This window comes from Ammodytes marinus (genome assembly GCF_949987685.1).
Source record: "Ammodytes marinus genome assembly, chromosome: 5".
NCBI lineage: Eukaryota > Metazoa > Chordata > Actinopteri > Uranoscopiformes > Ammodytidae > Ammodytes > Ammodytes marinus.
Genome location: NC_137234.1, coordinates 8,039,618 through 8,108,343, shown reverse-complemented (window position 1 = coordinate 8,108,343; position 68,726 = coordinate 8,039,618). Strand labels below are relative to the sequence as shown.

General features: G+C 39.0%; 5 protein-coding genes across 5 annotated transcripts in view; 3 read left to right on the top strand and 2 right to left on the bottom strand.

Annotated features, from left to right (window-relative positions):
• Positions 1–8,554: 8,554 nt before the first annotated feature.
• tes (testis derived transcript (3 LIM domains)) lies at positions 8,555–28,873 on the bottom strand. The gene is made up of 10 exons (XM_080027821.1): positions 28,687–28,873; positions 22,772–22,857; positions 16,615–16,931; positions 15,942–16,219; positions 14,746–15,055; positions 14,018–14,119; positions 13,525–13,646; positions 12,136–12,351; positions 11,414–11,572; positions 8,555–10,945 (listed from the first exon to the last, which is right to left on the bottom strand). Exons 1-10 carry the CDS (start codon positions 28,711–28,713, stop codon positions 10,754–10,756), a joined length of 1,809 nt encoding a protein of 602 aa, XP_079883947.1. The 5' UTR covers positions 28,714–28,873; the 3' UTR covers positions 8,555–10,753.
• Positions 28,874–32,216: 3,343 nt separating this feature from the next.
• On the top strand, positions 32,217–41,629 carry LOC307250961 (carboxypeptidase A1-like). Its single transcript, XM_080028242.1, has 12 exons — positions 32,217–32,281; positions 33,604–33,811; positions 35,648–35,729; positions 36,143–36,277; positions 36,648–36,752; positions 37,050–37,151; positions 37,993–38,094; positions 38,261–38,371; positions 38,839–38,929; positions 40,168–40,367; positions 40,733–40,817; positions 41,301–41,629. Exons 2-12 carry the CDS (start codon positions 33,744–33,746, stop codon positions 41,486–41,488), a joined length of 1,269 nt encoding a protein of 422 aa, XP_079884368.1. The 5' UTR covers positions 32,217–32,281; positions 33,604–33,743; the 3' UTR covers positions 41,489–41,629.
• Positions 41,630–43,160: 1,531 nt separating this feature from the next.
• On the top strand, positions 43,161–52,150 carry LOC307250391 (carboxypeptidase A1-like; the record flags this gene model as incomplete). The annotated part of the gene is made up of 11 exons (XM_080027459.1): positions 43,161–43,228; positions 44,086–44,167; positions 44,567–44,701; positions 45,029–45,133; positions 45,450–45,551; positions 45,926–46,027; positions 46,262–46,372; positions 48,227–48,317; positions 50,687–50,886; positions 51,272–51,356; positions 51,843–52,150. The coding sequence occupies 11 exons, from the start codon at positions 43,161–43,163 to the stop codon at positions 52,028–52,030; spliced, it is 1,269 nt and encodes a 422-aa protein (XP_079883585.1). The 3' UTR covers positions 52,031–52,150.
• Positions 52,151–56,528: 4,378 nt separating this feature from the next.
• On the bottom strand, positions 56,529–62,501 carry cep41 (centrosomal protein 41; the record flags this gene model as incomplete). Its single annotated transcript, XM_080028525.1, has 11 exons — positions 56,529–56,653; positions 58,106–58,318; positions 58,789–58,903; positions 59,032–59,099; positions 59,340–59,500; positions 60,422–60,566; positions 61,032–61,101; positions 61,590–61,651; positions 61,959–62,006; positions 62,158–62,221; positions 62,469–62,501. 11 exons carry the CDS (start codon positions 62,499–62,501, stop codon positions 56,529–56,531), a joined length of 1,104 nt encoding a protein of 367 aa, XP_079884651.1.
• Positions 62,502–64,589: 2,088 nt separating this feature from the next.
• The window catches only part of poc1b (POC1 centriolar protein B), a 43,487-nt gene continuing 39,350 nt past the window's right edge, over positions 64,590–68,726 (top strand). Inside the window, exons 1-7 of the mRNA XM_080027118.1 lie at positions 64,590–64,678; positions 65,096–65,267; positions 65,904–66,083; positions 66,640–66,747; positions 67,130–67,245; positions 67,680–67,813; positions 68,444–68,512. Of these exons, the coding sequence (XP_079883244.1) occupies positions 65,122–65,267; positions 65,904–66,083; positions 66,640–66,747; positions 67,130–67,245; positions 67,680–67,813; positions 68,444–68,512 (753 nt within the window). The 5' untranslated portion in view covers positions 64,590–64,678; positions 65,096–65,121. The remainder of the gene's footprint in view (positions 64,679–65,095; positions 65,268–65,903; positions 66,084–66,639; positions 66,748–67,129; positions 67,246–67,679; positions 67,814–68,443; positions 68,513–68,726) is intronic.

The window sequence follows — 68,726 nt, the reverse complement described above, 5'->3', positions numbered from 1 at the left end:
GCAGCTTTCTCCAGCATTAAAAAGAGGAAAAGAATGCGTCTGACACAATGGCAGGAAAGGGAAACTTGTAATGAGAAGTTTGGCCATAGCCGTGACGACAGCAGTGGGGAGAAGATTTCCACATTAGCGCATACAGTATAGACAGTTCTGACTTATTGTTGATTATATAATACATATGGATGCAATGCAAATATACTGTATAATGTAGGTAGCTTTTTCAAGGTTCAAGGTTCAATGTTTTTTATTAGTTTCCCAAGAGGGCAAATTGATTCACAGCGAGGAGATTGGCTGAACACACACAACAGTACAATACAACAACGGACATCACAACAATTACACAAACCTGGGCATGGTGCAAGAAGCAGGGAAAAATGTTTGATTTGTACAATGGTGCAGGTGGTTATAGTAATACTTTAAAGATCCTACATGGAACTATTCCTGAAACAGTCCAATTTTTCCTCTGATGATCATATATTACATGCACAATGCAAGATGTATATAGTTTTTCTCAATGCCTTTGTCATGGGTCCCTCACCCTGGAACTATAGCTGGCATAGTAAAAAAATCACTACCATTTTGTCGAAAGGATTCAATTCTTTGTTGCTACAATCATGAGGTTTCTGCACGTATATCATTAAATCTATTTGACTCTTATAAAGCCTAGTAGCTCATAATGGCCACAATTCTTCGTGTTCATTGTTCATTAGAAACCGGATAACAGTCTTTTTTAAAACAATCAAATATTCTACATACCTTCTACAATGCACTCATGTGACTAGTCCAGTGACCCACCAATGTCAACATCCTCAACCTGTGTAAATAGTTTCCATAGCGACCTCACTCTCTCCAGGATCACTTACACTTTGCTGTATAACATGCCATGGTCTAATGGCTATAATGGATGGCTGTGCTTATCTCAACATTATAGGCCTAATATAAGATCAGTCTATAGAACCACGGGAACTCTTAACTCCTACATTAGGGGTTGATCATATGTGGAGTAATAGCATGGCATCAGTGGATAACACATTGCAAAGCGGTTGTACTAAAGCTATAGTGTGTAACTTCTGTTGCACCCATTAGAGATTATTAGGAATTACAACAACACTGTTGGTGCATCTACATGAGGTAAAGCCTTCTGTGATTGGAGTGGATTTTATACATTCTGTTGTACGTCCAGGTTTTTCCTTAGCAGTAGAATCAACAACTGAAACACTTCTTGAGCTCATGCGCCAGTGTCTCATTTGGCTATGGCTTGAATGTAACCGAAATTAATTTATGTGAAAAAGTTACGCACTATAGCTTTAATATTTTGTATTACTAAATACAGTCTGCAGAACTGCTAGCGTGTCCAACTGAAACAAATATTCCCATCTGATAGGCAGTGTCATTAACTGGTGAATGCAAACAGTAACCAGAAGGCCTACAGTCAATAATATGAAGCCGGATCCGGTCAATAAAATACTGCCAACCCCAGTGTGAATCTGCTATTGTCAACATGAAGCTCTATGTAAATATTTCTAGATATGAATCCATCATTAGTTTGGTCCCAAAGGTCTTTCATTGCTGCTACAAAGCTGAGAGACAAACACATAGTATTCTACCATGCTGCTGGCCATGCAAATAGACAACTCAATACAATACCCATTAAAAAGTCAAAGTCAAATGTATTTCTATAGCACATGTAAACACAACATCTGTTGAACAAATGGCGATGGCTTGAATGTAACCGACATTCATTCATATGAAAAAGTTACACACTATAGCTTTAATGCTGTTGCCATCTGCCTTTTGAAGATGTGAGCTATGAACATTTTGTATTCCCTGAATGGCCACAGAATTAAAGCCCTCAGTAAGAACAGGAAAATAATTTAATACTTTGTCTGGACAGGGAGCTATAAAGACATTTACTCAACAGCTGCTTCCACACTATCAGACAGTAGTTTTTGAACCTTCAAAGCTTTATCCTACGCACTTTGAAAGCCCATTCAGTTTTCTATAAAGTCTCTCATAGAGAAGAGTGACCCCTACTGGACATATCGAAACCTTCCCAACGTTTGAATGTATTTGACCAGAAATGCTTTTAATGGATAAAAATAGTGTATGTTAAATATACTACATGTTAAGGGATAGGACTTGATAAGTTTTTTTTACTTCCTCCTACCCCCTTTTCGAGCATGTTGAAAGTGTGTCTGTTTTTTGCTTTTTGTTTATATTTATTCATCTAATACTATTTTAACTTTGTTTTTATTGCTTACATGTTCGAAATAAAGACAATCAATCAATCAAATAGGCTATACAGTTTGGGATCACTATATGTTGTTTGGCATGTACTCATTTCAGCACGAAAGAGAAAGTAAAAATCTGGATACCACACACACATCTAAAGGTCCCTGGCAACTCCATCAATCTATCTGTCCTTTTGGGTTGAGAGTTCATAAGAAGGATACACCTCTTGAAATCAATCATCTTGTTTCCCATTGGGGTCCTTAAAACAATATACAGAAAACACAAAAGACAAAATACATTCACAAATACACAAAGCTCTCTGTTACGTATGGGATTGTTTTCTTAGTTTGTTCTCCCCCCCCCCCCCCCCCCCCCTGCCTCTTAATTTGCCACTGATTGGGTGAGCAGGTGTGCTGCCTCACTCAATCACACTCAGCTGTTCTAATCAGTGAGCAGCCAGCCTAACTACTCGGACACACATTAATAAAAACATTTATGAAAAAAATCAAAAGAAATACCTGTACAAATCTACAATACGTTGTTTTTTTTGTTTTTTTTAACCTTTATTTATACAGGTAAGTCCCATTGAGACCGAAGACTCTTTTGCAAGGGAGACATTTTCCCATTCACACGTTACCATTCACACACAGATAGCAGGCTAACTATCGACATTCACACGAGGCAAGGTGGGTGAAGTGTCTTGCCCAAGGACACAACAACCATGACACAGGTGGCAGGGCGGGAATCAAACCTCCAACCCTTTGATTATCAGCCGACCCGCTCTGAGCCACAGTCGCACAGTAAGTTTACATATACCCCCTGCTATAGTATATAGATGAACATACATCAAAACAACAGATTAGAGACAGGAGAGGTAAATGATGGACAGACAGAGAGAGAGAAGACAGGAGGATGAAAAGAATTAGCGGAAGTGAAGAAAAAGATAAAAATCTCTGCACAAAGAAAGCATGTGCAAGTATGGTGTACGGCAGCTGTCAAAAAGATGTGTCCGTGATTCAATAATTCATATTCATAATGTTAACAATGTGTGTCAAAAAAAAGTTGCAAAATTCTGCTGTCATATCTGTGAGTCTGTGAATTTGGCTTAGGGCGCAGGATTGTTTTATGAGTATGAATCAAAAAGATGTGAGTGCAAACTAAGTCTTGTGAATACAACTCAAATTTCTACTAGTACAAAGTCTTTACTGTGAACATGGCTTTCACTTAACACATTTGAGTACAAAAAGTGCTAAAATGAGGTCAAAGATTAGAGACAGGTGGTCAATGATGGAGTTTAAATATTAACAGAGAGGGCAGGAAAATGGAGGAGAGAAAAAAAACAATAAAATACTTTGCGGAAGTAAAGAAAATATCTAAATCTCTGCACCCTCTGCACCTCCTCTTCACCTGAGATGACTCCTCTCTCTATCCCTGGAGGGAACAGACAGATTACCACGCCGCACCTCCACACCAGTTCAAACGCTTAGACACTGTTTCACTTCATAACAACACCTTCTTTGATTCATATCACACACACACACACACACACACACACACACACACACACACACACACACACACACACACACACACACACACACACACACACACACACACACACACACACACACACACACACACACACACACACACACAGACACACAAAATAAACTTTCTCTCAGTTCAAACAGAGAAACAATGTTCTGCTTCATAATAACACCTTATGTGATTCAGAGCTGGTGTCAACACAGTAAAGTGGCTGCACTCATCTCAAAGACAAGCGGAAGGTTATTGAGAATATGGTAAAACAATTGACAATAAGGCAGATTCAATATCTTCTTAAAGAGGCAACGTGTTTGGCCGCCAAAGCCTCTACATCACTGTTCTACTAGGAACATTATGCTTTTAAAACATATTTCCAAACTGGGTGTTTCGATGATTTGTGTGAAGAATGTTCTCAATCTCTCATAGGTTTGTATAGGATTTGGTGTATTTGAAAGTAACAGCTGTTTCTGGTTCAAATCATATCATTCAGTGGGCCTTCTCACCCTGTTTGGAAGCATCTATAATAGGCTACTTATTTTTCTTGTGGTATTTTTCTGGTAAAGACCTTTTTATAAGTGATACAAAGAAAAGCACACACAGGTGTATTTGGTTACATTTGGATTGAGCCAGATTAGTTGTTTCTAATATTTGTGTTAAGATAAATTAATGAGATACTTGCTCATATTTACCGCTTGGTTTTTAATCTTCACATCTCAAGAAAGAAAGTGTTTTCCCTCAATATGGCGACCATTCCTTTAAAGGGGTTTGGGTAACCACATTCTAAACATTTCCTCATGTACCTCTAGCATGTAGGTAACTTTGGTTAAGTAACAGTTTATTTAAGATATCCATCTTTAAGATTCCTGCCTCCACCCACAATGGACTTCAATTCAATTTTGCTGTGGCGCTCATAGTGTTTTTAGCAAAAAATGCATTTAACCAAATACAGCTGCAACATTTCTTCTCACTGGATTCCACCAGTTCAGTTAAGTTTGACTGAAAGTAGTTCCAAAGGAAAAAGGCACAAAAGTATCATTGCATAAGATCAAGGGGCGAGCCTCATCACCCAGCTCTTCTGACTGTATCATTGAACATGATGGCTCCTGTTGCTGGTTGGATCTCTGCCTGTTAACACCAGGCCAACTGAGGCCAAGGCATTCCATAAAAATGAATCGCTTTTCTTACTCACTTGTTCCTTCCTCTGTGTAGGAATGTGGGTGGGGGATTGTCTGTGTGTGTGTGTGTGTGTGTGTGTGTGTGTGTGTGTGTGTGTGTGTGTGTGTGTGTGTGTGTGTGTGTGTGTTTGTGTGTGGTGGATTGTCAGTGTGTGTGTGTGGGTAAATGCTGTCCTCATGTTAACCTGCCAATCTGAATTTAATCTTTGCAATAATTTCTTTTTATGAGATCTGTATTTAGTTATTTAATATTTAGTTTCACAGCAAAATGGACTGGAGTTGGATAAATGCTTGTCACTGGTCACATAAAAAATAATTTGCTCTTCTATCTATCTTGTAAATTGTATATTCTGTATTGTTGCATGAATTGTATGAATTGCATTGCATGACTGAGAAAATGTTTCTTATTGTGTATATGACAATAGACACTTTGAATCTTGAATCTTGAACTATAGCTTTGTCAGTCAGTTGCTATTTTATCCTGAGCTGGCTACAGGAAATGTATCACAATTATTTGTTTCAAAGTAAATGGGATACGGTGAGAACCAACACCAAAAGACTTCAGTAATTGTAACAATGAGCTGAGTTATGCTATGAATGCTTTGTTTGAGAGCAGCTCTTCCCACATGGCTTTCCCCATCCATTGTTATTTTGAAAGTATTTATTATTAGCAGCTTGAAAAGAGAGCTCATAAAACGTAACTTTCCCCTTGTGAGCTAAAGATGTCATACTGTCATAAATTCTAACTTTTAAGAACTGTTTGTGTAGAAAACGTTAACGTATTTAAACTATGAGTAAAGCACTTCTATTGGTTTATCAGTGGTCTTTTTCACAAGACTAAAACAATATCCTATAACACAACCATGGTCCTAAACAGAAGAAGTTTAAAAAAATCATTTTAAGGGAATACTTCACCCATACGGAACTGTTGTTCTTTCATTATAAAATATCTTTTATAATATAATAAATGAAGCTTCTCTTCCCTCAGTCTTTCCTCAGTCTTCCCTTGAACCAGCTGTCCTATTAATCCTAACCCTACATTTTACCATGTGCGATGTCACTCATGGGAAAATGTAGGGTTAGACAGTGAGACCATAAAACACTCTCTCTGCCTTTTCTCAGGCTAGGATGAACCAATTTCTAAAGTTTTTGCACATTTATACTTCATAGGATCTCAGAGTTCAATACACATTCATATTCCCACTGGTGAAGTAGGTCTTTGTTGTCCCATCTGCTTATTAACAGTACATTGATGTTAAAGACAGACTTGTTCTTGGTTGTGAAAAGGTTTCTCTGTTTTGGTGTCGTGTTTCCACTCTGCCATTCTGTATCGGAACTCTGTGGAAATTCCTAATAACTGACAAAATCATCTTGATTTAATCACATATTTATCTCTCCCTGTGTGTGACTCTGACTCACTGCTTAAACAGTGGATACAGTTATAGATGCTGATGATCCACATTTATGCATTTATGACTGTAATTTATGATGTGTATTATGGGAGAGAAAGCTCTGTGTGTGTTGGAATGAGGCCTTCTACAATCTTATAGACAATAATAGTCTCTCAGCTGAAGTCAGACACAGTTTGAACACATCAACATTAAACTGTCACCAAGTCATTGCATTGACTCAGATGTGGGAGGTGAAGTGAAAAGTGGCTCGTAGACTATAGGTCAATTTTCAAATAATCTTAACTCCGACGGTAAAGTGTATTACTTGATGGCACATGTGATATTTTGTTTCATGTATTGAGGGGTGCTGAGTTTAAATGAGTTGTACGGCTGCCTCAAAAATTGCAGATGGTGGAGGAATCCAAGCCACCACTGGGCTGAAATTGTTAATGAACATATATTTTTAACTAAACAAGGGAGACACTCAAATATGGGAAATAGGAGACCAGCACTGGAGGAGGTAGGTGTGTGTGTGTGTGTGTGTGTGTGTGTGTGTGTGTGTGTGTGTGTGTGTGTGTGTGTGTGTGTGTGTGTGTGTGTGTGTGTGTGTGTGTGTGTGTGATGGAGTCTAAGGCAGGATTCCAGTATTATTTTAACATAATGCAAATTCCAGGGAAGAATAATTGACAATTCAAATCCCTTGTTGAACTGCAGCACAATGCAAACACAGGCCTGAAACAAATCACATGCAAATCCCAAACCAGCGCACAATGTTACAGGAAGACGACCCCACCCAGCTCTACACTTAATCACACTAAACTCTGCATAGAAAAATTACTTTTGGAATACTTTTACATAATATAGTATAACTATGTATTTATTGATACACATATATACAGCTCTGGAAAAAAATTAAGAGACCAGTATGGATTTTTGTTAAATCTTCATCTCTACATTACTTAATGGAAATGCTCTTAATGACAAAATATGGATTGGAATTTGGAAGAAATGTTGTCAGTAGTTTATATTATAAAACCAGACTGTTCATTATACTCTAACATATGCCTCTAAAGAGTAAAACAAGAGACACTGAACATTTTGAGTGTTTTTTAAATTTTTTCCAGAGCTGTAGCCTATAATCAGTCAAACATAAAACATATGCCGATAAATGGAAAAATATATATATGTTTTTTTTAAAGATTATTTTTTACTTTATTAGACATATTTGGAGAGATGAAATGGGGCAAAGAGGGGAATGACATGTAGAGAACTGACCCGGGTCGGACTCAAACCCGGGTCCACTGTGAGGCCTGAGCATATATATTGTAATGGGTACAATGCATACTACTCAATATTTGATATATAGATATACAAAAGCATTGAAAGTATATCGTAATCTATGGTGGTCTATGCTATTCCTTCTGTAAATAAATACAATCAACTTTTTTATGAAAACATATTTAATCACTTTCTGCAATCAAAAAACATATGTAATGAATTATTTGCCACCATAGCTTGACAATTCACTGTCCTCTGTATTATATCCCATTCTACACACACACACACACACACACACACACACACACACACACACACAGGGAGGACAACAGAACATTTATTTGAACTCAATTTGTACCTACACGCGTCTTCAGAAAACAAAGGCCTTCATTCTTAAACCCAACACTTCCTAAAAATGCTTTGACTTCCCTTGACGGAGGAACCTGGAAAAGCAAGGAATCTCTTACACAAGAACATAATAGAAAGGCAACAGTAGAATGTGTTGTATAGGGGTTAAAACAGAGTGATTTGAGTAGCTAGCCGGAGCGATTCGGTCACATCAGGTCTAGTAGCCTTGTGTGTGTGAGTGAGTGAGTGTGTGTGTGTGCAGTGGATTGTCAGTGTGTGTGTGTGTGTTCCAATGGCCGTGGTATAAAGAGGGGAAATAGCAGCGCTGCTTTGGGCCTAATGCCATTAAAGACAATGGGCTTTCTCTGAGACGGAGCTTCCATGTATTGTGCTTGTGTTTCCACACGGTGAATAAAAAACACAAACCCTCAGAGATCATGTGCTTTTTCCATCAGGGCCGGATTGCAGAGTTCCCATCGAACGACTGATACGTCACACACACACACACACACACACACACACAGAACTCTTCACATACCGGATGTTGTATGCAAGAATGCGTTTGCTTAAAGGTGTACTGTGTAACTTTGGATGTGTCAGAGAAGTGCAACATTTTCTAAGGTATATTCTCATAACTAAATAAACAAACTTTCCTCAAAGGAAAATGTGATCCCTAGAACACTGTTTGAAAGTTAGAAAGCTTCCTGAAAAGTTACTGTTCCACGGTAGTTGGTTGCAGCAGCAGGGACTACATTAGGTCACAGTTGCCTCAAAATAATTTAGTTTTAGATCAATATTGTGCTCACAAGATTTCAGTTCACAGTGACCGAAACGTTATCATTTTATCCTTGAGTCAAAGTTAACGTTTGTACAAACTTGGGCCGGACGTATGGACAGAAGGACAACTCAAAAACGTTCTAATGTCTATTCTATACTTGATGTATCTTAATCTTGATGTAGTTCATGACCCTGTAAAGCCCTTTGTGTCTGAATTATGCAAAGTAAATAAACTTGCCTTGCCTTAAAAAGTGTAGAGGAAAACTTTTTAAAAAAGCACATTGAAAACCGTTTGCTTTCTCCTTGTTCAGTTTAATTAGCAGTGACATTTCAGAGTTTCAGTTTAACTAACATCCCAAACACAGTAACATACAGTGTGTTCACATAGTCTGTATATTAGTAAACAACACTACATGGATTGGAACGCAGCTTATTTCCCCATTAGCTGAATATCAAAGGCTCTGTGCAGGTCCACACAGGTGTTTTCATTTAGACTGATTATATCTCTGCCATGATGGGACTTAAGGCTGCTACATACTCCGCGAGAAGAAAGAACAAAGTTCTCGCTGACAGAGCTGCGAGAAGTTCTTTCTGGTCTGACATTGAGGACATTTCCTACACGTCACGCGCTGTTACCATAGTAACGCCAGCTGATTGTCCTCATTGACTACAGACTGTCCAATCACACAATAGTTCTCGGACAAGCTGCGAGAAGAAAGTTCGGCCGGGACGATGTGTCGAGAACAAGCTGCGAGAACAGCTGAACAAGAGCTGCGAGAAGAAAATGACGTAATTTTCTTCTCGCAGCTCTGTCACCGAGAACTTTGTTCTTTCTTCTCGCGGAGTATGTAACAGGCTTTACATGGTCACCACATTAGACACACCAAGATACTCTTTTCATTTCTGATATTAAGTCAAATTATTATTGGAAAAACATCATTTAAAGTGCTGGAAAGGGAAAGTACTTGGCACTAATGAAAAAGGGGTGACACAATGGATGAATGTGTAGCAAGTTCAACCCTAAATCAACCCTAAAACCTTGCTAATATTGCTAGTCATATTACTGCATAGAAGAGAGGGAAAAATCAGTAGTTTTTTGAATACTGGAAGCAGTACAAGTTGGCACATTAAATCTACAGTAGATTAATTAAGGGCACAACAGCGCTAATACCATTTAACAGATACAAATTTAAGGCTTAATAACTGTATTGGCACGGTATCACCAACCAATACAAAATGAATCTCATCAGTAGGAAACAAACAGTGCAAGAAGAGCAACAAATACAAAAAAAATCGACTAAACGATGTCTAGTTTTAAGGCAGGATAAACTGGATGGAAGGTAGATGTTTGGGTGTCTAGTTAAGACATAATATCTCAATCAGTACTGTGGTTTTGACAGAAATGACACTAAGGAAATAAACCCAAATGCAAAGGCTCACTATTATTGGACATACACAGGTGCATCTAAAAAACTTAAAATATCATGGAAAAGTAAAAAAAAATAAGATCTGATATTTAATTCAAGAAGTGAAACTTTCATATATTCTACATTCATTAAATAAAGTGAAATACATCTAGAATAAACATACTTTTCAGAAGGTTGACATGTATGTATTATAAATCCTTTTTTAAAGTGGTTTTATGTTATATTCTAATAGTTTGATATACTGGATTTTTTATTTCATGAGTTGTAAACCAAAATCATCAACATTAAATCAAAAGAAAGGCCTGACATATTTAACTTTGTGTAATGAATCTAGAATCATTTCAGTTAACAAGTTGCACTTTTTAAATGGACTTTTCCATGATATGAATTTTTTTTTAGATGCACCTGTATTGGACATATCTATATTGCCGGTATCAGGCACTTATTTTTTTTGCCAACACAAACACAGTCCCATAATCTCTGGCTGCATCCGGCTGCACCAGTGTTGGTTTTCTCAATGAGTCCTTTACAAGTGGTTGTGTAGAAGATGGAGGCCGTTGTTTTGGCCCATTCTTTAAGCCTTTTAAGGGGTGATTTTCTTCTTGCATTCCACGGAGCAAAAGAGGTTGTTCTTCACTGCCATAAAGCGTTGGCCCACCAGACACTTGGAGCAACCGGCGCATTTGAAACACTGCGGCTCCGCGTGCCAGGTGTGGTCGCCGTAGGAAACACGCTGGTCCTCCGGCTCGACCGCTTTCTGGCAGCTACAGCACATCTGTGAAGATGCAATGATACAATGATGTCAAGTCACATGGTCATATTTATACTGAAATATTAAATTTTTTTTGGTTTTCTGGATTTTGACCATTCATTTTCATGTTGATATTTATTTAGTTTTCGTTTGTGTGTCATTTTATCAACTTTCTCTGTAGTTAGTATGAATAAAAACTCACTTAAGTATTAATATTAGTCAAGAAAGCACATATACAAGAAAAACTGTAATACATTGCTGTATGTTAGTAATGTGTTGTGTTTTAGTAAACATAGCAGGTGGTCCTAACGTCATTTTGTACTCTACTGTTTTGGGCGTTTTACCCAAAAAATGGCGCCGAAGTGTTCGTGTTGGTCTGATGTGGAGGTGGAATGTTTGCCACAACAACATGGACAAGTGTGAATGTGCCGTAAGTGAGAAGTTGTAGTTAGTATTTATACACCAAGCTCATAGAAAGTAAGTCTGTCTCACCGCAGCGTAGTTCTTCATGTAGCAGGGTTTACACACTGGCTTGTCCTTCTCCATGACGTACGTCTCTCCGGCCAGAATACAGTCACACTCGAAGCAGCAGAAATGCTTCAGATGCCAGTTCTGGTCCTCAGCCTGCGTGTACTCGTTACTGAAGATCAGCTGTGGACAGACGGATATTCAAATGTAGATGAATTAGGGCTACACAACCTTAAAACAACATAGAAACTGATGCACAAGCTATTCAAATGTTGCTTCTAAAATATAACAAAACTGATAACATCCAATATACTATTGTTGCTGATATCACTTTGTCAAAATCGGTGAGTATCTCCTCACTACCCGCTGTAAAAGTGTGTGCTCTAATAACAAATCCAGTGTTAATACACAAACGGGCATGTTGGAAAGGGCCCCCCTTTGTTTTCAACCCAGTTTACAGAGCCTAGGCTGTGTATTTTTTTCAGCGAACACACTAAACACAGGTAACAGATCATGAGGAGTCATTCACTGAATTTGACAAAGTGATTTTGACAACAAGCGTTCTCCAGAATCGCTGACTCCACCTTTTAAACAATATTCATAATAACTGAAATAATCCCATCATCCCTCTGACCTCATCGCAGCCTCCACAGCGTTGTTATTATTACTAAAAACAGAAGTTACGCACTATAGCTTTAAATAATAATAATAACAGTAAATTGAAATAATCCCATCCCCTCTCTGACCTCATCGCAGCCTCCACAGCGCGGCTTCTCGCTGTCTCCATAGTGACGGCCGCAGTAGAGTTTTCCTTTCTTCCAGAAGTAGATCATGTCGACTAGCAGCTCCTCACAGCTGCAGCAGACGAAGCAGGCCGGGTGCCACAGCTTATCGTACCCGGCTCGCTCCACGTACACGGCCGGCTCGCCACGACGCATCGGCTGCTGGCAGTGGTGGCACGACTGGGGGGAGGGAGGGAAGGAGAGATGGGGGGGGGGGGGGGGGGGTTGGTATGTAGGTGGGTTTGTAAAAAGAGCTTTTGTATGGGTTTAGCAACATGGCATTTCAACAGGTGATAGGTAAATACACACAGGCTGTGTTTGGAAAGCCCTACTAACTCCTCCCTCGTACATACTCAACATGTATATACTACATACTGTCTATGTAACCATCGATTGTGCATGCGACCGTTTACCCTGAAGTATACAGAAGCAATAAAGAATTAAAAAAAAACTTCTGTGTCATTTGAAAAGACGCAATGCATTGTCGGGCGGTTGGGTATGAGTAGTAACCTGTGCACCAAAACTTCCTTGTTTATACATACATATTTTTTTCAATTTGGAAATCTAAATTTGAATAGCCAGTAACAAGTAAAATCTAACTATTTGAATGAAAACTTAACTCCTGTGTGCGATAAACAGGGTGTTTATAACAGAATAGAAAAAACAGCAATGTAAAGTAAAATGCTAAGAGAAAATAAATACATTGAGTTAATTCTGGTGTATGTCCCCACCTCACCACTGTTACACAACTATAGTACTTCTGCTTTTAATATGAAACATCTCAATACATGAGTCACACAGAACAACTGAATAAAGCATGAGACTCTTTTACACACACACACACACACACACACACACACACACACACACACACACACACCATGAGACTCAGCACGGAGAGAAATAACTGACTGCACATGGTGACCAGGATGTATGAGAGAAATAAATAAATAAACCTTCAGTTGTGAGTCATGACCCACTGTGAACGATAATTAAAATCACTCTCCATAGAAGAAGACAGAGTCAGAGCTGGTGTTATGGCTCCACCTAGTGGCCACTCAAGGAATGACACTGTTTATTTTTATTTAATTATTACTGACTGCAGAAAAAAACATGAATCTATTTAATTGGTGCAACCTATTCCTTATTTTGTACATGCATCACCTATATATGAATTGGACCTAAAATAAGGAGCTAGTAGAAACACACACACACACACACACACACACACACACACACACACACGTGGCACTGTGTGATCATCACTTGCACAAGGGCACTATGTATGATTTACAGGAAAACAAAAGATTGATAAACAAACATTAATAAATATATACATATTAAAGTGCCTACAAAGCTCTGTTGTGGTCCAGTCTGTTGGGTTCCAGGGACCCCCATGGCTCCTGCAGTGGCGGCCGTCCCCACCGCCCCTCCAGCCAGAGGACCAAAACCAGCCGAACCTACAGCCCCCGGACCTGCACCATTAATCAAAATGTAATCCAAATCGCAATATGGACTACTGCAATTTATAAATCGCAGAGGGAACAATATTCATTAAAGAAGAAGTGTTCTCCTAATTCCTAAAAGTCATTCTAATATTCAAATATTGCCATGCTGCTGAGTTTTCCTGGCCATCACATCATATCATACAGAGCACAGAAAAGATCTTTGTTGTTAGAGATCACTGCAAAAATGCCACGATAATCATTTAATCGTTTTGTCGATTAAAAAGTTGAATAATTACGTAAACATTTTCATTCCCTCGAATATTGAAAATCATATGACAATAGCGATATCAGTGAAAATAATGGCAATTGGATAGTTTTTTTAAATGGAGCAGCCCTACCTGAGAGTGGTGCAGCACTAGCCCCATCTCCGACTCCACGGGCCCCTGGTCCAGACATAGATCCAGCCATAGGCCCAACACCTGCACCTACTGCTCCGGCACCTGCACCAACACATAACGTTTTTTTTTTTTTTTTAAGGCAAAGCAAGGCAAGGCAAGTTTATTTCTATAGCACAATTCAGACACAAGGCCATTCTAAGTGCTTTACAGGGGCATGAAAACCATCAAGATTAAAATACATCAAGTATAGAATACACATTAGAAAAGCGAATGAAAAATATGAAACAGGACTTTAACCTATTTCCATGGGGCTCTAACCCACTGTTTAAACCAAACAGGAATATAAATGTAAAATATGGGGTGACTGTCTGTCTGTGTCTGTTTTTGATTCTGCTGCTTTGTAAAACACTTTGTCATGTGGATTTTGAAAAGTGCGCGCTATAAATAAAGTTATTGTGATTATGATAAAGTCATCATTATCAGTTTGTTTATTAGTCTCTTGTCTTCCTTTACATTGACACTCTATTAGCATCCAGGTCAGATGAATTGGTTTACATTATTATCACAATACTCAAAGTAATGCTTGTTGTCAAAATCACTTTTTTTCAAATTCTGTGAATATCTCCTTACACACAGTACAGACAGGTAGCCGATACATAGGAGACATTCACTGATTTTGACAACAAGCGTTCTCCAGAATCACTGACTCCACCTTTAACTGAACTCACCACTTGCGACTCCTGGTTTTAACCCAGCACCCTCCACACCTCCACCCCCTCCTGCCCCCTGTCCTTGTGCCCGAACCAGAGCCATGTCTTCGGGTACCAGAACGTCTCCGACCCCCAGCGCCTCGTCCTTGTACTTCTTGACGTACTGCTGCATGAGCTTGACCTCGGCTGGGCTGAGCTCATGGCACATGGAGGGGTCCTGGTCGTGTTCGGGGAGCTGGCGGGCCATTTGGGTCCGTCGGTACACAGCGCCCTCTGTCCCCGCCACGGGACGCTTCTCTGGGGGAAGCAGCTCGATGTAACGCACCGCCTGGAAGTCAGAGGAGAGAAATGTAAAATATTTGGTTAAGAAGGGATAAGCAGGCCCGGATTAACCCCTTAGGATGCCCCAGGGTGACTTCACATGAAATGCCCCTGTCCTTCAACTTTACACAAACATTTACTATGGCATTAAGGCCACAGATTTAGAAGAACGTTTCGCTTAAGACAAGTACAGACTCACCACACATAGACTACTACAGAAACATTTAGATCCAACCAAAAATCATGACACTGACAGTGGTCTCATACTAGATAACATAAAATGTTTTAGTGCAGAAGGGATAAGGGAAGATTTGAAGGACAAGAGGAGGGGCGCTAAGGACAAATCAGAAAGAGACACTGTTGAAAACAAAAAGACATGCCGTCCTACAAATACAGTACTAGACTAAACAAACAGAAACATGACCTAATTTGTGATACTGCAGGTGAATAGGTTAAAAAAATTCAACTCATAGATGTCATCATGACACTTTGTCAGTTGATTTCTTACTCATAAACTATTTTTAGTTTTACAACTTTAATTTGTAAAAGATAATTTAATAAATAAAAAAGAAATTTGGCAAAATCGAACTACTTATGCATACAATTGTATCTCTAAAAAAAACAGAGATCTAGATGTCAGAGCAGGCCAGAATTTAAATAATTTTTTTTTACAAAACATGTTTTTTTACAGAACAGATTTTGGATAAAGCCTATTTTAATTTTTTTAATTAAAAATTTCAACACTTTCCTTTATGATAACTATCAAACAATCCACTTCAACAGTGACTTGGTTAGAATCATTTGGACACTATAGAAAAGATGTCATTTGACCCCAGGCAATTTTGCCTGGTTAAAATAAAGGTTAAATAAAATAAAAAATATCGAACTCTTACCAGATACTTGTTAGCTACCGGTGGAGCCCACTCATAGGTGACGGTCTTCATTGGCACATCTTTACCGACCGGCACCAGATTGGCTGGAGTGGCGCTGATAGGAACCGGCCCTCTGTTAGCAGCTGTGGAGGGTGTGAAGCCGGCTGGTCCAGACTGAGGCTCCCCTGCCTGGCCCTGTGTCTGTCCCCGGGGTCCCATGGGTGCTGCTGTCCCACCCTGGGCCTGGGTCTGAGCCTGGGCGCTACTGGGAGCTGAACCTGCAAAAGCTCCAGATCTTCCTGCAAATTAGAAGGAGAGGAGAATACTTAGGACTTGTATTTTTAAAAGATTAACAATATGTTTTCATGTTTTTTCTTGTTAAATTGGGAAATATTGTTTTGATCCGTTTGAATGTGTCTGTGTATTGTAGCATTTTTTTAAAGATTATTTTTTGGCATTTTAATTTTTTATTAGACCGATCTTGGAGAGACAGAGATGAAATGGGGCAGAGAGGGGAATGACATGCAGAGAACGACCCGGGCTGGATTCTAACCCGTGGTCTGCTGTGAAGAGGATTGAACCTGACAACTGAGCTAAATTCTTAATTGTCATACTTTTTATAAATTCTTTACCTTAATTTTTTTTTTAAATGAACAAATATAAAAATGAACAATTCAAAACAAAGTAAATGTACCATTCTGAGCCTGAGCGCCCATAGGAGCAGTACCAGCGGCCCCTCCACTAGGCGGCAGCACTGAGCCGGCGCTGGCAGACGGAGGCACCACAGTAGAAGAAGCAGCGCTGGGAGGAACAGCGTAGGCCGTGGAGGACTGAGGCAGAGTGATGGTAACCATGTTGCCCTTGTAGCTAGGCAGCCCGTCTGTCTTCAGCTTAGCGATCAGTCCCGTGTACTTTGTGTCTTCAAACAGCTTTCCCACTTTCTTGTTTTCCTCTGAACACATCTGGACGTTGTGCTCCGTCAGCCCACATTTACAGTTCCTGCAGATTTTTCTACAGATAGAAGAAGAGAAGACAATATTTAGAACACAAGGATTCTAAATATAATATTTATTTTCAATTTAAAGTAGCTAAGAGGAACTTTTAAGTATTTTTCCTCTGACAAATGACGTGTAACAGCAAACAAGACCATAAGGGCAAAGAATGCTATTTTTATATAGTTTATCTTGATGCCTTTGTCATGGGTACGCTCACCCAGGAACAACAGCTGGCGTGGTAAAAACACTACCGCTTTTGTCCAAAGGGGGTGCAAGAATTAACACAAACTGGTTTCCAACCAAGCCCCAACCTAAGCGATTTTTACCAGCATCCAATAAGGAAGTGACCACAACTGTAGTAACCCGGAAGTGCCACTGGGGGTGGTACCAAGACTGAGCAATTTTTCTTTGACTCACTTGTTAGACAGGCCGTTTCCACAAAACCATTTTAGTCTGTATGTTAAGGTCATATCTCCATGACAACACTGAGGGGGGGGGGGGAATTTTTTTGGACCACGCTAGTTTTTATCCTTTTCGAGGTTAAAATGTATTGCCGCGATCTCTTGAGTGACAGCTCTCCGCCCGTTGTCCATCACTTTGCCTCGGAGGTATACGTCAGCTATCTCCCTCCCCCCGACGTGAGGCGAAGTAAAAATCTCACAAAATGGCGTTGCGCACAAACCAGGATTATTGGATGCCGTGTGAATAACTGAGGTCAGCCCGGATGCTACATCCATATTATTTACTATCTATGTTTCCAACCTGGACAACAGTATAGCAAACCTTCTTGGCATGCACTTAAAGCCACTACGAGTAAGATGGCACGTTGGCGTCCCCTTTGGACAAAAGCGGTAGTATTTTTACGACGCCCGCTGTCGCAAATGCTCGTGCGAGGCGTGTGAGTGTGGACTGAGAAGGGCGCAATATAGTGCATGTACGTGTGTTGAAAGTGTGAGGACTCTTTTCGGCTCCGTGAGAGTGGTTTTGACACTGCATCAACTAATGCCAGTCACTGCCACACGCACCTGATTGCAATGAGATGCAGCAGTGTCACCTAACTACTCTCTCTCACGGAGCTGAAAGATTACGTGTCCTCACAGAAAGCGAGTGAACGAGAGACGGCAGTTAGTATGGATCACGATGAGGTAATGTGTTTGTGCTGTTGATGTAAATAATGACTATTTCAGATAATGGTTATCTGATGATGGTGAAGCAAAGCAAACTTTGTGTTAGTACCAACCGCTCATTCATTTAGGAGTAAATGCAGTCTAGTTTCGCTCTCATGAAATTGTATACACGTTGCTTGGCAACGCCCTCCCGCCCGCCTATCACTCTCCCTTTTCGCTTTTCTTCTCTTTTTTTTCTTTGATGGTTCAGCCCCGTTATCAGTCATTATGACGACAAATAACTGTCTCAAACAAGGCTCCCGTTCCCCTTCCCTCACCTGGAGGGATAGGCTTCTCAAATCGCGTTGCAGCGCCACACTGAAATCTGCAACCATAGAGCCGAAAATCGGACTGAGTGTGCGACCAGACCAAAAGCAGTAATAAAAACTATATAAAAACGTCTTTCTTTGCACTGATGGTCTCGTTTGCTGTTAAAGGTAATTTATGATTATCAGAGGAAACATGAGGCTGTTTAAAAGATATTTAAATGCTACTCGTAGCCGCTTTAACTCAGAAAACAGTTTAAGGTAGAAACACATTTCATCAATTTCATGGGGAGAAAATAAGAAAAAAAGACCCTTCCCTTGGTTTTAGAATCTTCCCTATTTCCTAGGTCTGCAAGTATGGTATATACTGCACGTTTGAGTATACAGTATACTGTATACTGTATACTATGCTGCTTTAGAAATGACAGCATTGCATTTAATTTTGTTTAAACAAATATGCTTTTCTTTTGGAATTTTTTCTAATCAAAACAATTACAATCTGCTTGTACTTTACACCACTATACCAATGCAAAAAGCTCAGTGTTAGACTGAAATATCTCCACGTTTCACAGGCCTCAACACAACCTACCTCATATTTGTAGAGAAGCTCTGACATAATGTATGACCACTAGACATGTTTCAGCATGACCCCCAAGCTTACACAGACTTCTCTCAGCAGTAGAAAGCTGTTTTAACCCAGTTAGTTACTGTATGTGTATGTCAGCGTTTGTATCAGGAAAGCTCTGTCCCATTTCTCTAAACAGTGAAATGTGATCTATTTTGAAACTGTGCATCACTGCTGAAAAACAAACTAAAACAATATACAACAGATTTTTTTTTTTTTTGCCCACAATGCATTTGCTGCATAGTTTAAGTTAAAATATAACTTTTTGGAGTTAAAGAGGACAAGTTACACTTAAAGAATTACTTCACCGGGAATATGAAGGTGTATTGAACTCTGAGATCCTATGTAGTATAAATGTGCAAACATTTCTGAAATTGGTTCATCCTAGCCTTAAAAAAGGCAGAAAGAGTGTTTTATGGTCTCACTGTCTAACCCTACATCTTCCCATGTGTGACATCACACATGGGAAAATGTAGGGTGAGAATTAACAGGACAGCTGGGCCAGGGGAAGACTGAGGGAAGAAAAACCTCATTCATTATATTAGAATATCAATTTTATAATGATTTAACGCTGGTTCCATTTGGGTGAAGTATTCCTTTAAGATAAACTAGACGTTAACAGGCCTATATAAAGAGAGCCATGGTGGACCTTTGTGTTAGTGCTACGATGGGCATTAGAGCATTTGCTGCTTTCTTCAGATAAACTAGCCAAGTGGGTAGGTGATCACCCAGACAGAACAGTTCTTTATGAGTCAATGGTCCAAATAAAAAATCAGCGTTCAAAGACATAAAAAGCATCTGAGCTCAAGAACACTGTGTACCTCTGAGGCTGTGACTCCTGCTGCTATCAGATCCTCTTAATTAAGCTAAGAGCAAAGTGCTGTTATTGACTGAACTATGTCTGGACTGTGAATGGAAGTTTTATTTGCCCTTCTTGTATTATCCTTTAGACAATGTGCTGAATAGGCATGCTGTTCTTCACAGTTATGTACGGCTCCATAGTCATTTACTAACACACTTGGCAGCTGACCAGTAAAAACAGCTTTCCACTGTAGGAGATTGAGTAGTTTAGCACAATAGGGCCAGAGAGTTGCTGCTCATTTACTGTAAAGGTGGATTCAGTGATTCTGGTGAATGTTGTCATGCTTGTTGTCAAAATCAATTTGTCAAAATCAGTGAATATCTCGCTATCCACTACCTGTCTTTACTGTGTGCGCTGAAGAAAAAGCCTAGGCTATGTAAACAAAGGGCCCACCATAGCTAGCAACATACAGTCATATGAAAAAGTTTGGGAACCCCTCTCAGCCGGCATTATAATTGACTCTGCTTTCACAAAAAAAATATAAAAGTGGTGTGTCTTTAATTTACTAGGAACAGCTAAGTACTGGGATGTTTTCCAAACAAAGATTTTTTGAAAAGCAGTATTTGGTTGTATGAAATAAAATAAAATGTGAAAAACTGGCTGTGCAAAAATATAGGAACCCTTGTGCTTTTGTTGATTTTAATGCCTGTAACAGCATGTAAAACTGATGACTTTAAACACAAAGTTGGTTGGATTATGTTGTTAAGCCTTGAACCTCATAGAAATGTCTGTTTAATCATGAGAAAATGTATTTTAGGTGCCTAAATGCAAGTTGCACTTCTCTTTGACTCTCTGCTGAAGTGAGACAGAATGGGATCATCAAAACAGCTCCCAAAAGATCTGAAAAACAAAGATTGTTCATTGTCATGGTTTAGGGGAAGGCTACAAGAAGCTTTCCCAAAGGTTTCAATTGTCAATTTCGACTGTAGGGAACGTTGTCAGGAAATGGAAGGACACAGGCATAGTGGCAGTTAAACCCAGGCATGGCAGACCAAGAAAAAAACAGGAGTGGCATAGGTGGAGGATTGTGAGAATGGTTGCACACAACCCACAGATCACCTCCAAAGACCTGCAAGAACATCTGGCTGCAGATTGTGTATCTGTACATCGTTCAACAATTCAGCGCAATTTGCACCAAAACATCTGCTTTTTATAAAGACCAAATAACTTAATTTTTGTCTCATCAGTCCAAAGCATTTTCTTCCAATATGAAGCTGGCTTGTCTAAATGAGCTTTTGCATACTCCATGCAACTGTATCTGTGGCGTGGGCGCAGAAAGGGCTTCCTTCTCATCACCCGGCCATACAGATGTTTTGGTGCAAATTGCACTGAATTGTAGAACCATGTACAGATACACAACCTGCAGCCAGATGTTCTTGCAGGTCTTTGGAGGTGATCTTTGGGTTGTGTGCAACCATTCTCACAATCCGCCGCATATGCCGCTCTTGTACTTTTCTTGGTCTGCTAGACCTGGGTTTAACTGCAACTGTGCCTGTGTCCTTCCATTCCCTGTCAACGTTCCTTACAGTAGAAATTGACAATTGAAACCTTTGGGAAAGCTTCTTGTAGCCTTTCCCTATACCATGACAATGAATAATCTTTGTTTTTAAGATCTTTTGGGAGCAGTTTTGATGATCGCATTCTGTCTCACTTCTGCAGAGAGTCAAAGAGAAGTGGAACTTGCATTTAGGCACCTAAAATACCTTTTATCATGATTAAACAGACCTTTATATGAGGTTCAAGGCTTAACAACATAATCCAACCAATTTTGTGTTTAAAGTCCTCAGTTTTACATGCTGTTACATGCATTAAAATTAGCAAGACCACAGGGGTTCCCATATTTTTGCACAGCCAGTTTTTCACATTTTATTTAATTTCATAAAACCAAATACTGCTTTTCAAAAAATCTTAGTTTGGAAAACATCCCAGTACTTAGCTGTTCCTGGTAAATTAAAGACATACCACTTTTATATTTTTTGTGTGAAAGCAGAGTCAATTATAATGCCGGCTGAGAGGGGTTCCCAAACTTTTTCATATGACTGTACCTGTTTACAGAGCCTAGGCTTTGTATTAACACTGAATTTTTTTCAGTGCTCAAACCCAGTACAGACAGGTAGCAGATCATGAGGAGATATTCACAGATTTTGACGAAAAGTGATTTTGACAACAAGCGTTCTCCAGAATTGTTTATTATTACACAATGGAAAAAATGACAAACATAATACAATATTCGCAGATTTTGATAAAAGTTGATTCTGACAACAAGACTCACTGACTTCACCTTTAATGCTTCATAATTGACTTACATACATTCGGCCTAGTTGGCAGCGGCCCAATACAAACAGCTTTCCACAGAGCAGCTGAGCACAGCAGGGCCAGACAGTCGATGCCCATTTACTTTAATTACACAAATGTCTTCAGTCTACTGCACACAGTCAATCAATGGCCTGAGAAAAACTTGTTAAGGTCATTATAGAGCTCCAAAACGACCCATATTTTTAGTCTGGCTTTTGTGTAGTAACTTTTAAAATAAAATAAAAAAATTGTTTACACTTGTTTGTTTAAAAAAATGCATTTCTATTATTATTATTAGATTTAAACTGTTTTAAGTCCATTTTTATTGTTGCTATTTTGTAATTGTCATCATTACTTTATTCAGTGTTTCTCATTCTTTTTACATTCTACACCTACTGAAAAAATTAAGTGACGACTCCAAATGTTCAGTGTCTCTTGTTTTACTCTTTAGGGGCATATGTTTGAGTAAAATGCACATATTGATTTTAAAATATAAACTACTGACAACATTTCCACCAAATTCACAATAAAAAATATTGTCATTTAGAGCATATTCAATAAGTAATGTAGAGATAAAGATTTAAGAACAATCCAGACTGATCTCTTAATTTTCCGGGGATGTATATAAAAACTTGTACAAACCTCCAGAAATGCAGCTCGAAGCCTTCACACTTGTCTTTGCATTTCAGACAGGCGGCTCCAGCCCCGAACTCATGACCCAGGGTCATCTGTAAACACAGAACACACAAGAGAGTTATCACATTTAGTTTGGACTGCTTGGTCACTGATGATAGGAAATGCTGATCTCCCTTAGGGCAGGTCATTAGGACAAAATCATATAAGAGGATGTTACACCTTAGACCAACATCTGATTAGGAGGTCTTAAGAGGACTTGGACTGTGTTGGAAAAGCCATACTAACGTCCTCCCTCCTACATACTGAAGTATACAGAAGCAATAAAGAATTAAAAAAAACGTCCATGTTGTTTGAAAAGACGCAATGCATTGTGGGGCGGTTGAGGAGGAAAAGTAACCTATTGATCCATATACTGTACAAAATCTTCACAGAATTAAGTACTCATCCGGGCATTTCTTGCCTACTCAAACTCACATACACAACCACAACATACTCAAATTGACGTCAAAATAAGTACGAGTAGGACGTTAGTATGGCTTTTCCAACACAGCCCTGGACTGTTTATTACAGACAATTTTGATTTTCAACATTTAAAATATAACGATTTAGGGAGTAAAATAGCATCTGGAAAGGACAAAACCAGCAATAGCAGAATTCACAGGACCACAGACACACTATTTTCAGATACAAATCAAATTGTGATACAAACATTCCTGTCAAATTCCCAAAACTGCGGGAATCAGGAGTGTAATCCTTTCCTATTTCTGCCTAGTGACTGAATCCCTTCCTCTGTCTTGAGGCTTCAAACGTTACTCATGTCTGGTCATTACTGCTGGTTATGCCCATATATGGTCAACTATTCATGGATGTAGAAAGCCCCACAGGATCCCATCAGGCAAACCCTTTTTGTGTCAGTGTGATGTTTTCAACCCAAAAAAAGCATTTCAGCTCTACTGAAGAATGCAGACAGAGAACTAGTAGCCAATATTTATCTTCCACTAACACCTTCCAGAGCAGTGAGACTTTAGTTCCCCCTAAGGAGCAGAAATATGGAGCTATGCAGTGTGGTTTGTTATTGTAGTCAACGTCATGACAACACATCAGTTAACTGTGAAAGTGAAAGTGCTGGTAGAAACACACACACACACACACACACACACACACACACACACACACACACACACACACACACACACACACACACACACACACACACACACACACACACACACACACACACACACACACACACACACACACACACACACACACACACACACACACACACACACACACAAGTATAAAATAAACATTCTGTTCCTTCTAAGGAACTCTGGATGTGAGTATCAGCTAAATACCTCAAATGCAAAAGTAAGGGTTGGTATTTTAAGGTGGAGTGAGTCAGTGATTCTGTTGTGAAAAATCACTTTGTCAAAAATCAGTGAATATATATAGAACCAAGCCTAGTGTAATATTTTTCCCAGACGCAGCAAAGACGATGGGCCAGAGATCAGAGGTGTGTGTGTGTGTGTGTGTGTGTGTGTGTGTGTGTGTGTGTGTGTGCATGCATGAGTGTGTGTGCGTGTGTGTGTGTGTGTGAATTTCTTTGGAATACAGTTTCGCAAACTGCAATAACAGTGCAAGTTTCTCAATTACTATGTATTCTGACTAAACCTAAACTAGTGTAATTCATTCTGGCGACAAAACTCAAAGGTTGTTCAGACTTCAGACACACAGTATACAATGAGTCATGTTCATGAGTCATGTTGCAGCAGACCAGTGGCAGCTAGAATGACGGTAGTCACCGGCTATAGAGCCATTTTAACCTGCTCTCCGACCATGACATCTTGTTTCTACAACTTCAATAATAGTCCAAAACACACATTCAAAATGTATAGGAGCTGTTTTACATTTGAGGTTTGTCTACTGTGTTTTAGGCCTAATGTAGTGCAGCAAATTGAAGCTAATAGAAGAACTAAACAGTGTGTATTTAAGAACGACAAGAAGATTATAGGAAATGAGTTTAGTTCAAACAAACCGGCCCCACAACTCAAAAAATAAGTTTACTATATTTAAATAGAATGTCCTACTTCACACACTGTAGCAGCTGTTTTCATTTCCTGTAATATAACAACACACACTTACTCTTCTGAGTAAAACCTCCTTATTTGGGGTATTTATGTTTCAGAGAAGATGGTGAAATATATTCGGTTATCTAAAATTTTCGATTGGCATGTGTGTGTGTGTGTGTAACTTACATTGCATGTGTGTGTTTCAATTGAAAATGAAAGCGACTAAACTTAGCGACTTAACTTAAGTTAATACCATCATAAGTTCAGCCTTATTGCTGTTGTTTTACAGGAAGTTCCTTATTGTATGTGGCACTTGTGAATGTTTGCCTGTCCTTTAGCAGAGAAAAAATAAAATCTATTCTGTTTTACAGCGACTATTTGAATGTTAACCCAAGAAAATGACTCAAGATGTTGTTGGCACTTGATAGAAAAAACACCAGAAACAAGTTAAAATGGACAAAATTGCAGTGATGCCTCTTCCCACAGCCTGTACACAATCAATATGTTTTTACTTAGTGCTTAAGTTGAGCTATACGGTTAAAGCTTAATAACAAGGCAAGGCAAGTTTATTTCTATAGCACAATTCAGACACAAGGCCATTCAAAGTGCTTTAGAGGGGCATGAAATACATCAAGATAAAAATACATCAAGTAAAGAATAGACATAAGAAAAGCGAATGAAAAATATGAATAGAATTAAAACAATTAAATTAAATTAAAATTGCAGGTTAACCCATTGATGACGGCTGCTGCGCGATGCCACATTGGCTCTCCTGCCTGATGCTGCGTCGCGCAGCATTATTACTTTATCTAATTTTCATGGCATTCCCAGCATAGAATGCACTGTCATTGGTTCAAATACACACGAGGTGGGTTTTGTTGATTTTTTTAAGACCACGTGACCACCCAAAAGTTGTGTGGTTTGCCGAAAATCATGTCAATCAAAAAAATAAAAAATAAAAAAATAAAACAAAATAATAAAAAAAATACGCCAGCTATGTCGGCGACAGAACAGTTAGTGGCGTTTGGTGCGCAGAATCAAGGTCTACTATAGACTACTGACGAAAATCACACAACACATTGCATCTATTTATTAACAATATTTAATAATTTTCTAATTCATCTAATTTTGACGATTTTTAGAAATATTTGTTGGTTTGTAAGCGCTAAGGGAGCATGTTTAAATAAAACCTGTGAACCCTAACTTTTAAATGTATTTTATTTCATGTTTCTATGTGCTACACAGGCTTAGATATTAAGGTTTTGGTAGACTTGACAATTCGTACTATTTTTTTCAGAAAACCCTCAGGCATTAAGGACATGCATCCTAGATTGCCATAGTCATCAATGGGTTAAAAAGGGAAAACAGAAAAGTCTTCAGATTTGATTTAAAAGACCTCAAGACATAACTATGGTAAGCCATTTAATTGGACCACAGTGTGCTCATAGTCATAACTAATTATCATCTGAACTGGATGTTTTTTTTAGACTACAACATCAGCTAAATTGATTACAACATTACCAAATGACTCGTGTAGTTTTCCTTGAATGGAGACATTCCATTCTTACAGTAATTAGAGAAGCCGCATTGACTTGACTGAGACCTGCAGCCGCCGACTGAAGCCCCGCAGTGACACACACACACACGGACGGACGGACAGACAGACAGACAGACAGACAGACAGACAGACAGACAGACAGAGACACACACAAGGACGGACAGAGATACAGACAGAGAGAGGGAAAGGGACAGACAGACAGAGATACAGACAGAGAGAGGGAAAGGGACAGACAGACAGACAGAGAGAGACACACACACACACACACACACACACACACCAGGGATTAGTAGCAGATGTCAGTTTGGATCTGTCTGGGTCATCCAGCTGCAATAACACACATTCAAGCTTACTGATGACTGTGTATACTGTAAACATAGGTTTAATGCACTTTCAGAGGTTCAGTGTATAATATAATAGTATTTTGCTGTCGGATTGCAATGCTCCCTTGCTAACCCCTCACTTTGGGAGAATTTACAGAAGCTACGGTGGCCTTCAAGGACAAGAAGCTAGTTACTAAAGTTGGCATCACCCACAACCACTGCATCAAGTCTTTCCACAATATCAAATGATGAGGTGAAGATATATTTAGTTATTTATTCTATAGTACTTCTTCTTCGACTTGGTCTTCCAACAGGTGCATTTCCCCAGGACACCCGAGACCTTTATATAAAACGTGTAAGGCCGATACAGACACAAGATATTGTTACAGTAGCCTGAAGTCAACGTTAAGACATACTCCAACTACAGCGTCACACATGTCACACGTCACAATACATCACATCTGTGTCAGTGTGTGTGTGTCAAACTAACCGCTTAAAACTCTGCAGTAATCTATACTGCAGCAGCATTTCTACTGCAGCCAGCTGTGAGTTGCCATGCAAGGATCCAATGGCCCAGACAAGTATATGACATGGATCGCGTAAGAGCAATAGAGCATGGATTAACAAGAACAACCTGCAGAGGAAGTCACCCTTGAAATGGTGGTCCCTCCTAAAATGTTTTTATAGGCTACTAAAAAATGCTGTTTCACTTGAATTTGAATACTTACCAATTACTGTTTTTTGTGTGTGAAAGGAGCATTCATTTGAACTGAGGTTGAACGTTAACTGGTCAGGAAGTCAGTATGTTTGACATTGTAAAAAGCAATACATGTGAACCTATATAAATAACTCTACAGGGAGCATTGAAAAGCAAACTGTGATTATCCATTGACCATAAAAGCTAGGCAAAGCAGAAGGAATGGCATTTAATGTATGCAAGAAATCTAAAGAATGACACAGATACTCTGATTTGAACTGAATAAACCTCTATGGGACAAACTCTGTAGCCTATTCTAAATGTATTGTACAGCAGCTGTAGTATCCAAACAGTTGCAGTTTGGCTTTAGCAGAAGCCAGGAATTCAAAATATGCAAAAAGTCCCAAAGTATGAAACATGAAACCGACCTGCAGTGATGTGCATCTTATATCAATAATGATTTTAAATGAATGGACACAATGTAACCTATTCTTATTGTAAGCTACTCAATACTTTAGAGAGTTCAGAACCACCTTAACAATTTCAGTCACAAAGAGTGGATAACCTTTCCTTCTTCTCCTCTGCATGACAACATTCCATTGAAGACATTTTTTAAATGTTGTATCATCTTGCTTGATTGCTGAATAACCCAAAAATTAACACATTAGGCCCTACTTGAAATAAGTACAACAGAGTATACTGCAGTAGGCTACTACACAGGCACACAAGCTTTACAATTCTGATGATGTAGTTCAAAAAGAAAGAGTTACTTTTTAGTGTAGGCTAGGTGTATCCACTTTTACAAATAGTTTGCATTTTTTCTGTCAAATTGATTTTTAGAACCTTGAAAACAATGGGCCGATTAATATTTAGAAGGCCAACAATACCATTAAATATAACTGTTTCGGTCACAATAGGGCCTATCAATTCAAGACTTTGCCATGGCTACTATTGTTTTGCTACATAATTGCTAATATGTCCTCGAGCTTGTGAGTTTTGTTGATTCTGTTGGCTACGCAGGGAAAGGTTGACACATCTTCCAGACGGGAACACATTCTCAAAGGGAAGTAACTTGTCTAGGCTTTTATCAATGAAAACGCAGCAACATTACTCTAAAACACATTTGAAATAACAGTAAAACAACACATAAACAACCTCTCTGTCTGTGTGTGCGACAGTGTAACTTTCCCCTCCACCTGCCCCGCGTGCAGCACACCTTTTCAGGGCGTCCCCCCGTCACTAGGTTACTACACACTGGGACAGCAGCTTACCTTCTTCACTTCCCTCTCTATCTCCATTTTGAGTTTGTCAGCGCAGTTTCTTCGGTCCACACCAAGCGAACAAAGAGAAGCGACAGAGAGAAAAACCTTGTCTGTCAAACCCCCAGAAAGAGGGTAGGAAACGGGGCAGAGAAATGAGACAACGATCCGGTTAACTCTCTGCTTTCTCCTCGGATGTCCTGCTCCGCTCAAGGGTCAAGTTTAGAAAAATCAATGAGTGTTTCCGGTTATTGCTTTCAAAATAAAACCATTCTTCCTAAAGTCTACCTATCTCGAAGAAAGGCTTCAGTGTGGATGTAACTAATAAGCTCAAACAAATTCTGAATAAAAAGTATTTAAAATTGAAAAAAGTTATGTGCGATAGCCTAACTTTCTTTTTTACTTGAGTCAAACAAATGTAATCAAACACGAAAACATTAAGATAAGTACAAATGAGTAAAGGCATTCCCACAATAAACTGATAAAAAAGAGGCCATAGCCATAAAAACAATAATCAATTTATTTAAAAAAAAATTATGTACTTTAATGACATTCATATCACTTAATAGCCCTTGAACCATATCAGATAGGCCTATATTTGGTAAAACAATTAGACAAAACAGTAAGGCTAGCCTATAGCCTATAGCCTACATTGACTGGGATTATAAATGGTAAATATAGTAAATATATAGTTAGGCTATTTATACCATTGCAAGTAGTGTTTGGAATGTTTAAGATAGTTTGCCTGAATTGGATAAAGGATAGGAAGGTAGCCTATTGATTTTGATTTGTTGCTGTGATTTGTCAGGAGTCAGGGGCGCTGACTCCTGACTCTTGTTGTTCTGAGTTCAGACCGGACAAAATAATGCCTACAGCAAAACAGACTACTGAAGTTTCTTTCCCATGTCATGAACATTTCAATGTATGTTAAAGCAGAAATACAGGTTATTATTTTGAAGACCATGTTCCCTTACTTCCGTGCAAATACTTAAATCCTCTCTTCAGCTTCACTCTGAAGCTCCCGTTCCCTTTTCATTGATTTTCAAGGCGGCACTTCCGCTATGATGGATCGCCATATTGACCAATAGGAATAGAGGAAACGGGCCATCGAGTGTAAAATGACCAATCGGAGAGCAGTATGGGCGTGCTCTCATCGTAACAAAGGATATCAGATAATTTTTGGACAATTTGACACGTTCAGTCTGCCTGTAGTGGACTACTGATTCTAAATTTGCTGTCTTTTCTTCAAGGAAATACAATTCTATCATCGTTATCTTGATGCATGTTTATTTTAAAGTTGTTTTTAGGCATATTAAGAGGAAAAATGTTAAGTAGGCCTACTAGGAAAATATGTTAAATTATTTTATACCTACTATTTTCCAAGATTATTCTATTATTTACAATGTAGCCTAACTGAAGAATTCAAAATTAAATTGTGCCTATAAAAATAAATAATAATCCAGCTTGTAAAACAAACAAACAACAAAAAAAATACCGACAAAGAAAAGAAGAAACGGGACATTCAACTAGCCTATTCATTTCCCCAAAATACATAGGCTACAGTAGCCTACATTCATATTTAGACCCACACTTATAGGTGTAGGCCTACATACAGAGAATGTTCAGGGAATGTGTGTATTTTGAAGTAACTTTTTTTGGGAATGCAGCAGTAGGCTACACATTGGAATAGGACTCTACTACACACACACAAACACACACACACACAAACCCACACACCACAGCTGGTTTGTTTTGTGCTTCTCGGTAAATTCATAGTGAAAACGCCTGTTAACAGCTGCGGTGTCGCCGTGGTGACAGGAAGCGATGTGGTTAGAATGTTGCTTCCCCTGTGAACTACTGATGGCCTCTTCACAGGAAACAACAGTCACACACACACACACACACACAGGCCCTGACACATCTGATGGTGTCCTCTGTTAAAGGCGCAGTGTGTAAAGGGAAATAACTTTCTTCAGAACAGACTTGGTAGAAATGGAAAAAAATATTCATACGTTTCTTTTAATAAGTGTCTAATCGCTTGAAAATAAAATGTGTTTTTTATATTATTCTACCTTAAATTTTAGCCTTTTATATCTACATAGGAGTAGGGCACTGAGGCGGCCATGTTTGTACAGTAGCACAGAAAAAACACACTCAAGAATCAACAACAATGATATGAGGACTAAAAATACACTCACCTTATCAGTTTGAACCAGAGTCTGTGGCTACAACAGTGTGAGTGTACTGACTGAATTGAGCCAGTGACTGTGGATTTCCATCATCACCTAACCTTATGTCTGAAAAAAACCGATACAAATCATACTTCTCTCCCCATTTCCACTCTATAACGTTATCTTGAACTATCAAATAAAGGTTGAAAAACACAAAAAAATATATCTTAAAAAAAGTCATAGACTGTGTTCGAACACACCATACCAAATCCAGCTCATACTCATTTTGACGTCAATTTGAGTATGTGACGGTTTTTGTATGCAAGTTTGCGTGTAGGCGAGAAATGCCCTGATGAGTACTAACTTCCGGGAAGATTTTGTGTATGGATCGATACTTTTCCTACTCAACCGCCCCACAATGCATTGCGTCTTTTCAAACGGCATTGAAGGTTTTTTTTAAATTATTTATTGGTTCTTTATACTTCAGTGTAAACCTCGCATACCCAATCGATCTTTAAGTATACAGTATGTAGTATCAACATGTTGAGTATGTAGGAGGGAGGATGTTGGTGGGGCTTTTCAAACACAGCCATACGGTATGTTGTGAGAACTTGCTCAGTCTCACACAGTCAACAGTAGCCTAGTGTATTAGCACTAAAGACAAGCTGACATTATCAGTATTGAACTACTAGTTCCTCTCTATGGCCAGGTCCGAGTGAAGGCTGAATGTTTGTGCTCTTATTATCTTATTACTAGTTGGCCCTTGTACAGTACTCTGGCGCCCCTAGTGTTTGTCACACTTCATCACGTTGGTAAATATGATACAATTCACACATTTAAACTGCATAGAGACAAAACTATCCCAAAGGTAATTAGTTACTCCATCAGTTTTAAAATATATGGATTTGCAGCTTTAAAGCATAATGCTGGCTAGTTTCAAACAACTGGATTATATCAATCACCCAGCTGAATAACGTTACTTTAACATGATCAAAAAAAACAGAAGCAATGAGAAGTAGAAACATACTGTACCTCATGTATTTTTTTAGCTGTGAAACACATAATCAAATTTATATTTCCTTGTATTTGTATTTCATATTATATAAACTTCCTGAGAAACAATTTAATTTTGTCATAGTGTATCACAAGCCCTTTTTATATACAGAATATGATCACAAGATATACTGTACAAAAATGAATAAAAAATTTTAAAAAATCAATTGTGCATTTCTTGTTAACAGCCCTTTGAAGTGCTAAAATAAGGAAGTTATAATTTCTCAAAATGCTGTTTCACTGTGACGTTAACATATTTCAGACATATGTCGATGAAATCTATAGTGATGCCTAAACCGAGCAGGTGGGAGCTCTGTGCCTTGCTCTAGGATACTTCAACAGGGCATATGGATGTGGACCAAGTGACTGTTTTCTGCTATACTGTAAGTCTCTGTGAATCTCAAACCTTCCAGCAGCTGTTTTCCACACCAGACTCTGTCTCTGTACTTTTCCTCCACACTATCCTTATCAGCTTGCTTGCATAACACAAACTTGCAAGTTTCAGGCCGTGTAGAGTGAAGAAAAGTCTAATTAATGAGTAATTTGAAGGATATATTGACTTTGCCAACGGATTTTAAAGATTCTATGCTATTAATTGTGGTCGATATTTTATGATAAGGACATAAAAAAAACTTAAATGTTCTTCTTGCACATTCAAGTTAATTTATCACAATATACTTAATTTAACTTTTTCGATTAAGACATAAGTAGGTTTCATATGGGCAAAGGATATGCTGAAAATTATATTTGAGTACCACGCTAAAAAAGATCTCATGTCTGAAAGTGTTTATCTGGTAACATACAGAGTTGGCAGTACATACAAAAAATTAAGAGACCAGTCTGGATTTTTCTTAAATCTTCATCTCTACATTACTTAATGGAAATGCTCTAAATGACAATATTTTTAATTGTTAATTTGGTAGAAATGTTGTCAGTAGTTTATATTGTCAAATAAAAAGGTTAATTCTACTCAAACATATGCCTCTAAAGAGTAAAAGAAGAGACACTGAACATTTGGAGCAGTCTCTTATTTTTCCCGGGGCTGTACAGTATATTCTAACAGCTGGTATTGAATTCAGCTGATCGAGGGCAGTCTTGGCCCAACAATAAGAAAGAGGAAGTTGAAACACGCAGTAGACGACTGCGGCTTCCTGTTGAGAAGTGAGAGGCAAACTGACAATGGCCAATGAACTACAATCATGTTGTATATAATCAGTATCGTTTTGTCTATAATTTTTACTAGAAACTGTAGTTATTGTACAAAAATAACAACAGAAAAAGGTGAAATCAACAATGAAAAATTATTACTATGTGAGATAAAGACATATTGTGAAGGTCAGACAAAATACAATGCAATTTGAAATTTTAACAACAACAATGTAAGCCAAGAATGAAGATATTTCAATATAAAAATATAAAAGTACCTTTTACATAAACGCAATGTTCTGACATTTTACAGACTGAAGTGGAAGATAATTCAGACCAAGTTTTTTTTTTTATTGTGCTTTAATAAACATCTTGTGTGCAAAACAAGTGTATTTAATTTAACCTGAAAAGGAACCAGAGCGGATCCTACAAACAGAACCAAATCCAAACCCAGATGACCTTAAACAACCTTCAAACTTTTTCTTTCAAACTTAAGTTACTGAAACATCTGCTCTTTGCACTGTTTAACATGGTGTAACTTTTGGTCTGGTCTGTTCAGGCTGGCGTGGGAAAGGCACCAGCCGCGGACACACCTTTATCACAGTAACAGGGTTATAGTGGTTCTTGGTTTTGATCACGTGACCTGGGACACTCAGCAATATAAGCCTGTTCCTGCCCCGCCAGCTTCACACTGCTGTCATGATGAGGGGGCTGCTCGCACTCACTGCGCTGTTCGTGGCCGTTATCGGCAAGGAGACTTTTGAGGGGTAAGTGAGTGTATGTGTGCATTAATATGAAATAAAAAACTAATCAAGATGCTTCTCTGGTTATCTATAGTCTATACTATTTAACTGAATGCACTGAATGCTTCCACTTGAGGGCCATTTGATATAACAACTAAAAAATGTTTTACAATTTAAATTTCAAATATATTTTTCTGAAGTAGTTTACAAGGCCGGCACAGGTAACAATGTGCATGCATGAAAGTTTTTAAATTGTAGTCCAAATTACAAGTTGACATCTTTTCTCAATGACCTAAACCTGCATATTCCTGCCATAAACAATGGTGAGGGGAAATTAATTAAAATTGAGTTTGTGTTGCTCACAAATTCCACAAAGAAAACCCTTTAAAAAATTCCATTTATAAAATTAAATATAAATGATACACAGAATTTATTTCGATGCAGGTTAAATCATTTTGCATGTATACTTTATTTTTGGGTTATAAAGTCCTTCAGATATTCCAGGTTTAAGTTATCCCTTCTTTAAAAGATAAACATACAACAGTAGGTTAAAGCCAAACTGAGAATCAAACCTGAAACTCTTTGCCCATCTCTCTGTTTTCACAACCAAAATCAAACCGTTTGAAAATCTTTCTTCACCCCATGTTAGCCAACTTCTCTCATGCTCTGAGATCTTGAGTAAAAGGATGTCAACAGTAAAACATTGTCTGGGCGCTCCGGTGGCGTAGTGGATAGAGTGCCAGAGCCGGCCCAAGCCTTCAGGGGGCCCTAAGCGAAATATGATTAGGGGGCCCCTCTCCAATGTTAGCGCTGCTGAAACTATAGATCTGTGTTAAATATCATTCACACATCCAGTGTTTTCCGCTAGTGCCTCCACTGTGCGGCTGTGCGAAAATATTAGACAGCCGAGATTCAGACCCTCCTAGGGGGGTCCGGGGGTATGCCCCCCCGTGAGATTTTTTTAACCTTTTTAAAGTGAAATGCATGAATCTGGTGCACTTTGAGAGGAAAATTAAGAGGCTAAATCTGAGAAATTTTGTGTGAACAAATAATTTGGAGACACTGGGTCAGATGAATTAGAAGCTATTGAAGAAGGACACATGGATTTTCCATAAAAATATTAATATAAAATAAAATATTATGGAGGGTCCTCTGGGTTGGGCTTGGAGCTCTTTTTCTTTTACGGGACATATTTCTCTGTAATATAATGAATGCATTTAAATGCAGTGTGAGGAACGAAGCAGAAGAACTCTGTTGTCCAGCTACTGTATCTTTTTTTCCACAGACAAGGCTGAAATAGGCTATAGACTATACACAGTGCATGGGCAACTGAGGGCAGCCCCATTTCCAATTGTTTTTCAATAAACTCAATACACACTGTGCATGGATGTGAACGTGACATAATCACATAATTTCGGATTTCCTCCCAGATGAACTGATTACATTTTTAGGCTATTAATTATCTAGACCAAAACATTTTATTCCTTTTTTTTGTATGATAACTCACATTTGCATAATATGATGTTAATATCAAACACACAAACTAAAAAAAAAAAAAAATAAAAAATAAATTTTTTTTTTTTTTTTTTTTTTTTTTTAGGGGGCCCCCCAGGCAGTCGGGGGCCCTAAGCGGCCGCTTAGTTCGCTTATGCCTCGGGCCGGCTCTGTAGAGTGCATACTATATTGGCCTTTGTTGCAGTGGTCGTGGGTTCAAATCTGACCTGTGGACCTTTACTGCAGGTCATCCCCTCTCTCTCTCTCTCTCTCTCTCTCTCTCTCTCTCCCCATTTCAACTCTGTACTATCTAATAAAATAATATTTAAAAAATAAATGTAAACCAGTGTTGTTCTCTGTCCTCAGGCATCAGGTGCTTCGTATCATCGCTAAGGATGAAGTCCAACTGGCTCTTATTAAGGACCTGGAGGACATGGTTGAGTTTGAGGTCTGAAATTCTGAAATAAAACATTTAATTTTGAGATAAATTTAGATTACATTTTGTTTGATAAGATAAGATATACCTTATGTTCCCATATAGCAACTGCATCACAAAAACACACTTGCTATAATGCACCTTCACATATAGAACATAAATTACATAATATATGCACTAATATATGCACTTATGCATACAAGTGCTTAAGTTCATATTTTGAGTGACAGTTCACGAAATACCTGCTTGGAAGAAACATATTTACTACGATAATAACTACCTAAACACAAATTTAAAATTTAAAAATTAAATAAGAATAAAATACAAAATACGAAAAGGTTATAAAATACAACTTCAAAGCACTTTGTAAAATTCTATTAAAAAGTAATTAATTGTATGGTGTGTGTGTGTGTGTTTGGTTTCAGTTGGACTTCTGGACGGCTGTGACCGATGTGGCCACTCCAGTGGATATCAGAGTGCCTATCCACACTCTGCAGTCCGTCAAAGCTTATCTGGAGGCTCAGGAGATTGAGTATTCCACCATGATCGAGGATCTGCAGGTACCAGCCTGGATTCTGAAGTCAATGCTTGCTTAGGAACTACATTTACTTTAACATTTCTGATACTACAATTGGTTTTAAGTTTTACAAAAGTTTGAGCTCATCCTTTCTAAAATATAGATTTTTTTTTAATCGTTGAAACCTGAAATTATTTTTTCCCTGAAGATGTATTGTATTAAAAAAAATATTTAAAAACCGTTAAAAATGCGACCCAATTTTGAACTGAAATGTGACTGTGTGATATGGTTGTCGTGTTTATCTTTTGATACAACAATTAGTTTTAAGTTTTACAAAAGTTTGAGCTCATCCTTTCTAAATAATGTATTTTTTTTAAATCGTTAAAAAACCCGAGATGATTTTCTTCCTGTAGATGATGCTGGATGAGGAGCAGCAGGAGATGGACTCCGCTGCCCGCGCCGCTGTGCCCAGAAACACAGACAGCTTCGACTACTCCAGATACCACACCATCAGCGAGGTTAGTACACACACCCTTGGCACTGTTGTCTAGTAAGAGCTGACAGTTCAATACCGAAGTATGTAATAGCCAAGGGACGCTCATGAAGAAAGACAAAAGGACTTTGTCTTTGGTTTAGATCTACCAGTTGGACATGTCTGGAGGAAAAAAACAGAAAGGCTTCCAACTAGGCTATTATGTTGTTGATAGAACTTTGAACTGAGGATTAAAACTCAATCAATACCAGACAGTGCTAAACAGAATTATATCAAACTCCAAAGGCGCTCATGAATAAAGACAATGAATTTGTCCTTTTAGATCTACCAGTTCCAGGACATGCTGGTGGCTGAGAATCCCAAAATGGTCTCCAAGATCGTGATCGGTCAGAGCTATGAGGGCCGTCCCATCAACGTGCTCAAGGTAAGGTGGACAGGAGTTAAGAGCAAATTAAGATTTTAGTTTACACTAAAACCATTGTTCTTCATAATGCAAAGTAAATGACGTTCCTGACAAAATTAAGAGATGTTTTCATGATGGATAATCTGGTCAGCCTGTTGGCAATGGGAAAAATACAAACACATTACAAATACAAACTCACTCGCAAATATCTTAGGACAGCAGACGATGGTGTCATAAAACCAAGCCCCAACCTCAGCGATTTTTACCAGCATCCAATAAGGAAGTGACCACAACTGTAGTAACCAGGAAGTGCCACTGGGGGCTGAGAGCAGAAGACAGCCATCTCGCATTGACTCCAATGTTAAACATGCCGTTTTCACAGCATTATTAAACCTATTTAAAGCCTGGGCCACGAAACCATTTTAGTCTGTATGTTTAGGTCATATCTCCATGACAACACTGATCGGGGTGAATTTTTTTGGCCCACGCTAGTTTTTATTCTTTTGGAGGTTAAAATGTATTGGCGCGATCTCTTGAGTGACAGCTCTTCGCCCGTTGTCCCTCACTTTGCCTCGGAGGTATACGTCAGCTATCTCCCTCCCCCTCACAAAATGGCGACGCGCACAAACCAGGATTATTGGATGCCGTGTGAATAACTGAGGTCAGCCCGGATGCTACATCCATATTATTTACTATACATGCATAAAACACTACCGCTTTTGTCCAAAGGGGACTCTAGAATCAACAAAAATGTTCCTCGTAGCCACTCTAAATAAAATTAAATAACTAAGAAAAAACATTATTTGATGCATTTCGTATCTCATTTATTTGTTGAAATTTGTATACTTTTCCTTCTTCTCAGTTCTCCACCGGCGGAACCAACCGTCCCGCCATCTGGATCGACACTGGAATCCATTCTAGGGAGTGGGTTACTCAGGCCAGTGGAACCTGGTTCGCCAAGAAGGTGCTTTAATCTATTCATATATCTATCTATCTATCTATCTATCTATCTATCTATCTATCTATCTATCTATCTATCTATCTATCTATCTATCTATCCATTCATCCATCCATCCATCCATCAATCTGATGTACTTACTAAACTGTGTTCTTCACATGTCTGTGAGTAGATTGTGACTGATTACGGACGTAACGCCGCTCTCACTGCCATCCTGAACAAAATGGACATCTACCTGGAGATCGTGACCAACCCTGATGGCTTCGCCTACAGCCACAGCACTGTGAGTTTACCTGCCTCATTCAGCCTCTTGATAGACAATATTCATGCATGGTGGTATCTGAAGGTTTATATCAGGGTTTTTCAACTCTGTTTTCAACTTTAGCTTCACATTTGCCATAACTTTGGCTGTTAAGAGAGTTATCTAATTGTCATGTGATTTTGAGCATGGCATATCTTTACCATTCAATTTTAAAATAATTTAATACAACTACGACTACTAGTAAATAATGTCTTATTTATAAAACTACCATATGCAGTGATGTGATGTATCTATTATGTCATTGATAAGTTAATGTGTTGTTATATTACAAACTTTCTGACATGTAACATCAGTTCAGTAAAGACACGGCATGGTATTGTAAATATGCATTTTGCATCAAGAGTTACATAAAGAGATATTGTGCTGTTATAGACATGAACCCAAAATACAAACTTTCAAATTGTGATGAGTTACTGTGATGTTTCCAGAACCGTATGTGGCGTAAGACCAGGAAGCCCAACCCCGGCTCCAGCTGCGTGGGAGTCGACCCCAACAGGAACTGGGACGCTGGCTTTGGAGGTAAACGTTTTTCCCTTATAGCTTAAATCCAACAAAGCAGAACCTTTCCAACATACACTCTACATGTATTTATTTTTGGAGGCGGCACACAGAGGCAGGGGAGAGCAAAGTGATGAGTAGATATTCTAAGACCACTTCACCTACATATAGCTGAATGGCTTATTTTACATTTTTGCCAAATATTACGGTGAAAAAGTTACCCACCCTAGCTTTAACTACACTTAATTTTGTTGTACCTGTTACAATGACAATAAAGATATTCTATTCTATTTTATTCTATTCTAATTACAAAATATTATGTTAAAGATGACTGCTCATTACTAATTGTTGTATTGTAGTGTGTTTAACTGCATTACTTTTTGAAGAATTTTGATGGTTTAATGTTTGCTTTCTGCTAATGTTATACTCGAAACTACCACCAGATTGTGCCAAAGTTCACCATTATTTAAATTCCTACATACAGTGGCTATAAACCGGATTGTCTGCAGGATGGTTTTATTTAAGAGATTCTTGGCACAAATGGCAACATAAATACACAGATATAGCTTTCCACAAATTGCTCAATATGCAGACGACACAATACAATTTACGTTAAATAAGAAGCACACCAGCCATGTTTTCTTCCTGTGCACTTTATGGAGGCACTCTTACAATGAGTATTAACACATGAAAAGATAGATAGATAGATAGATAGATAGATAGATAGATAGATAGATAGATAGATAGATAGATAGATAGATAGATAGATAGATAGATAGATAGATAGATAGATAGATAGATAGATATATAGATAGTTCAATTCATACCCCTGCGGAAATTCAGGTAACAAGTAGTTCACGTAGTCAGTCAACAAGGCAGGATCGCATATTCAGAACGTGTTAAATTGTAACTAAACCCCCCTAGTTTGGGCTGACCTGCCTCCTCCCTGTAATTCAAAAAGTCAACTTGGGGCACCGCCCAAGTTGACTTTTTGAATTACAGGGAGCGGGCTAAGACAGTAAAGGCACACCCATACAGCCCAGTATTCTAATCTCTCCCACACCCTGCCTGCTAGTGTTTCCATGATAGATCAGTTCTGTTTTTGAAGATGATGGTCATCATGTTAATAAGCTGGTATTAATTTACTGCAAACAATGTATAGCCATGTCCATTTTACACAGCATTGCCTATGGTAATATGTGATAGAGTGTGGTATCCATTTCCATGCAGTTTCTCTGACCCTGCATTGACCCCTTTAGGCGCTGGTGCCAGTGGTAGCCCCTGCTCAGAGACCTACCGTGGACCCAGCGCTCACTCTGAGTCTGAGGTTAAGTCCATCGTTGACTTTGTGAAGTCCCACAAGAACTTCAAGGCCTTCGTGTCCATCCACGCCTACTCCCAGATGCTGCTGTACCCCTACGGATACACCAGGACCGCATGCAAGGACAAGGCTGAGCTGGTACTAAATATACTTAGGCCTACTGATTTTTATGACTATTTTATATACAGTCTATGCTATTTACCACATTACACTTACTGACTTTTATTTCTATCTACCTTGAAATTATAGTTTTTCTTGATCAAGCTTGGGAAAATTGTATTGTGTCAGTATTGCAATCCATAGGAGCATTTGCGTGTAATGTCAAAATGTTCGTTATTATGTCCCAAAATGCTGAAACAGCCAGGAAGTGGATTTGAGAGGAAGTTTAAATAAGACTTTTACATAATTATACTAATTTTATAATTTTTTTAATTTGTAAGAATATGCTATAAAAAAACATGAATAGATGTTTATATGTAAACATGTATAATCTCTTCCTTCAGCACAACCTGGCTAAGAAGGCCATCACTGACCTGGCCTCTCTGTACGGAACTCGCTACAGATACGGAAGCATCATCGACACCATCTGTAAGTCAAAGCACTTTAACCACTTTAAAGGTGGAGTCAGCAATTCTGGAAAATGATTGTTGTCAAAATCAGTTAATATCTCCTCACAATCCCCTACCTGACTGTACTGTGTGTGCGTGCTTAAAAATTGTGTTAATACACATCGTAGTCTCTGTAAACTGGCATGTAAACAAAGGGGCTATGTGAAATAAATCATGGCCATTGGAGAACAATTGAGACAGTCAAGTTGTAGCTAACATTCAGAAATCAGATTTCAACAACTAATTCTACCCTAATACTGACAACATTTACTATGGCTTCTACCTGAACACCTTAATTTTAAAATGACAATACCCTAAGCAACACCTTTAAAAAAGCAAGTGCGAAACAGCATACATTTAAAAAAAAATTATAATAGGCTAATAGGTCAAGTGAATGAATGAATTAATAATAAAGTGTCATAAACTATATTAATATCTATAAATAAACCTGTTTTCATTGCAGACCAAGCTAGCGGTGGCACCATTGACTGGACATACAACCAGGGCATCAAGTATTCCTACACTTTCGAGCTGAGGGACACCGGTCGCTACGGTTTCATCCTGCCAGCCAGTCAGATCATCCCCACAGCCAAGGAGACATGGCTGGCTCTCATGGCCATCATGGACCACACCTACAAGAACCCTTACTAAACACAAACTAAACTGTGTGTCTGTGTTTTTGTGTTTGTGTGTGGAAGTCATGTGGAAAGGCAAATGTTCCAACTAAAATGCCTTCTTAAGACTATTATCATCACCATCATACGTCACACTTAGGACACCTTGCCCTACATCTTACAAGCACAAACAGACCAATAAATGAGGACACTGAAAATATTCCTGTGTTGTTTGATCTCAATTTATTTATGCCACTTTTTGTGCCAACCTTAGCTTGTGTTATATAAACATACGCTCAGTAGCGGCCTCAACTACACCTGTTTCAATTGAAATGGGCCCCGCCTTCTGGGGGCCCCCCTTTTTAGAAAAATTAATTGTTTTAATAAACAATGCTTGTGCATGCTACCAGGCCCAGGGGTTCAGCGGGGCCATAAGCCAGATACTGATAGTCACTTTACATGTCACATTGTCAAAGATTGCATTTTACTTTAAAATGGTACACATTTTCTTCCAGGGGGGCATGCCCCCGGACCCCCCAACAAGGCCCCACTGTATCCCAAAATCCTGTGGGAAACACTGACTTCATTAATATGTTTTTTTTTTGGGGGGGGGCCTTCAGGAGTCTGGGCCCAGGGGTCCATTATTTCATAATACGTCTATTAACAAACTGGATTCCACAATCTTTTTTATTTTCGTGGGAACAATGCACAAGAATTATTTATAAAAAATAAAATAAAAAAAGTGGGGGCCGCATGTCTTGAAACGGGCCCTCCGATCATTAAGGCCGCCCCTGTATACGCTACATGCCTAAAAGCCTAATCATATAGACATCGATATAAACGTTTCAATGTAATCTTATTACAAGAATATTGTAAAACTTTACCTTCACTATTGATGCAGTAGGCTGTATTTACCTAGATGTGACCAGCACAGAGCAGGAGATGGTAACAGTTTGTGTCTTGTAGATAATTGAATAGATCAGTCCTTCACCAAACAGCAAATTTTCCAAGTGGGGCCTTTAAGGCCCTCTCACACACAGAAACAAGCTTTCTATGTGTGAATTCTAAATTGTTCATAAAAAGTAGCTATCCACCCTTTATCTGTTGAAATGGGCCCCTCCATCATGGAACATGGGTCTGCAGAACAATCTGTTAAAAATATGAAAAATAATGTTCCTTCTGCATCTCAGGATTTGATATAGCCAATAAATTTTCCCCTCAAAGTGCACCAGATTGATGCATTTTACTTCTGGGGGGCGTGCCCCCGGACCCCCCAACATGGTACATGGTCCCTCCAACAGTATCCCAAAATCCTGTGGGAAACACTGACTGCCTTAATATGTTTTTGCCATTAATTGCATGTATCTGTGCGAAAAAGTCAGTGTACCTGACTGGATAGGGAGGAGTGGGTGGGCCCTTTAAGAGTTTGTGCCAGGGGCCCATTATCTCATAATCCGTCTATGACCCTGCGGTGTTATTTAGTGTTTAAACCTGTTTACATAGTGCGTGACTGTACCTATTGTTTAAGTGTAAACCAATCACAAAGATTGTGTCATGTGGTTGATGCTTTGTGTAAATGATTTAAAATGACTGTTTTCACCTGAAGAAGTATATTTTCGTACTGCAAGCCCTCGCTGTGCAACGCGAAAAGACCCGGGACACTCAGCCATATAAGCCTGTTCCTGCCCCGCCAGCTTCACACTGCTGTCATGATGAGGGGGCTGCTCGCACTCACTGCGCTGTTTGTGGTCGTTATCGGCAAGGAGACTTTTGAGGGGTAAGTGGGTGTATGTGTGCATTAATATGAAATAAAAAACTAATCAATATGCTTCTCTGGTTATCTATAGTCTATACTATTTAACTGAATGCACTGAATGCATCCACTTGAGGGCCAATTTGATATAACAACTCAAGAAAAATTTACTATTTAAATTTCAAATATATTTTTCTGAAGTAGTTTACAAGGCCAGCACAGGTAACCATTTGCATGCATGAAAGTTTTTAAATTGTAGTCCAGATTACAAGTTGACATCTTTTCTCAATGACCTAAACCTGTAGCCTGGCATTCCCAGACCTACCATTAGGCGCTGGCAAATTAAATTCTGAATCAGCAAAAAATTGCTGATTCAGAATTTAGACTCTTTTGTCTAAATTGCAATCAGTGCACCCCTATTCATTTTTCTATAATTATTACTGCACACACTAGGATATAATATTAATTGAGAATCTCAAATGATACCAAGATGACAGGCTCAAAGGTAATTAGAGCGAAATGTAAGGGTTAAGGTTATGCAAGTTTTCGATCATACTTTGTGTGCTACCAAATTTATTTTTGTGCTACTGAATTTTTTTTGATTGCTAGCACCAGTGCTACCACCTAAAAAAATAAGCGTACAGCCCTGGTCTGGGCGCTCCGGTGGCGTAGTGGATAGAGTGCCTACTATATTGGCCTTCTTTGCAGTGGTCGTGGGTCCAAATCCGACCTGTGGACCTTTTCTGCAGGTCATCCCACCTCTCTCTCTCTCTGTCTCCCCATTTCAACTCTGTACTATCTAATAGAATGCCAAAAAATTATCTTTAAAAAATTAAAAAATTAAAAAATAAATGTAAACCCTTGTTTTTCTCTGTTCTCAGGCATCAGGTGCTTCGTATCATTGCTAAGGATGAAGTCCAACTGGCTCTTATCAAGGACCTGGAGGACATGGTCGAGTTTGAGGTCAGTTACAACCCACTAACAATCATTTAAAATACATTCTGAAATAAAACATTTAATTTTTAGATAATTTTAGATTACATTTTGTTTGATAAGATAAGATATACCTTAGTTTCCCGTATAGCAACTGCATCACAAAAACACACTTGCCATAATGCACCTTCACATATAGAACATAAATTACATGGATTACATAATACATACATAACAGAGACAGTTCATGAAATACCCGCTTGGAAGAAACGTTTTTACTACGATAATAACTACCTAAATACAAATAAAAAATGTAAAGATTAAATAATAATAAAATACGAAAAGGTTATAAAATACAACTTCAAAGCACCTTGTAAAATTATATTAAAATGTAATTAATGTGTATGGTGTGTGTGTGTTTGGTATCAGTTGGACTTCTGGACGGCTGTGACCGATGTGGCCACTCCAGTGGACATCAGAGTGCCTGTCCACACTCTGCAGTCCGTTAAAGCTTATCTGGAGACTCAGGAGATTGAGTATTCCACCATGATCGAGGATCTGCAGGTAACGGACTGGATTCTAAAGTGCATGCTTGTTTAGGAACTACATTTATTTTTTAATTTCTGATACTACAATTGGTTTGAAGTTTTACAAAAGTTTGAGCTCATCCTTTCTAAACTACAGATTTCTTTTAATCGTTAAAACCTGAGATGATTTTTTTCCCTGTAGATGTATTTTCTTAGAAAAAATCTTTAAAACCGTTAAAAATGCGACCAAATTTTGAACTGAAATGTGACTGTGTGATATGGTTGTCGTGTTTATTTTTTTATTGGTTATAAATAATGGATTTTTTTTAAATCGTTAAAACCTGAGATGATTTTCTTCTTGTAGATGATGCTGGATGAGGAGCAGCAGGAGATGAACTCTGTTACCCGCGCCGCTGTGCCCAGAAAAACCGACAGCTTCGACTACTCCAGATACCACACCATCAGCGAGGTTAGTACACACACACACACACACACACCCTGGGCGCTGATAAGAGCTGACAGTTCTTTACCGAAGTATGTAATAGCCAAGGGACACTCATGAAGAAAGACTAAAGGACTTTGTCTTTGAATTGGTTTAGATCTACCAGTTGGACATGTATGGAAAAAAACAGAAAGGTTTCCAACTAGGCTATTATGTTGCAACCCAAAATGATAGAACTTTGAATTGAGGATTAAAACTCACTCAAGACCAGACAGTGCTATACAGAATAATGTCAAACTCCAAAGGCGCTCATGAATAAAGACCAATGAATTTGTCCTTTTAGATCTACCAGTTCCAGGACATGCTGGTGGCTGAGAATCCCAAAATGGTCTCCAAGATCGTGATCGGTCAGAGCTACGAGGGCCGTCCCATCAACGTGCTCAAGGTAAGGTGGACATGAGTTAAGAGCAAATTAAGATTTTAGTTTACACTAAAAACCATTGTTCTTCATAATGCAAAGTAAATGACTTTCCTGACAAAATTAAGAGATGTTTTCATGTTGGATAATCTGGTCAGCCTGTTGGTGATGGGAAAACTACAAACACATTACAAATACAAACTCACTCGCAAAGATCTTAGGACAGCAGACGATGGTGTCATAAAACACTACCGCTTTCGTGTAAAGGGGCGCTAGAATCAACAAATGGAAAGTTCCTCATAGCTACTCTAAATAAAATTAAATAACTAAGAAAATCATTATTTGATGCATTTCGTATCTCATTTATTTGTTGAAATTTGTATACTTTTCCTTCTTCTCAGTTCTCCACCGGCGGAACCAACCGTCCCGCCATCTGGATCGACACTGGAATCCATTCCAGGGAGTGGGTCACTCAGGCCAGTGGAACCTGGTTCGCCAAGAAGGTGCTTTAATCTATCTATCTATCTATCTATCTATCTATCTATCTATCTATCTATCTATCTATCTATCTATCTATCTATCTATCTATCTATCTATCTATCTATCTATCTATCCATCCATCCATCCATCCATCCATCCATCCATCCATCCATCCATCCATCCATCCATCCATCCATCCATCCATCCATCAATCTGATGTACTTACTAAACTGTGTTCTTCACATGTCTGTGAGTAGATTGTGACTGATTACGGACGTGACGCCGCTCTCACTGCCATCCTGAACAAAATGGACATCTACCTGGAGATCGTGACCAACCCTGATGGCTTCGCCTACAGCCACAGCACTGTGAGTTTACCTGCCTCATTCAGCCTCTTGATAGACAATATTCATGCATGGTGGTATCTGAAGGTTTATATCAGGGTTTTTCAATGCTGTTTTCAACTTTAGCTTCCCATTTGCCATGACTTTGGCTGTTAAGAGAGTTATCTAATTGTCATGTGATTTTGAGCATGGCATATCTTTACCATTCAATTTTAAAATAATTTAATACAACTACGACTACTAGTAAATAATGTCTTATTTATAAAACTACCATATGCAGTGATGTGATGTATCTATTATGCCATTGATAAGTTAATGTGTTGTTATATTACAAACTTTCTGACATGTAACATCAGTTCAGTAAAGACACGGCATGGTATTGTAAATATGCATTTTGCATCAAGAGTTAGGGTGTATTCACACATGCCGTGTTTAGTTCGGTTGAAACGAACTCAGGTGCACTTCTGCCTTCGGTGCGCATCTTTCAGGCAGGTGTGAATACAGCAATCGCACTCGGGGGCGGACCAAACAAGCGGACTGAGACCCAGCTGAAGAGGTGGTCTCGATGCGCTTCAAAACGAACTCTGCTGCAGTTCGTTTGTGGTGTGAATTTGGCCGGACTCGATCCGACCCAATTGCAGGAAGCACTGCGCCTTTGATTTCTTTTCTTTTCTTTTTTTTCTTTAATCGCCATCAGCTTCACGTTATGGGAAAGTGTTGTTGTCGCCGTTGTTAGGAAGATTAGTTGTGGTTTGACCGGGAGCCCCGAGCGAAAATATTACAGTTGATAATGACGCGTACACATGCTTATATGTTCAGCGATCAGATGGAGAGGTGAGCGTCTCCCGCACAGTGCCAACAGGTTCACCCTGCGCTTTGCATGAAGTGTGTGTTTTTATTTTTCTTCCCAACGTGACCGTCAATACTGTCCCTGTGTCAGTTTGGAACTGAACTGCGCCGAACTGACACCCAGCTGATACACTGCTTAATCAGCTGAGTGTCAGTTTGAGCCTATTCTTCTCTCGAGCCGCGCGTCCAACAGCAACAATACAGTAGGCTATACATTATGTTTCACATCGTAGGCTACAAGCCACATAACGTGGCATTGACATAGGGCTACATATTATAACCATATGAAACAACAATAATTAGATTTTCTTCTTCTTTATTTATAGGCTAGATGTAGGCCTTTTTATTATTTTTAACCCCGTATTATATCAATGATATATTTCGCAGTTTTTACTTCGTTCTTCCTGCTTCTCTCCACCCCAGAATGTCTGTCCAATGAATGAATGACCTCAGATCACGTGTGGTTTTGCTTCGTAATGCTGGTTCACTTGCAAAAGAGGCAATATGAAAGTGGACCGCACCAAACAAAAAAAATCTAAACTCTATTTGGTCTGGACCAAAGCAAGTGAACTAACGGACTTTCCATGTGTGAATACACCCTTACATAAAGAGATTGTAGTGCCGAATCGTTCCCCATGGCTGACAAAAGACAAAGGCTGTAGACTGGACTTTTCATCAGTTTCAGGTTTATTTCAGGAGATTCCAACAGGACATTTACAGAGGTGGGTATTGTAGCATCGAGCAGCAGTGAGTAAGAGGGGCTCTCCCCAAAGCTGTTAGTACACGCTTGTGCTAGCTTATATCACGAACCTTGGTATGCTAATACTCTTAAAATAGGCAGATGGTCTCATCATCACGGGTCCCAACAACAAGTCCTTTTATATGTGTTTTTGTGTCTTACCAGTGACCCCAACCTTTAAATATGTCTGCTCATCAACCTCTATTTCCACCACAAGATATTGTGCTGTTATAGACATGAACCCAAAATACAAACTTTCAAATTGTGATGAGTTACTGTGATGTTTCCAGAACCGTATGTGGCGTAAGACCAGGAAGCCCAACCCCGGCTCCAGCTGCGTGGGAGTCGACCCCAACAGGAACTGGGACGCTGGCTTTGGAGGTAAACGTTTTTCCCTTATAGCTTAAATGTAACAAAAAAAGTTACCCACCCTAGCTTTAACAATGACTGCACTTAATTTTGTTGTACCTGTTACAATGACAATAAAGATATTCTATTCTATGATAGATAGATAGATAGATAGATAGATAGATAGATAGATAGATAGATAGATAGATAGATAGATAGATAGATAGATAGATAGATAGTTCAATTCATACCCCTGCGGATATTCAGGTAACAAGTAGCTCACGTAGTCAGTCAACAAGGCAGGATCGCATATTCAGAAGGTGTTAAAGCTCACATATTATGCACTTTGCTGTCAATTTTATATGGTCTAAGTAGTCCCTAATACTTATTTTTTTAGATGTTTGCTGAAAAACCCGTTCAGATCATTTATTGTAGCAAGCCTCTATACCCTGATTGTCCTTTGGTCTCAGGATGACCTATATTTGTGCGATCTGGCTGGCCCCTCCCACCTCTCTGCCGGGCTTTCTTTATATGTCCATGGGGCTCTCCCACCGTCTCTGCCGTGCTCTCGCAATACTAGAGAGACACTGCGTGACTGCGAACACAGTTTTTACCCGGAGCTAAGCCATAGCTGGTTGCTTGTCCCAAAGCTAATAGCTATAGCTATATGTTGCAGTGGTTAGGGACGCCACCTGGAGACGTGGGATGTAATCCCGGCGATGGAAACCTTAGTTTTCCCTGGTGGAGACGAGACGGTGTGGATCCTCTGGCAGCATCTGAAGCCTTCCTGCATCCACACTATTCGCACTTTACTTAGTATTACCATGTAATCACCTGGTCAATGATCAAATTCCTTCGTGATTTTCTCTACTTATGACATCTATTGTATGTCCGTCCTGGGAGAGGGATCCCTTACTCTGTCGACTCTCCCTGAGATTTCTAAAAAAAAAAATTATTCCTGGTAAATGGTTTTTACTGGGAGTTTTTTCTCAGCCGAGCTAAGGGTGTAAGGGCAGGGTGTCATATTGTATCATATTGTATCATATATCATATTGTATGAAATGTAAAGCCCACTGAGACAAATGTATTTGTGATTTTGGGCTATACAAATAAAACTGATTTGATTTGATTCTATACACCAGTCAGGCAAAACTACCAATAAAAACTATTATTTTAGTTTCACCGTTTAAAAAAAAGCACAGGTAGCTTCCTATCCGTTGTGTTATTAAAAACGAGGCATTATTAGACTGCAAGGGGAAAGCTAAGTTAGTGTATTAGGAGCAAAACTTGGTGCTACAACCGAAGCTACATGGGCGCTAACGCTAAAAATAAGACTCGAGATGATTTAAACCAGTGAAAACAGTAGCTTCAAAGTGTGATTTCTACAGGAATATCTTCCCATCCTTTGTCATGTTAAAAATGAGTCATTTTCAGACTGCTGTGGGGAATATAAACAGCGTGTTATGAGCAAATGCTGGTTGCTTGTCCCAAAGCTAATAGCTATACACCAGTCAGGCAAAACTACCAATAAAAACTATTATTTTAGTTTCACCGTTTAAAAAAAAGCACAGGTAGCTTCCTATCCGTTGTGTTATTAAAAACGAGGCATTAATAGACTGCTGTGGTTAAGATAAATTAGTGGAGTATGAGCAAAAGCATTCTGTGTTGGTGTATGTAACATTCAGGCTGTACTAAGGGCATCTTGTCGCTTAGCGGGGAAAACAACATGGCTGTCGCTCGGAAAATTTTCCATCGGATCTCGGGGCCGTGGACCAATAAGAAATGGGGGGGTGGGGTTATCATAGACTAGTGCACGGTGGACGTTTCTGGGGGGGAAGCATGGACATATAAAGAAAATATGGGGATGTGGCTGTGCCGACTATTACGTGATAGTCGGCGAGAATTCTGACTGGAGTATATTGGGGGGGAGGGGTGGGGGTTTCAGAAAGGGGGAGAGTGAGAAAAGGAGAGATTGTTATTTTTTTAATATTTTGGCAGTCTCTAGGCACACCGTGGACCCATGGATATGTTAGAATACATTTAAAAAGTGCATTTAGCATAATATGTGACCTTTAAAGGGTAACTAGTCCCCCTAGTTTGGGCTGACCTGCCTCCTCCCTGTAATTCAAAAAGTCAACTTGGGCGGTGCTGGGACGCGGGCTAAGAAAGTAAAGGCACACCCATACAGCCCAGTATTCTAATCTCTCCCACACCCTGCCTGCAAGTGTTGCCATGATAGATCAGTTCTGTTTTTGAAGATGGTGGTCATCATGTTAATAAGCTGGTATTAATTTACTACACACAATGTGTAGCCATGTCCATTTTACACAGCATTGCCTATGGTAATATGTGATAGAGTGTGGTATCCATTCGTTTCTCTGACCCTGTATTGACCCCTTTAGGCGCTGATGCCAGTGGTAGCCCCTGCTCAGAGACCTACAGTGGACCCAGCGCTCACTCTGAGTCTGAGGTGAAGTCCATCGTTGACTTTGTGAAGTCCCACAAGAACTTCAAGGCCTTCATATCCATCCACGCCTACTTCCAGTTACTGCTGTACCCCTACGGATACACCAGGACCCCATGCAAGGACAAGGCTGAGCTGGTACTAAATATACTTAGGCCTACTGACTTTTATGCCTATTTTACATACAGTCTGTGCTATTTACCACATTACACTTACTGACTTTTATTTCTATCTACCTTGAAATTATACTTTTTCTTGATCAAGCTTGGGAAAATTGATTGTAGGTCTCTTCAATGTAATAGTCCGTATTGCAATCCATAGGAGCATTTGCGTGTAATGTCAAACTGTTTGTTATGCCCCAAAATGCTGAAACAGCCAGGAAGTGGATTTAAGAAGAAGTTTAAATAATACTTTTACATATTGATAATTATACAAATGTTATTATTTTTTAAATTTGTTAGAATATGCTATAAAAAACATGAATAGAAGTTTATATGTAAACATGTATAATCTCTTCCTTCAGCACAACCTGGCTAAGAAGGCCATCACTGACCTGGCCTCTCTGTACGGAACTCGCTACAGATACGGAAGCATCATCGACACCATCTGTAAGTCAAAGCACTTCAACCACTTTAAAGGTGGAGTCAGCAATTCTGGAAAACGATTGTTGTCAAAATCAGTTAATATCTCCTCACAATCCCCTACCTGACTGTACTGTGTGTGTGCGTGCTTAAAAAATTGTGTTAATACACATCGTAGTCTCTGTAAACTGGTATGTAAACAAAGGGGCTATGTGAAATAAATCATGGCCATTGGAGAACAATTGAGACAGTCAAGTTGTAGCTAACATTCAGAAATCAGATTTCAACAACTAATTCTACCCTAAAACTGCCAACATTTACTATGGCTTCTACCTGAACACCTTAATTTTAAAATGACAATACCCTAAGCAACACCTTTAAAAAAGCAAGTGCGAAACAGCATACATTTAAAAAAAATATATAATAGGCTAATAGGTCAAGTGAATTAATTAATTAATAATAAAGTGTCATAAACAATATTAATATCTACATATAAACCTGTTTTCATTGCAGACCAAGCTAGCGGTGGCTCCATTGACTGGGCCTACAACCAGGGCATCAAGTATTCCTACGGTTTTGAGCTTAGGGACACCGGTCGCTACGGTTTCATCCTGCCAGCCAGTCAGATCATCCCCACAGCCAAGGAGACATGGCTGGCTCTCATGGCCATCATGGACCACACCTACAAGAACCCTTACTAAACACAAACTAAACTGTGTGTCTGTGTTTTTGTGTTTGTGTGTGGAAGTCATGTGGAAAGGCAAATGTTCCAACTAAAATGCCTTCTTAAGACTATTATCATCACCATCATACGTCACACTTAGGACACCTTGCCCTACATCTTACAAGCACAAACAGACCAATAAATGAGGACACTGAAAATATTCCTGTGTTGTTTGATCTCAATTTATTTATGCCACTTTTTGTGCCAACCTTAGCTTGTGTTATATAAACATACGCTCAGTAGCGGCCTCAACTACACCTGTTTCAATTGAAATGGGCCCCGCCTTCTGGGGGCCCCCCTTTTTAGAAAAATTAATTGTTTTAATAAACAATGCTTGTGCATGCTACCAGGCCCAGGGGTTCAGCGCAGTGGTGTAGTGGTGCCTGGAGAAGTGGGTATACTCTAAATTGTATTGTGCGCGCAGCCGCTTTTGCCAGTCCTACATTTCCCATAATTGCGCTGCCTCACAGCCCCTCGCGAGTAGTGGTCCAACACAGGCCTAAATTAATGCATGAATATAAGATATATTCAAGATGAGGCAAAAATGGTGTTTCAGTCAGAGATTAGTTTATTTTTAACAAACTGATTTAAAAAAAAATAAATAAAAAGCATTCGCAAACCAACTTTAGGAAAGATTGCTCTGGGTGTACTGCAGCAAACTGATTTTTAAACATCATGTAAAATAAATACTTAAGAGGTTAAGTACTGCTATGACAATAGCAGAGAGGGATAACAGGAAATATTATTTATCATACTGTGGCAATGCAGCTTTGTTCATATTTCACCTTAAATAAAAAACACATCCTCTTCCACACATCAACAATGCACAGTCCTAAAACTGAAAATGAAATAAATTATTTGGTTTCTATAGCTGAATACTATTTATAAACATCAGACATAGTACCTGTTAACAGATAAATCATCATAAATAACATAATTCAAAGAATCCAACAACATGTTCAAAACAATATAGACTACAAACAACAAATCCAAATTGAAGCATGCTAAACAATAAAATTCACATCAATAGTAACAATAGTATTCACATCTGTATGTATGTAGTGAACACACACACACACACACACACACACACACACACACACACTGTAATAAACAAATATTTTCACATGTCAACTGTTATATAAGCTGCCAAACTAACAACCTAAACTTACCCAATTTTTTGTTTTTATATCCTAACCAGGGGTTCTTGGACATAAAATCTTCTTTTTGTTTGGCTGTCCACAGGTCTGGCCAGTCATTATTGGTTGCTACAAAAAACAACATGAGTGAATGAAATACAGGCTATAGATGTAACTATTTAATTACAATTAGCCTCCTGAATTCTGTTCAGTGACATATTTTCAGACAGACTCACGAAATTAATTGGAACGTACAGGTAGGCTAATGTTAGATGCCAAAACAATAGAAGCAATTGAGGGATGAATAGGCCTATTATATTGAAAACAGGCTGTCTTGTGGTGAGGGATGCATTTTCTTGGGCCAGGTACACTTAACATTTTAAGTTTTCATTGTCTTAATATATGTTATTAACATAATTTACAAGGTCCCTGCTGCTATTAAAGTGCTCACCGTGGTTGACGTCTTTATTTAAAGTTGTAGTCGAAGGAGCAGCGGTATCACTTTCTGCATCGACATCCTCTCCGACTCCGACTGGGCTGGGACTGTGAGACGGAGCAGGTGCGGGTGCTGGGCTGCTTGCTAACAGCAATGGCGATGTAGCAACGCATGCATTTTTATTCACAAAGCAGATTTTTGTCTGACTAGTTCGCTTCATATCTTGTTTTATCATGCCTTCGCGTCATAGGAAACAAAATGTGCTCGGAAGCGCTCGGGAAGCGCTTGGACCAGCATTTATCCGCCAGGAGAAAAAACCGCCGGCTACTATCAAAAATGTTTCGAGTAATCTAATTGGTCGAGAGAGCGTAGCTGGCAGAACGGCACAGCCATTAGGGGGGCGTTCACTGTCCTGACTCCTGACACACAGACACACGCAGTGGAAGTACACACTGACACATTGACAACAGTGGAAACGAATGGAGGCGGCCGTTAGAAGTGGATATATATGCAATGTCGCCTGAAAAATAAGTGGTTATACGCCGTATACCTGCGTATACCCTCCACTACGCGGCCGTTAAAAGTGGATATACGCAATGTCGCCTGACAAAGTGGGTATACGCCGTATACCTGCTTATACCCTCCACTACACTACTGGTTCAGCGGGGCCATAAGCCAGATACTGATAGTCACTTTACATGTCACATTGTCAAAGATTGCATTTTACTTCAAAATGGTACACATTCTCTTCCAGAAGGGCATGCCCACGGACCCCCCCAGCAAGGCCCCACTGTATCCCAAAATCCTGTGGGAAACACTTACTTCATTTTTTTTGGGGGGGGGGGGCCTTCAGGAGTCTGGGCCCAGGGGCCCATTATCTCATAATACGTCTATTAACAAACTGGATTCCACAATCCTTTTTATTTTTGTGGGGACCATGCACAAGAATTATTTATAAAAAAAAGAAAAATCGGCCCTCAGATCGTTAAGGCCGCCCCTGTATACGCTACATGCCTAAAAGCCTAATCATATAGACATCGATATAAACGTTTCAATGTAATCTTATTACAAGAATATTGTAATTTTTTTACTTTCCCTATTGATGCAGTAGGCTGTATTTACCTAGATGTAACCAGCACAGAGCAGGAGATGGTAACAGTTTGTGTCTAGTAGATAATTGTATAGATCAGTCCTTCACCAAACAGCAGATCTTCCAAGTACATTTAACTTTAAGACAAAATAAATCATTCAAGTCAATGTTGCTCTGTCAACATTTCATAACTTCCTTAAGAAAAATTAACTAGGCAGATACAGCAAACAAATATACATTTTATTTTACAATAATTTACAATGTGAGTTAAGACTAATGATACAAACACATATTTAATCCCCAAAAATAAGGGCTGTGGTGTCCATATGTTCAATACAAGCAAACACGGCCGTGTGAGTGTGTCCTGGGAAGTTAACCATGCAACAATTCAGTACCAACAAAACAAAAGGCCACAATTAAGAAATACTGTTTAACAAATGTGCTGCTTTGAATTTTACAAGACACAAGAAAATGCCTATTTTTGTGAAATGAGTTATTGTGACAAAATACAGTACTTGATCCATACACACACACACACACACACACACACACACACACACACACACACACACTAAAATCACAGTCATGTAACAGCACAAGCGGACAACAAAGTTGCACAGAAAGACTGTTGGTGCGATGTCAGTTAAATTACCACAATAAAACTCTGTGACAGAATGGATCCAGCACTGTAACATTATTCATCTAAATTACATCTCATATACCGTTAATACATCCAAGAATATCCTTCATGTCAGGTTAACATTCACTTATCCATCACCAGCAAAGTATTTCAGGAATGCCATTTATTTGGTGGTTGTCATGACACCTTTTAAACAAAAACATATTATAGAGAAAAAATATATTGAACAGATCATTCACAGAATTAAGTGATCATTTCTACTGTTATTTTTTTAGCTGGTGCAAAACATACGGATGGGAATAGTGTTAAATGAAAATAATAATGTATTTGAGTGCAAACAGATCCTTCAGTTTTCAGGTTCACATACGAGGCACTGTGCAAACATTCACTATTTATTAAATACATATAAAAAAAAAATAAAAAAACATTAATTGGAAAATACTAGAGTCTTACATAAATCTCCAGTCGTGAAGCTGAAGAATGGATTATCACGCTTGTTACAGAATACATTCCTTTGTTCTCTTCGTACAGATCTTTCATTAGGACATTTCATTTGATGTTGTCCAGTCGAAATTAAGTCTCAATTTACGCTAAATGTTTTTCGGACGTTGTTACTTTCCCAAGGTATGTGTCATTTTCAAATCTGAAAAACACAAAATCTGAGAAGAATTCATATATAGCGTCTGTATAAGAGAGAAATCTGCAGTTAAGGATGGTAGTAGAACGCGTTATAGCCTCCGTTCCACTGATCAGTGCGGTTCGGTGCGTCTCGGCACGCATTTATTTGCATTTTTACTGTTAAAAGTTAGAAAGGGTTACCAAAATATGCAAGCTGTGGCGCACCTATTTTGGTCACCATTTTGTTGGGGTACTAAGCCGTCCCAAAAAGTCCCAAAAGATGGTGTCACACTCACTACATATAGATAAACCCCTGTGTGGAGTCAACTCGACAAGAGTGAAGAGTCTTTGTTATGTGTGCCTAACTGAACTGCTGCTCAGTGTAAATGAGTCATCTGTATACAAGTTGTTTTCATACAGAGTTATGGTGTTTTTCATGTCCATCGCAGTATCGTTGTGTGTGTGTGTGTAAATGTACCATGAGATAATGGACGTTGTGTGGGAGGTATATCTGTTCATGTATAATGTGTGGTGGTGATGGGGGGCTTGTTGTTATTTCCATGGTCTGCTGCTCTGGGCCCGGCCGCTGTCCCGTCCCACACAGGAGCTCTGTCTGCTGCGCGCGCTGGAGGCTTTGGACTGGGAAGTGCTGGTCGACATGCGGGTGGACACGCGGCCTGGAGAGAACACACATGCAAACCAATAATTAGGACTAAGTTTATCTTCTTAAGTGTACAGGGTGTTATATAATATTTAGCAGCATTTAGTGGTGAGATTCTAGATGTCAACGCTCCCTTGCTAATCCTTCACTTTGGGAGAATTTACAGAAGCTACGGTGGCCTTAAAGGACAAGAAGCAAGTAACTAAAGATGGCATCATCCACCACTGCCTCAAGTCGTTCCACAATATCCAGTGGTGAGGTGAAGACGTATTTAGTTATTTATTCTATATAGTACTTCTTCTTCTTGGTCTTCCAACAGGTGCATTTCCCCAGGACACCCACTATACAGTGCTGTGTGAAAGTTTGTGAACCCCTTGAGCCTTTTGGAATTGTATTTATTTTAACCATTATTAATTCACTTTTATCAATACCAGTATTTTTTATATGAAATAACATATGTTTGTTTATCAATTCAAAATTTTTCTTTTCCAGAAATCAACTGTTTAAACAGATAAAACTAATTATTTGACAAATATTGTATCTGCAAAAGTTTGTGAACCCTGAGCTGCATTTCTTAAATGGAGCAGGTAAACACAATCAGATGGACCAAATTGAGTGATGAAATGGACCAATGCAGTGAGAGATATTTAGGGAAAAAATTGGGCGGCACTAGATAAAACAGAGATCAAACCAGGTCAGTTTAGGCTCACCAAAGTGAACCCATACAGGTCAGACATGCTAAAAGCGAAAAAAATCTCAGAGGATCTCAGGAATAGAGTTGTGATGCTGCACATTTGTCTGGGGACAGCTATAAATTAATTTAAAAAATGTTTAGCTCCATCGGTCCACTGTGAGGCAAATCATCTTCAATTTGGCCCATCTGATTGTGTTTACCTGCTCCATTTAAGCAATGCAGCTCAGGGTTCACAAACTTTTGCAGATACATTTGTCAAATAATTTGTTTTATCCGTTTTAACAATTGATTTCTGGAAAAAAAATGTTCAATTGATAAAAAAACATCTGTTATTTCATATAAAAAATACTGGTATTGATAAAAATGAATTAATAATGGTTAAAATAAATAAAATTCCAAAAGGCTCAAGGGGTTCACAGACTTTCACACAGCACTGTATATAAATACACACCTGAGTACAAACTTACATACAGTAGTTCTTCCCAAGGGAATTTTTATTTTATTTTCAAAGATATTTTTTTGGCATTTTTATGCTTTATTGATAGTGTAGAGACAGAGTTGAAATGGGGCAGAGAGGGGAGTGACATGCAGAGAACGACCGCGGGCTGGAATCGAACCCGGGTACGCTGCTGGCCGAGGCTCATGGGGGGGACGCCCTACCAACTGAGCTAAGGGCGCCCCTAAGGGAAACATTCTTAAAAATGTATAATTTGAAGGATGCCTCAAACAATGCTCTAATTTTCTATTGGAAAGTGGACTTTTTGAGTGTCTTACTGTTGGCGTTACTGGGGACGAGTGTCTCCTCCAGCTGGTCCTGGATCTTTGTTAGTTCGTCTGAGGTGAAGCGCCACCTCTCCTCAGCGTCCCGGGACGGTGGCTGCTGCTGGACGGAGGTCCTCTTGCCCTTCGCTGAGACTGGAAGGCAGGACGTAGGGAGGGAGCCAGTCGTGAAACCTTCTGGAAACTTCTGCGCGATTACCTTCAGACCTGGGAGAGGGAGAAAGAGTGTTGCAATGAGCTTATTTGTATAAATTGAATTTCCAACAATGCTGGCTTTGAATATTGTATTATTATTATTTTTGAGAAAGTTTGACCGAACGTCGATCCCCGACGAGCTGGGTTTAAGATGGTGTTGAGAATAGCCATTTACAGAGCCTAGGCTGTGTATAAACACGTTCAACTTTTTTTCAACACACACAGTCCGGACAGGTAGTGGATGGAGAGTAGATGTTAGCTGATTTTGATGAAAAGCTGTCTGTATTACAATGACTGAGTAGGCCTTCAAAACTAAACACGGGTTGTTAACAAGTTCACTTAGCATATCTATCTAGTGTCCCAATGGTCCCATTATTTTCCTAAGTGGTGTCCATCTGTTCCCTCGGTAAACTCAGCATATGTAATGTTTTCCATAGTGTAATCACAAGTAGACATACAGGACAACATGAGCGATGCCTTACCTCCAGACAGAATGAACAGATTCTCAAACCCTCGTTCACACATGACGTTTGCGGCCTGGATGGCCATTCTCTCATCCTCATCGTACACAATGATGATCCGCCCTGACGCATTTTTCTACAATTTGCAGGTTAAGTTCAGATTCACACATGAAAAAAACATGAATTTTAAAAAGCTTTGATGTTGATTTTGTTACAATAAAATCAAAGTGTCATATGTTTTGGACGGTTTGCGTTGAAGGATACATATTGAATGACTTCTTTGGTGTAGGGGTTCATGGTCCGAGACAGCATGGCAATGGGGAAACTGTTTGCTGTAGGAGAGAGTGAGAGAGAGAGAGACAGAGAGAGAGAGAGAGAGAGATTAACACTAACAATACAAATACATGTTTTGGTATAAGAAGCCTGATCAAATCCAATCCGACTTTATTTATAAAGCACATTTAAAAACAACAGTGTTGCGCTGAAGTCCCGATGACATAGCTCCATGTTATTTTCATGTTTTTTTCTGTTTCTGTGTGTGTGTGTGTGTGTGTGTGTCTTGGGCTACCCACCGGTGATGATGTGACAGCGGTCGTACTGCTCCTTGTCCCGTATGTCCAGCAGCAGATAGGGGCAGTCAGGGTACGGTCTGTCAGCTGGTTCACACACCATCTCACTCACTGTCTTCTGATCGCTCTGGTCCAGGTTCAACTCTCCAACACCACTGATAACACTGTAAGTGGTAAACAAAATGTTAAAGGTGGAGTCACCCATTCTGGAGAATGCTTGTTGTCAAAATCAGTGAATATCTCCTCACTATATTCTACCTGTCCATACTGAGTGTGTGCCTGAGAAAACGGGATGTAAATGGGCATGTTAGTAGCTGCTTACATACTAGTTTGTTTTTTTAAAGATACATTATTAAAACAGTTTGAGAAGCCCTGCAGTAGAGGACAGCACTTTACTGTCTTAAAGCAGGGAGAGATTGATGGCAAGTTCTAAACCAGTTAACATGAAACTAGAGCCAAAAATAAGGAGACTTGCACTATGGAAGCACACCATTCCCCCATGTGTAGGTTTCCCCCCACACACCTTACTTTCTCTCTCCATCTGTTCCCCTACGAGGTAAAGGTAACATTACAGAGGCAATGTGTGGCCTCGGATAGAGTTACACTTCTGAGGTTCCTGTTCAGGCTGGAGGGGGTCGGGGTGGGGTGTTTGTGTGTGTGTGTGTGTGTGTGTGTTTGTGTGTGTGGTGGGACGCTAGGAACCTACGGAGGGCGGTTATATACAGTTATTCAGGAGGGCGGGACCCCGGGAGAGGACACATGTCTTAAGTGAACAAACCGATATGGAAGGGTGTAGGGTTACAGGTGTGCTTGTGGTTATGGTGTGGTAATTATTGGATGCTGTTAGGGACTGGGGGTGATAGCACAAGTCTGAGGGTGGGTATAACACGGTAGACAGAATACCAGAACACAATAAATACAGAGTTATATAGCCATTGCAAGAGGTGCAGTTGTCGTCTAGTGCAAACACACACCAAAAGTATTTGCTATCATAAATAAACGAGGCATTTTGAATAAAGGTGCAATGTAGTGTACAGCATAATGTATTCATTGAGGTGTTAAAGGTTGCTCCCCTGTCCCCTTACCTCAGCAGTGTAGAGCGGGCAGTGTAGCACATCACCCTGGTGTCCCCTGCGTCCTGTCGATCAGACAGAGGAGACGCCTGAGAGGAGCCGTATGTGTGTACAGACAGACACTCCAGTTCCGCCTCAGACACCATCGACAGGCCGTCTGCCAATCAATCAATAAAACATTGTTAAATTTAGTCATGTTAAAGACTTAAAAACAAATCATGAGTATATCCAGCAAAGCAATGCTAGTGACCCAAGTTAAATTTGGTTTAAAGCTATAATGTGTAACTTTTTCATATTGATGAATGTCAGACACTCAAGCCATCGCCAAATTAATTGACGCAAAGTTGATTAAGCCTATCAGCTCCACAAAACTCTCTCTGTAGTTCTCATTATGGCAGCGTTTACAAACTGGTGTTGCCCCACCGACACTGGCGCAGGAACTCAAGAAGCGCCCAAGAAATATTTCAGTTGTTTATTCTACTGCTAAGAAATAACCTGGACATACAGCAGACGGTATAAAATCCATGCGAGACCGACCACCGAAGGCTTACGTCTCAGAATTTCTCATGGGGGCGACAGAAGTTATGCACTATAGCTTTAAATTAATATCATTTTGTGTTACCTTCTGGGCAGTGTAAATCGATGTCATTTTCGCTTCCATTCAGATCCGAAAAAGAGGCGACTTGAAGAATCTGGTGTGAAAAAAATAAGTATGGAAATTAAAAATGCTTTTTTTTTTAAGAAATAAAAACTGCAAAGAACTCGGAAGTAAATATGCCGAGAGTGTTATTCTGGAGTCTGTGAATGGAGGTAACAAACTGGGCTAAAGGAATTCAGACCTGTTCATCAGAAACCACTCACTAAAGTGCTCTATCAATTATTAAACTCTGTAAATGGATCAGGTTTTCTCACTGCATTCTTTCGCTCCAAGAGCCACGTCCAAGCATAACCGTTGATTGAATACAATAGGTGATTGATTGATTCATGGAGATCAGATTAAATTATGTAAATGTATAAATTGGTGGACAACTAAAACTTTATGCCTGTTTGTGTTTTGCGCTGACAACATTTTGTTGTCATCTGTACTGCAACAATGACAAAATAAAACTGAACTGAACTGAATATGAATCTTGGAGCACGTTACAGTTTAGTAAAGAAATAAACGTTAGTTAGTGCTTACCAGTTGTGCAAAAGTGGTCACTTTTAATCGCTTGAAAATTTCACCCTTTTTAAATCTATAATCTGAAAAAAAGGGGAAAACAATCAAATAAACTACAAATTCAGAGTCAGTCTGGTGTTAATACACAGCCTTGGCTCTGTAAACTGGTATGCAAACAAAGGTGAACACTGTAGCTACAGTAGCAACATATGAGTTTACAGAGCCTAGGCTGAGTATTGACACTGGATTTATTTTTTAGCATGCACACATTAGGTACAGGTAGCGGATCGTGAGGAGATATTCACCTCAAATTACTGACTTTGCACTGAGTGATTCACTTATTCAAAGCCTTTTAAGACTTTCGTGTTTTGAACCCTGTTTCTTACTCACTTTTTTTCATCTCCTCCATTTTCTCCATATACTTTGTGAGGCTGCTTCCTATTACATAAAACAGATGACAGTTACATATTACAGTTACACAGTACATTATTATTATGAAGAGGCTTATGAGGGGATTTAAAATAACTCAAAACCATACCAAATGACACTATCATTTAACACTGTAGTGCAACTGTACTTGGAGGTATACCTGTGTCTAGTCTGGTTTTGACGTGGTCATACTTGGCGTTTTTCGGTATCCTTTTCCCCAGGTACTAGAACAAAAAGACGAACATTGGTGTTTTCGTTAGTCGTATGAATATAGAGAAATACTGGGGGAACACATGTAAGGATGGGTGGGCTTTTAGGAAGAGATAGCGTTGATATGGTAACGTTAACTTGACCATAGCGGCTACATTTGTTTTCGTTTGCCGTCAGGGGTATTCACACCGCGTGGTATTCCCGCTATGTAATGGCATTGGTTCAACTAGATACGTATTTCTGTTATTTAACCAACGTTACCTCCACACTGCCGATACCCCGGCCGACCGACATGTTTTCAAACCGAAATGCCAAACATCAGCTTCAACCAGCGTAACAAGCTCACTGCTGATTCGCCAGAGCCGTTTCGAGCGGCCAATCAAAGGAGCGGATACTCACGCCGCGTCTCCTTCCCTTCAGAACAGTTTCATATGATATGGCTTTAGCTTGTTGCTAAGCAGCGGAAGACGCTCCACCTTAACGACGTGCTGCATTCAGGACGCATGGAAAATAACAGACACTGTTATAAGTTTATAACAATGTAAAGCTATTGTCTTGTTTTCGAAACGCAATTAAATAGGTTATACTACTTTTTCCATCACGACCATTCCCAAACGCTTACTTCATATTCATATATTCTTCAGAACATTTCGTGTTTTACTATACGGCTGTAGCCAGCCTGTATGTTCAATTCATTATGTATAGCCTTGATTAATTGGATTCAACACCTAACTTCTAACTTCAAAGTTGGTTACCATTTCTTAATTACATCCCGCATGTTGTCCCAAATGGTATTTTCAAGTTCTGAATCGAATATTCTCATTGCATTTTCATAATTACTTATTTTAACGTGTTTCGTGAACGCAGCATCACTCTCTCCAGACTCCGTTGCCAGAAGCTCAAAAGCTACAGGTTGCTAACTATTTAGCTGTAGAACAAGCGAGGTTTTAACTTTTGTATCATTCTGCCATTGCAAAACCAACCGTAAGCCTTTCATATAGAGGTCATGCAATTAATATTCAACTAAATACGAACAGAATAGCGTATTTTCTGAGCTCGACAGGTCGGGTCTGAGACGGTTTCAGAAGGCGCTCTGTTTGACAGCCATGGAGGAGCAAAGCAGCGGGTTGTTTCAACTTTCTCTTTGAAGACTTTAACCTTAAAGCTGCTTACAAATATCCACAATGGATTGGTAAGTCTACTTGTTCATACGTTGCTTGTGCACGACTACACCGTTGCCTATGGTAGCAGAGCGGAGCTATGTTTGCATGCTGAGTCTGCTAAGAGGATTTGCTTCAGTGGGGCTGTCAGTGTCAAACCATGGACCTATAAAGAAAAGCACATCGTAACCAGGGGCGGATTTAAAGCCTTTATTAGTCGTTATGGAGCCCTCCACATCCCCTCGTTAAACCCCCTTTTCAATACTTATTTATCTAAGGGACCTATGTGCAACTTATTTCCTTCAAATTCTTATTCTAATTGCTTTATTTTCATGCAACTTTAAAAACAATATTGCGTCAAAAAATAGCCTACACTGTGTTAAAGGTGCAGTGTGTAATATGACATCATCAAGAAAGTTCTACAAAGTTCTAGAATGCAACGCTCCCTGGGTAACCCCAACCCTTTAGAATAATAACAGAAGCTACAGTGGCCTTCAAGGACAAGAGCAATTCTAAATTTTAAACAATGCACCTGATGACATTCCAACTATGACACTTTCAAGATGGCGGCACTAGGCCTTGGTCCAAAATATGCAGAAATATGGACATATATGAGACCCTTTCTAAGGGAAAAAAATAATAATTCAAAACATTTTTTTCAGCTATTATGCACTAAATTAAATGTACTTATGGATAATATAATTACTTTCTACAAAATCTGCTAGGAAATAAAACTCACAATTCTACACACTGCAGGTTTAAATAGTCAGTTGGCCTATTATACACAATATTAATCAGTCCCTTACTCTGTAAACTCTCCCTGAGATTTCTCATTTTTTTTTACTTGGAGTTCTTTCTCAGCCGAGCTGGGCTATGCAAATAAAACTGATTTGATTTGATTTAATACAGTCAAGAATCAGTCAGACACAATATTGCATGTCCTCTGCAACTGTTGTGCTTCATGTTGTGTAATTGTCATTCATAATTATTGTAATCTTGTTGTGTTTAATATCCTCTCCAAGGACGGACATCCTGCAATAGATGTCATAAGCACAGAAAATAAGAGAAAATCACAAAGGATTCAAATCATTTACCATATGTTTACATGGATATACTAAAGTAAAATATGAATAGTGAATAGTGTCGATGCAGGAGGACTTGCACAACAGCTGCAGAGGACATGCAATATGTTGTCTGACTGATTCACTGTGTTATTGTCATTACAGGAGGACCCAACCCTGGAGAGACACTTCAACGGCCACAAAGATGCCGTCACCTGCGCAGACTTCAATCCAAACGGCAAACAACTGGGTAATTATCTGCTGTATTTATGGCACTTTAAAGGTTCATATTATTCTTGATGAACGGATTGACCTTCCCAGAAGTGTAACCAATGAAAGACAGAGCTGATAAAGAAAGCTTGTGCTCTTCTTCTTTCATATTAGACTAAAGTAAAGGTTAAAAATACAAACTACTCTCACCTTACTCAATTTAATAATCTCTTTGAATACCAGTAATTTAATATGTTTAAATTTTCTGCAATCTGAACTGCTGTTGTTGTCTGTGTATTGTATTGTATTGGATGAGCTTTAACTGCACTTTCTACATTCATCTTTCTATTGTATTTTTCTTGTATTTTTGTATCTCCTTTTAATACTGTATGATGTGTTATATGAACCTGTGTCTGCAATAAAGCTTTATATGTTTCTGTCTGTTGTCCCCCTCTAGCCTCAGGGTCGGTGGATAAGAAACTGATGATCTGGAATCTTGCTCCGAAGGCTCGAGCGTTTCGATTGGTCGGTCATAATGATGTCATCACCGGGGTTCAGTTCTCTCCCTGTGGAAACATGGTCGCCACTTCCTCCAAGGACAGGACCGTCAGACTGTGGAAACCTTCCATGTATTTATTTTATTTTATTTTATTTTATTTTATTTTATTTTATTTTATTTTATTTTATTTTATTTTATTTTATTTTATTTTATTTTATTTTATTTTATTTTATTTTATTTTATTTTATTTTATTTTATTTTATTTTATTTTATTTTATTTTATTTTATTTTATTTTATTTTATTTTATTTTATTTTATTTTTTATAGGCTCACATCCATTTAATCAGGGCCTTTGTGTTTACTTATTAATTAGTCAAATTATTGGACCGATATATGAAATGTAAAACAAGTGGTGCATGCATCAATACACTGGAAGCTTAAAGGTGGAGTCAGCGATTCTGGAGAACGCTTGTTGACTAAATCAATTTTTGTAAAAATCACGATCCTTTACCTGTCCGTACTCTGTGTATACACAGCATTGGCTCTGTAAACTGGCACGTTGCTAGCTATGGTGGGCCCTCTTTGTTTACATACCATAGGCTGTGTATTTGATATTCACTGATTTTGAAAGAAAAGGGATTTTGACAACAAGCATTCTCCAGAATCGCTGACTTCCCCTTTAACTGTGAACCAGTAATTTGCCCAAAATATATGTGTGACTACATGTGACTGTTTTAAATCTTTCTTATTTGTCTGTGTGCCATAGTAAAGGAGATTCGACAGTGTTCAAAGCGCACACGGGCCCTGTGCGCAGTGTTTCTTTCTCTCACGACGGACAGAATCTGGTGACTGCATCTGATGACAAGTCTGTCAAAGTGTGGAGCGTTCACAGACAGTGCTTTGTCTACTGTCTCAGCCAACACAACAACTGGGTTCGCTGTGCCAGGTACACACACCTGTGTGTGTGTGTGTGTGTGTGTGTGTGTGTGTGTGTGTGTGTGTGTGTGTGTGTGCGTGTGTATTGTAGGTTACCTTGAAAATAGCTTTAGCACTTTTAGGCACTTTCTGAATTTAGGTTGATTTCCTGTTTGCCAAAGACAAACAAAAAAGGAAAATCAGGAATACTTTTTGCAAACCAAGATAAATGCAATTAATGCGCTTTTGGAATATATTATTATTATAATTTTATTTATTTAAAGGGGATACAATAAAAGAAACCACAAAGTGATACAAGATAAACTGGAGGGATCACAAAATTAAAACGGACACAGACACACAATTTTTTTTTAGTAAAATTAAATAAAACTAGCACTGAATATTTTTCTAATGTTGTGACCCATTCACTTTCTTAAACACTAACATCTACTTACTAGATAACATTCGGTGGTCACTATGATTGGCTGCAGTGTGTACTGTAGGTGTGCAGTAGTAGAGAATTGGTGGATAAATAGATTGTTTTCCAGTGGTCTAACTAGCAATTTTTTGTCTTTTCCTTATCCCAGGTTTTCTCCGGACGGTCGACTGATAGCGTCCTGTGGAGACGACCGCACCGTGCGCCTGTGGGACACGTCCACCAAACACTGTATCAACACTTTCTCTGACTATGGAGGGTGAGTCCTAAAACTACCTGCTTTAGTGTCCTGTTATTCTTCTTAGCTGTATATTAACCATCACTTTTAATCAACATACTCACATTACAAAACAATTACAATTACAATTTCTATACATCATGTTTATCCCTGTTTTTATGCTGGAATCAATATAATTCCAAATCCGATTTTAATATCAGATAAAAGGCCAACATTTCACTTCATATAATTATTAATTTAGATTTTAAATTACATTTTTATTTATTTAGTTTTTTACAAATTGATATAAAAAACTAATCAATGTTGTTCAACCATTGCTTCATCTCTCCCGTAACTATTATTAATGTGTATTATTTAAACTGCTGCAGGTAACTGACTCCATTGTGTGTTTTCATTTTTTCAGATCAGCGACGTTTGTTGATTTTAACTCCAGTGGAACCTGTATCGCCTCATCGGGATCTGACAGTTCACTGAAGATCTGGGATCTACGCACCAACAAGCTCATTCAGCATTATCAGGGTTGGTCAAAATATCAGGTCAAGTTACTAACTTCTTGTCCTTGAAGGCCAACTTAGCTTCTGTAAATTCTCTGTGTTTAGAAACAAGGCAGCATTGCAATCTAGAACTTCCACCACTAGATAACGCCAAAATATACCTAAAGCTCCGGAAAAAATTAAGAGACCACTCCAAATGTTCAGTGTCTCTCGTTTTACTATTTATAGGCAAATGTTTGAGTAGAATGAACATTTTGGTTTTATAATATAAACTACTGTCAACATTTCTAATTTTTTTTCATTAAGAGCATTTTCAATAAGTAATGATGATTTGAGAAAAATCCAGAACGGTCTCTTATTTTTTTCTGGAGCTGTATATTACACGTTATTACCTGAAACATCATTACAAATGTCCTTAAGTTGGTCTCAATGTGTTTTTTGTTTGTTTATTGGTATCAGTCCACAGCTCTGGAATCAACAGCTTTTCCTTCCACCCTTCTAACAACTACTTGATCAGTGGTTCCAGTGACAGCACAGTGAAGATCCTGGATCTACTGGAGGGCCGGCTCATATACACACTGCACGGACACAAGGTGAGGCTACAACACACACACACGCACGCACGCACGCACGATCGCTCGCTCTCACTCACTCACTCACTCACTCACTCACACACACACACACACACACACACACACACACACACACACACACACACACACACACACACACACACACACACACACACACACACACACACACACACACACACACACACACACATCAGATAATATCCCACTCTAAATTAGTCCATTATTGTATAGCCTATATTTTCTAATGCAAATAGCCTTAGAATCCAGCTTTCTCTTAATATTATATTATGTAGGTTAAATCTCTCCCTAAAATGTTATGTTAGATTCCCTCTACAACATAAGTTTATTGATTCGAGTTCCACAATACTTTTGAGTAGCCACTTAACACCCGGTTATAAATTCCATTGCAGAGACGTGCAAAAAGTAAACCAAATGTAACTTTCGAAGGCAGTGCCATCTACTGTTGCCGTTGCCAGTATTCTTTGCCGGGCAATTCAAATTTTACCGTCATGCTTTCATCCACTTCAATGATATCCTGTCTGCCCCCATTTAAATGAAACATTATACATTGATGGTGTTTGTCATAGTTAATTTATAGTATTCGTTCACATTGTTGACTGTGTCTTCCAGGGTGCTGTAATGACAGTGGCCTTCTCCAGGGCCGGAGAGCTGTTTGCCTCGGGGGGAGCCGATAGTCAGGTCGGTGTTTTAAGATGACATAATGTTGTTCCATATAATCCCAATATATTCTCCCTATATCTTTGTAACTTCAGTTCAAGGTTGTATTTTTAATCTCTGTGGCAGATTTAGGTATTAAAGTACATTTCTAATTAAATTATTTTCAGGCGGTAGCTCCTAAATATTGGAGCACTCTCCCATTGGATTTAAAATCTCCAGAGGATGACATTTTTTT

What these genes read in the sequence shown, in the direction of transcription:
- tes (XM_080027821.1), bottom strand. Translation starts at nt 28,713, where the DNA reads ATGGAGATAGAGAGGGAAGTGAAGAAG. An exon ending in TAGAGAGGGAAGTGAAGAAG is followed by an intron (nt 22,858 to 28,686) that starts GTAAGCTGCTGT and finishes CTGTGTTTACAG; the next exon opens with ATGACCCTGGGTCATGAGTT. An exon ending in TAGTGCTGCACCACTCTCAG is followed by an intron (nt 13,647 to 14,017) that starts GTAGGGCTGCTC and finishes TTAATGGTGCAG; the next exon opens with GTCCGGGGGCTGTAGGTTCG.
- LOC307250961 (XM_080028242.1), top strand. Translation starts at nt 33,744, where the DNA reads ATGATGAGGGGGCTGCTCGCACTCACTGCGCTGTTCGTGGCCGTTATC. An exon ending in GAACCTGGTTCGCCAAGAAG is followed by an intron (nt 38,095 to 38,260) that starts GTGCTTTAATCT and finishes GTCTGTGAGTAG; the next exon opens with ATTGTGACTGATTACGGACG. An exon ending in TCGCCTACAGCCACAGCACT is followed by an intron (nt 38,372 to 38,838) that starts GTGAGTTTACCT and finishes TGATGTTTCCAG; the next exon opens with AACCGTATGTGGCGTAAGAC.